Here is a 72,089-nt window from a genome sequence, read left to right as displayed (position 1 = left end):
CGGTCCCCGAACTAGTGGAGGCAGGAAACGACCCTCAGCTAGAAACCGGAGGCTCTGACATTTTATGTGGCGCAGCCCCTCGCTACACCCGCTAGGAAGGCACCACATAGGGTCAGGGAAACTGGCGCCAAGTTTACCAAGAGGAGGCCCGAGGCAGCCGGACAGAAGGGTTGGTAAGAAAGGCCAGACAAAGGACACACAAAGGGGGTCCTGTGAAGTGCTCCAAAGTTATCTGGGAGTTGTCTGAGCCCCTCACCTGGTGAGCACAGTACGACGTGGGCAGCCGTTACCTGCAGACGTGGTCTGGATAATAAGAACTGTGAGTAAAGGCCCTGGACTGCATCACTGACTCCGTGTCGTTACTGCTGCTGCCCTGCACCATCACCCCCATCCACCGCATACACTGCCCTGAGGCTATACTCCTCCCGTGGGGAGTTATGCTACGCTCTGCTGCACCCACAACACCAGCCTCAGTGGTCTGCCCTGTAGCGGCGGTTCACTCTGACCGCAATCCACGGGTGGCGTAGTCGGACATTTAAACATGAAAACCACATAAATAGTTCCGCCACTGGTTTGACCGCCCTGAGCCACGGAACTGGGTCGCCGCCACGAAGACTACAACCACCAGCATCCACCAAAAAGGGTCCGGCTCCGGGTGTCCCAAGGCCCAGGGGGTGCGTCAGAACATTTTCATCACCTTTCACAATCACCAATGGGACAAGGCAGTGATGTCCTCTGTCCCCTCTCTTATACATCCTAGTGACGGAGCACCTGCTCTCATCAATTCGCCATAACCCCAATATTAGGTGGATTGAGGTGGGAGGCACCGAGTACAAGTGCTCTCTATTTGCTGATGATGTCCTAGTATATATCACTCAATCACATATATCCATCCATGCTGTTATGGCTGAAATAGATCACTTTGTTACATGGTAAAATTTTAAAATCAATGCAGCGAAGTCTGAGGCCCTCGATGTCTCCCTCCCCAAATCCATATAGGATTCCATCCAGTCCAACTTTCCCTTTGCCTGGCCCTCACAGGGTATCAAATACTTAGGAATTCCTATTCATAGAGACCTCTCCCATCTATGTTATCTTAATTTTGGGCCCTTTATTGAACAACTCCATACAGACCACGGTTGGCAAGTTAGAACTGTAAGATTCACTACGTGAACCACTGGTGTTTTGTGGAAAAGCACATGTACACTGCGTTCCAAATTATTATGCAAAAAGTGTTTAGGAGTGATAAGGGAAGAATTTGTTTGTTTGTCAGTTAAACTCATTGATGGTGATGTGTGTCAGGGCTCTTTATATCACTGTAAGCAATTGCAGACACCTGTGCTAATTAGTTTGGCAGGTGTGTCCAATGAAAGGCAAGACTACTTAAGAAGGCTCTCTCACATTATTAAGCAGCCTACATTTTCTGCCAAAATGGGAAAGAAAAAGGATGTGTCGGCTGCTGAGAAGCAACAAATTGTGGAGTGTTTAGGTCAAGGCATGACTACAATCAACATTGTGCGATGATCAGGATGAAGTGTCTTGGCAATCAAGAAGTATGTAGCTGATTCACAGTACACACGTGTGCGCGCTGATAAGGGAAAATTGAGGACTCTTTCCTACAGGCAATTACGTCAGGTTGAAAGAGCAGCGGCAAAAAAGCCTTGTCATAGCAGCAGACAAGTTTTTGAAGCTGCTTGTGCCTACAACGTCCCCCGAACAACAAGATGCAGGGTCCTTCAGAGGTTTGCAGCTGTGCATGCGCCATCCTGTCGACCTCCTCTATCCACTTCACACAAGCAGAAAAGGCTCCAGTGGGCCAAACATTACATGAAGACTGATTTCAAAACTGTTTTGTTCACGGATGAGTGCCGTGCAGTGCTCGATGGTCCAGATGGATGGAGTGGAGGATGGCTGGTTGATGGACACCCCACGCAAACACGGCTACAGCGCCAACAAGGAGGAGGTAGAGTAATGTTTTGGGCTGGAATCATGGGGAGAGAGATTGTCGGCCCCTTTAGGATCCCTGAAGGCGCTAAAGATGAACTCCATAATGTATGTGGATTTTCTCAAACAGCACTTCCTGCCATGGTTCAAGAAGAAGAACCGTGTATTTCACAGCAAGATCATTTTTCTGCATGATAATGCACCATCTCATGCTGCACATAAAACATCTGCATCTCTGGCTGATATGGGCATAAAAGGGGACAAACTTATGGTGTGACCCCCATGCTCCCCTGACCTCTACCCCATTCAGAACCTTTGGAGCATCATTAAAAGGAGTGTCTATGATGGCGGGAGGCAGTTCACATCTAAGCAACAGCTCTGGGAGGGTATTCTGTCCTCATGCAAAACAATTGAAGCAGAAACCATCCAAAACCTGACAAATTCAATGGACGAGAGAGTTCAGAAGCTCCTTTCGAACAAGGGGTCCTATGTGAAAATGTAACATCACCTAGAATAAAGTTTTGAGTTGAAAACTGTTTGATTTCAGTTTCTAACAACCTGCTAATGCTTATAATTTCAAAAATGACCATTTTTTTGGTCTTTATTAAAATGAAAAGGTTGATCGAAAAGTTTGGGGGATCTAAGAGTGTGGCAACCCAGTAGTCATGATTACTTCGAATTCTGACAATATGAGGGTCATGCTGCAGGTAGTGCAGCAAGAAGGCACTTATGTGTCTTGCGCATCTCGGAGCCCCAAAATTATTTTCCGGGCTAGATGCAGCTAAAAATTATTTTTAATTTTAAATCTGGTGAAGCTTTAGTATAGATGGCCTAATAGGATCAGTGCTCCACACTGCTACAAAGCCCAAATTATTTTCCAGTCAAGATACAGATAAACATGATTAGTAATTTGAAAGCTTAAAACGGTTGGTAGGGTGATTTTAACCAATCATCAAGCTTTTACTCTCCCCAGGATGACACAGGGGTAGAAAAGTCGTTTCGGATCCATGATTTGTTCATCTTAATGTAGACAGACTCACGTTCATAATCAGTGGAGAGCCGCGTGCGCTTATCTGTCAGCACACCACCAGCAGCGCTGAACACACGTTCAGACAGAACGCTGGCTGCGGGGCATGACAAGATCTCCAAGGCGTAAGTGGCTAGCTCCGGCCATTTATCCAGATTGGAAGCCCAAAAAGAGCAAGGGTCCAGTGACACAGTCGTGGCTTCAATGTTTACTTGGAGATACTCCTGTACCATCGTCTCTAGGCGTTGACTATGTGTCAGACTTCTTGTGGCCTTGCAAAGGATGGGCTAAAAAAGTGGTGAAATGATTCCGCAAAATTGATGTTACCAGCAGATACTGTGGTTCTGTTACGGTTTGAGTGCTGAACACTTGACGGTCCCACAGTTGGCAAGTTGGAACTGTGAGATTCACTACGTGCACCACTGGTATTTTGTGGAAAAGCACATGTAAGATTCTGCACCAGTCTCTGCTGATACTCCTGCATGCGTGCATCCCTTTCTATGGCAGGAATAATTTCTGCAAATTTACTTTTGTACCGGGGATCTAACAGTGTGGCAACCCAGTAGTCAGGATTATTTCTAATTCTCACAATTCGAGGGTCATGTTGCAGGTAGTGCAGCAAGAAGGCACTCATGTGTGTTGCGCATCCAGGAGCACCAAGTCCCTGTTGTGTTGGTGGCGAGGTAACAATCATGCTTCCTTCCTCTGTCCTCTCCCCCCAACCTCGCACAACAGAAATGTGATCAAGGTCTCCCTCATCTGATGAGTCTTCCATCAGTTCGTCCTCCACTTCTTCCTGGGCTCCTGCACCTTCCTCACTAGTTTAGCTGCTACCATGCGCCCTGGTAAAACCATCTCCCCCACCCTCACATGCCTGCCGCCTTGGTGCTGCCGACCGTCTGGACCTTGCAGATGTTAGCCCTTCCGCATACAACTCCTCCTCCTCTACTTCCTCCACCTCCTCTTGTGCCACCACCTGACTCCGAATTCTGTTTAACATGTGCTCCAGCATGTAAATCACCGGAATAGTCATGCTGATAATGGCATCGTCAGCACTAAACATCTTCGTCGCCATTTCAAAACTGTGCAGAAGGGTGCATAGGTCCCTGATCTGAGACCACTCCTCCAGCGTGATTTGCCCCACCTCTGAATCTCGTTGGCCCAGGCTATACGTCAGAACGTATTGCACCAGGGCTTGTCGGTGCTGCCACAGTCGCTGCAACATGTGCAGAGTTGAATTCCACCGGGTAGGCACATCGCATTTTAGCCGGTGAAGTGGCAGGCCCAACGACTTCTGTAGAGCTGTGAGTCGCTGAGCTGCGGGATGCGAACGGCGGAAGTGAGCACACAGCGACCGTGCCCTCTGCAGAAGGCCATCTAGTCTGGGATAGTGGGCTAAAAATTGCTGGACAACCAGGTTCAACACGTGAGCCATACAAGGCACGTGTGTGACATTGCCCCGGCGAAGGGCCGCACCCAGGTTTGCAGCATTGTCGCACACGGCCTTCCCTGGTTTCAGGTCCAGTGGAGACAACCATTCATGAAATTGGTTCTCCAGAGCTGACCACAACTCCTCAGCTGTGTGACTCACATTTCCCAGACATTTCAATGTAAAAACCGCCTGATGACGTTGAGCCCTACTGCCAGCATAGTAAGGAGGTGTGCAGGATCCCTTCTGCGCAGTTAGAAAGCTTGTGGCATGACCAGACAGGCTTTGGGTGCAGGTGGAAGACCGAGAGGAGGTTGAGGAGGCAGAAGCAGTGGAGGAACTTTGACATAAAGAGGATTGACGCACAACTCGCGGGGACGGCAAGACTTGGACAGCAGCCCCTTGTCCTGCTGTCACCATAGTTACCCAGTGCCCAGTCAGCGACATGTAACGCCCCTGTCCATGCCTACTCGTCCAAGTGTCTGTGGTGAAATGCACCCTGTCACACACACAGTTTCTCAAAGAAGCGGTGATGTTGTGTGCGACATGCTGGTGGAGCGCAGGCACACCTTTCTTTGAGAAGTAGTGCCGACTGGGCATCTGGTACTGGGGCACTGCGACGGACATAAGGTCTCGAAAATCCTCTGTGTCCACCAGGCGGAAAGGCAGCATTTCTGTAGCCAAGAGCTTGCAGATGGTGAAATTCAACCTCTTAGCTTTCTCATGGCTAGGAGGAAATGGTCTTTTACTTGTCCACATCTGAGGGACCGAGGGCTGGCTATTGTGCTTAGACGGGGTTGATAAGGGTGTCCCCGGCAAACTGCCGGTCTGTGAGGAAGATGCAGGCGGACAGGTTAGGTTGCCTTGATCAAAAGGTGGTGCTATCGATGTCGGACAGCGCTCAACACCAGCTGGTGTTACCACCTCCAAAGAAAATGATGACCTGCCAATCACGCTGGCTGTTGCGGGTAAAGAGGTGGCAGGTCTGCGCCCCAAAACAGGTGTGACTGCTGTCCCCCCAGTCACAGAGGATGAAGAGGCCGCGGATGCACAAGATATGGCAGACGGTGATTGGCCCGGCCGGCTAGGCCGCATTGTAGCACACTGAGCTTCCCACTGCAACTTATGCTTCATGTCCATGTGCCGGTTCATGCATGAAGTACTCAAACTATGTATTTTTTGGCCTCTACTTAGCTTTTGCTGACAAATGTTACAGATAACACGAGTTGGGTCATCTTTATCGATCTGAAAAAATGCCCAGGCTATGCAAGGCTTAGCACCCATGCGACCTGAAGAGCCACCACGACTTGTGGTGAGAGGCAGAGTTGTGTTTGAGGATGCAGTTGTTGACGTGCTTCCAGTACTACGTCTCTGTCCAGGAAGGCGCAACCTGACCTCGTCGTCCCTAGCATCTTCCTCCACCTCCTCTGCTGACCTCATCTCTTGGCTGACTGTGGGTTGACAGTAAGTGGGATCTCCGACCTCATCATCATCACCCTGTGCGTTATCACACCCGTCGTCCTCAGAGCCAACCTGTTCCTGCCCTGACAAAAAACTAAAGTTGTCGCTCCAATCAGGTATTTGAGTCTTATCATCGTCTTCCTCATTGTCTCCACCAACAGGAGTTACAGTTTGGGAATGAGGGTCTACATTATGGTCAGAACCTTCTGCGTCTGGTCCTGGATCCGACTCATAAAGATTCTGGGCATCAGTGCAGATCATTTCCTCGTCTGGATTCACAGAAGCGCTGGAGTCGACCTCTGATTCCCAGGCTATAGTATGAGTAAACAGCTCCGCAGACTCAACCATCTGTTCTACCTCATACTCAGACGGGCAGCTGGAGATTTGGGAGCTGTGAGGAAGCAAGTGCGATTTGGGTGACACCTTTGAGGACTGGAGTATTTGTGATGTTGAAGTTGATGTGGAGGAGAGCCCACTTAAAAGGAGCACTTGATATCCGTTGAAGCACCTGCTGTTTTTGTGCCTCATCTGGAATTTGTAGCGATTGGCGTGGCCGTAAGAAAGGGATCTTATCACATTGTCCGCTAAAAGAAGTAGACATTTTAGTTTGGCTGGAAGATGGTCTTTCTTCTGCAGATGTTACTGTTGCTTTAACACCTACCCCACGGACACAACCTTTTTTCCCCTTCCCAACACGCCTATTCCCCTTTCCACCAGCAGCAGGCCTTTTTCCACTCATTTTGGTGGTTAACTAATTCACAACTCTGGAGTTGTTTGCACAAAAAAACAATGGATGGTAACCGAGCAGAGCTGAGTGGCCAAACTGTGGTATTAGGCCAAAACTATTGGCTGGGTTAGATGCAGAAAAAAAATATATTCAGTTTGCAACCTGATGGAGGTCAGTATAGATGGACTAATACAAATAGTCCCACACACTGCTAGAAGCCCAAATATTTTTTCAGAGGTACTGTAGATGCAGATAAAAATTATTTTTAATTTGCAACCTGATGGAGGTCAGTATAGAAGGACTAATAGAACAAGTCCCACACACTGCTAGAAGCCCAAATATTTTTTCAGAGCTAAATGAAGAAAAAAAATATTTTTAATTTGCAACCTGATGGAGGTCAGTATAGATGGACTAATAGACCAAGTCCCACACACTGCTATAAGCCCAAATATTTTTTCAGAGCTAGATGCAGAAAAAAAATATTTTTAATTTGCAACCTGATGGAGGTCAGTATAGATGGACTAATAGACCAAGTCCCACACACTGCTAGAAGCCCAAATATTTTTTCAGAGCTAGATGCAGAAAAAAATTATTTTTAATTTGCAACCTGATGGAGGTCAGTATAGATGGACTAATAGACCAAGTCCCACACACCGCTAGAAGCCCAACTATTTTTTCAGAGCTAGATGCAGAAAAAAATTATATTCAATTTGCAACCTGCTGGAGGTCAGTATAGAAGGACTAATAGAACAAGTCCCACACACTGCTAGAAGCCCAAATATTTTTTCAGAGCTAAATGAAGAAAAAAATTATTTTCAGTTTGCAACCTGATGGAGGTCAGTATAGATGGACTAATAGAATGATGCTATGCCCAAAAGATTTTTCTTCACTAGGTGCAGTAAAAAAATTGGTATTCTATACACAGGTGTTATATCTTGCAACACAGATAGGCTACTCCACTGACTAACACACTCTGCAATAGGCCAAAAAGGATTAGCTTTGCTAGATTCAGCCAAATGCTGTGAAAAAAACTTGCACAGCACTGGCACAGACCTGCCTGGCAAAAACTGATAGGAACTCATGTAACCTAGTCCTGAAAAGGACTCCAATTACAATTAGTCTTTACTCCCACAACCTATCTATTTAAGAGCACAGACCTCCCTGATAAAAGTCGTAGGAAATGCTGTAACCTAGTCCTTAAAAGGACTGCAATCACAACTATTCCCTACTCCCAAGCTATCTGTATATTTGTGCGAAAATTGGCTTGAAATTAACAAGGTATAGCGCACACAGCAACAGCGGTGCCGTCTAACACGCAGCTGCAGCAGTGAGAAAATGGTGGCGACGGGGAAAATGGCTTGGTCTTATAGGGCAAGGACATGTGACATACACTGCCAATGACACATGCCCTTGCTTGTGTGAAAAAAAGCACTTCGCTCCGTGTGTGCGCTGCTGATAGGCTGACAGATTGCACCTCCCCACTGCAAATGCGGGAAAGAGAAAAAAAAATGGAGATCTTCATTGTTCCTGCAGAGATCCATCCCCTGCCCCTCCCCCCACCCCGCTGTACACTCAAACTGCGTATTAACATTAATTTTCATCATTACTGAGAAAAAATCCAGTTATGATTTTGGTGCACGAACAGTTATCGAACATAACCTCGAACAGCCGAATTTTTCTCAAATTGTTCGTGTTCGCCGAACGGCTCGAACACCGCCCAAAACAGCTCGAATTTGAGATTGGCGAACAGTTCGAGTAGAACAACGCTCATCTCTACTTATCAGTCAGGACACCACCAGCAGTGCTGAAGACACGTTTTGAGAGAACGCTGGCTGCCGGGCAAGATAAAACCTCCAAGGCATGCTCAGGCCACTCTTCCATTTTTGAAGACCAAAATGTAAAATGGTCCAAGCCCTCCATGATGGTATCGATATTGAGCTCAAGATACTCCTGCACCATAATCACTATGTGTCAGACTTGTACTCTGTTGTGCTGGTGCACGAGCTGGTCTAAAAGATGTGTGAAAAGACTCACAGAAATTGCTCCTGCCACTTATACTGCTGCTGCTAATGTTTTTGCATTGACGAATTGACATTCCTGAGATTGGAAGTCTAGAGCAGCGATGCACATTGTGTGCCTCATTTCTGAGTTGGGGAAAACCTCTCTTAAGTTTGTGTTAAAGAGTGTTTTGATGCTCCAGCATGCATGTGTCCCTTTCCAGGGCTGCAGCATCTGGCAAAATTTACTCTTATAACGTGGATCTAACAGAGTGGCAACCAAGTAGTCAGCACTATTTCGAATCCTAACTATACGGGGATCATGTTGCAGATAGTGCAGCAAGAAGGCACTCATGTGTCGGGCACTTCCATGCAATCCAAGTGTTATGATCTGCAACAAAACTAAGGAAAGATAAGGAAAGCTGTCCCTACAGTAAGACTAAGCTGAATCCCTACGATGTAGCGGGCAGGCTGTTCCTTGTGAACAGACCCGCCTTCGTCCTCGGCTAGTCTGAAAGGAGACCTATAGAATAAAGGGAGGGGTCCCAAAAAGAACTAAGGACTGGGACAAAAATGGGACACCTCCTAAACAGAAGTTGTTGCAGAGCAAAAAGGACAAACTGACAAAAAGTACTAACGGTCCCAGAGGACCAAGAACTGACAGAGATAGGCACCGAAGCACCTGGCTAGAGAGACAGTCAAAACAACACTGTAGTCCAGCAAGGCCAGAATGGCGGAGCTGGAATATATAGGCAGATGGTCACGTGACCACAAAACACAAGATAGAAAAAACTAACAGGAGGGTTCTAACACCAAGCCCATGGTGTGTTGGTGGCTGGGTAACACCGATGCTTGTTTCCCCCATCTCCTCTAACCAAACACAAACAACAGAGGGGATGATTATCCTCTTCATCCCCTGACTGTTGCTCGCCCATCACCTCTTCCTCCTCCATTTGTTCCTCGGCCCTTGCACCTTCACTAACAATTTGTCTGATATTACCAGCCTGCCTTGATCGCTGTAATCCATCCTCCCTTGGCACTCGCCTGTGTGACGACAGTCTGGAACTTTGCACATTGTTATCCCTTCCGCATCCTCCTCTGCTTCTTCCTCTTCCTCTGGGACCACCACCTCCTCCCGCAGGCTATTCAAAGTCTGCTCCAGCATGTAGATGACTGGAATAGTGATGCTGATGTAATCATCTTAGTAGCAATTTCAAAACTGTGAAGAAGGGTGCACAGGTTCTTTATCTGTATCCACTCCACAAATATTATTTGCAGCACATTCGTATTGCATTGGGCCAGGCTATAAGACATGAGATACTGTGTCCAGGCTAGTCACGGTTGCCACAGTCACTGCAACATGTGGAGTGTGGAATTCCATCATGTCAGCATATCGCATCTCAACCAGTTAACTGGCATGGACAAAGACCTCTGTATCAATGAAAGTTGACGACCTGAGGGGTGCGAACGGCGGAAGTGAGCACACAGCTTCCATACTTTCTGCAGCAGTGCATCCAGGCTGAGATCGTGGCAGAGAAATTGCTGTACCATCAGGTTGAGGAATTGAACCATGCAAGGAAAATGTGTAAGCTTGCCCTGGCGTAGGGCCGCCACCAGGTTCGCACCGTTATCACACATGGCCTTCCCTGGCTCCAGGTTCAGCAGAGACAGCTCAAACTTGGCCTGGATAGCTGTCCACAACTCTTCAGCTGTATGACTGCGATCTCCAAAGCACATTAATTTTAACTGAAGTAAAGTAAAGTTGATCCAGCTCCCAGGACACAACGCAGAGGTGAAAAAAAGTTAATTTCTTTATTTCTAATTCATATTAAAAAGACAGTGAAGACTCTGATACAAATTTACAAGTACAGTTGCATCTCACTATATTAGAATATCAAAAAGTTAATTTCAGTTCTTCAATACAAAAAGTGAAACTCATTATATAGTCATTACAAACAGAGTGATCTATTTCAAGTGTTTATTTCTGTTAATGTTGATGATTATGGCTTACAGCCAATGAAAACACAAAAAACATTATCTCAGTAAAATTAGAATACTTTATAACAACAGCTTGAAAAATGTTTCTAAAATTCGAAATGTTGGCCTACTCAAATGTATGTTCAGTAAATGCACTCAATACTTGGTCGGGGCTCCTTTTGCATCAATTACTGCATCAATGCGGCGTGGCATGGAGGTGATCAGCCTGTGGCACTGCTGAGGTGTTATGGAAGCCTAGGTTGCTTTGATAGCAGCCTTCTGCTCGTCTGCATTGTTGGGTCTGGTGTCTCATCTTCCTCTTGACTATACCCCATAGATTCTCTATGGGGTTAAGGTCAGGTGAGTTTTTAAACCAGGTATTGGTACTTTTGGCAGTGTGGCCAGGTGCCAAATCCAGCTGGAGAATGAAATTTCCATCTCCAAAAAGCTTGTCGGTACAGGGAAGCATGAAGTGCTCTAAAATTTCCTGGTAGACAGCTCCGCTGACTTTGGTCTTGATAAAACACAGTGGACCTACACCAGCAGATAACATGGCTCCCCAAAAAATCACCGATTGTAGGAACTTTACACTAGACCTCAAGCAGCTTGGATTGTGGCCTCTCCACTCTTCCTCCAGACTCTGGGACCTTGATTTCCAAATGAAAATTGGAACTTTGGGACCTTATAAAGTGTGTCAATGACTGCCTTCTGGACCATCTGTCAGGTCAGCAGTCTTCTCCATGATTGTGGAGCCTACTGAAACAGACTAAGGGACCTTTTTAAATGCTTAGGAAGCATTTGCAGGTGTTTTTTTGTTAATTATCTTAATTTACTGAGATAATAACTTTTGTGTTTTCATTGGCTGTAAGCCATAATCATCAACATTAACAGAAATAAACACTTGAAATAGATCACTGTAATGACTCTATATAACATATAAGTTTCACTTTTTGTATTGAGGAACTGAAAAATTAACTTTTTGATGATATTATAATTTTGTGAGATGCCCCTGTATGTGGAACCATAGTCCATAATAGAAAAAGGGGATAAAAATGCTAACTACCAGACATATTCTGAACATCAAGCATGTTCTTAGACTTGTTCTGATTGAAGCCGTAGGAGGGTGAGCTGTTTTTTTCTTCTGTCTTCTCATATTAATTTTAAGACTGCCTGATTGCGGTGAGCCCTGGCTGCTCAGTACTGAGGTGGTGGGGATTTGCTCTGTACTGTTGTAACGCTTACCTTGCTAAGATAGGGGTTGAGGAAGCAGAAGCAGTGGAGTAAGTGTTAAATACAAAGGTTTGTCCTGCAAGCCTTGGGGATTTCAAGACTTGTGGAGCAGCCCCCTCACCGCCTGCCCCCACAGCCACCAGAGTCAACCAGTGCCCAGTTGGCAAAATTTAACGCCCCTGGCCATGCTTACTCGTCCAGGTGTCTGTGGTGAAATGCACCCTGGCAGATATAGATTTAGTCAAGGAATGGGTGAGGTTGTCTGCGACATGCTGGTGTAGCGCAGGCACAGCTTTCTTAGAGAAATAATGGCGATTGGGCAACTAGTACTGGGGGACTGCGACGGCCATCAGCTTTTGGAAACCGTCTGAATCCACCAGGCGGAAAGGCAGCATTTCCATGGCCAACAGATTGGAGATGGTTGAGTTCAACCTCTTAGCTTTGTCATGTGTAGGATGAAACAATCTTTTACGTGGCCACAACTGGGGGACCGAGAGCTGACAGCAGTGCTGAGAGAGGGTGGAGAAGGGTGAACACAACAAATTGCTGGACCGTGATTGAGGTGCAGGAGGAGATGTTAGGGTGGATTGAGAAAGATGTGGTGTGCTCAGTGAAGCAAAAACAGCAGGCATGTCCACTTCCGTTACAGCTGACGGGCTCTCACTCAGCCTGACTGGAGCGGGTAAACAAGTGGAGGTTCTGCAGTCAGAGACCTGCGTGAGAACACTTGGCATGGTGACGGAGGAGGAAGAAGCAGCAGATGCGGTTTATGGGGCGGCCGATGGTTGGTGAGGCCCACTGACCACATTTTATCGCAGTGAGATTGCCAGAGTAACGCATGTTGATCTCGCATGTGACAGTTCATGCATGTAGTAGTCAAATTATTGCAATTTTTCCCTCTACTAAGTATTTTTTTGCAAAGTTGGCAGATAATGTGAGGTGGCTCATCCTTTGCAGTGTCAAAAAAAGGCCCAGGCTAGGCAACCCTTGCCAACCCTGTGAGCAGCAGACCCGCGACCGATGCTTGCCACAGCCACAGATGTAGCAAAGAATGCAGTGCTCGTCGTGGTGGCATCACTCTGTCTGTGCCGTAGGGAGCAACGTAACCTCGTCTTCCTCCTCCTCCACCTCCTCAGATGAGCTACTCAGCTGCATGCCTCTGGATTCACACCAAGTGGGATCTACAACTTCATCATCATCCTCTCTGTTCTCCCATTCCTTGTCCTGAGAGTCACCCTCCTCCTCTTCCTTCCCTGACAGCACAGTACAGTCTGCGTGAATCTCAGGTATCTGAGTCTCATCAGGATCACTTCCCCCGTGGGGGTTAATGTCAGGTGAAGAGGGTCAGGATTCTTCTAGGACCCTACTTCGTCCTGCCCTGGATTCAACAGAAAAAAAATTTTGGCCATTGGTGCAGATGCTTTCCTCCTTTTGAGTCTGAATCTTTGGAGCAGACCTCTGATGCCCATGGCAGAATGTGTGAAGAGCTCTGCAGACTCACCAATCTGTGGTTCCCTACAGTCAATCGGACAATGTGACGAGGGGGAAACAAGAGTAATTGGGATGCCACTTCTGAGGACTGTACTGTGTGTGATGTTGAGGTGGAGGAAGAAGAGGAGAGGCCACTTGATGCAGTGCTTGCCATCAACTCGAGCACATGCTCTTTTTGGCCCTCATCTACAAAGCTTACCACTGTGCGACTGCCAAAGAAAAGGAGTGGAGTGGCCCATCCAGTAAGAGAAGTGGTCATTTGTCTTTGGATAGGACATGACTGCGTTGGTTCACTAGAGCTTTCACTAACATTACCACCTACCCCACATACACCAAGCCCATTTCCCCTTCCACCACGACCTCTCTTTTTCCCATTCATGTTACTCAAATAGTGTGGTTGGAGAACGCCATTTGCAACAAAAAAATTGATTTTTTACTGTGGATGAGGCCTGTATACAATAGAATATATGCTTCAAAAAATTACAAGCAGAGATGTGGCCTGCTGTATCACGTTAGTTAGTGAAAAATTTTTTTTTTTTATTTTTTTTTTTACTAAGAATGAGGCATGGGGTAGCATGTTAGTAAAAAAAATCTATTTTTTTGTGTTACTGTGGACGAATTCTGCATACAATAGAATATATGCGTCAAAAAATTTCAAGCTGAGATGGGACCTGCTGTATGTGTCACGGTAGTAACAGAAAAAAATAGAGTTTCAATAGGTGTACTCGTGCATGGAGCACAATAGAAGCAGTGCACAACAGAGTTCTATTCTGAAATGTTCCCTGCTGTCTCTGTCTGGACCTCACTAATAGCAAAAACTATTGATCTGCTGGAAAGTCGATTTCACAGCCACACAGGACTATCTATCTAAAACTATCCGACTTAGAAGAAACAACTTAGCTATCTATCTAAAATCTCAGAGTATCCAGGAGCATCCCTCTCTGCGCTGCTATACTAACAAAATGGTGCTAAAACAACATGTCTGCTTTTTATATAGAGACGGACATATGATTTCAGCAGTCAATGGCACAAGCCCTTGTGCCTGGACATTGTGGATGGTCCCTGCGCCCTTATTGGCTAGCCACAATCTGCACACATTAAGCAAGGAAAAAAAAATTAGATTACCAGCACACTGCTTCTCTGACCTCTCCCCACCCCCTCCCCTCATCAAACATGTCCCCCCTGCTCGTCATACAGCACTTCTATCCTAGCCAAAGTGATAACAATACTGTAGTGAAAATGCAATCATTTGCCACACTTGTACCGAATTTTGCCGATTTTAAGTAAAAACGCTCGAGTGACCAATCACAAATTCGAATGTGCAACGTTCGTGCCGAATTTGAAATTGGTGAACATTTTTCAAACATGTTCGCTCATCTCTACTTAGGATATCTACTGAATTATACAGGAGGCATCTGCACTTAATAGCAGCAATTGGAGCATGCTCCAATCACTGCTATTTAACCCCTTAAACAAAAAAAAACTAAAAGCATTGAACGCACAAAACAAACAAAACCCAACATAAAAACAAAATAAGCAAATACCCTGCAGTAAATAAACAAACATCAATAGTGCATGAAAATAATACAGGGTGCTTAGTTAACATAATTTTGATAAAAAAAAATGAAAAAGCCAGTGTGCATGATGTGTATTTATTTACTGCAGGGTATTTGCTTATTGTGTTTTTTGTCTTGGGCTTTGTCTGTTTAGTGACCAGTGTGAACATGTGCTTACACTCTGCATGCACACCAATTTATATTCCAGTTCATTTCTTTAGGTTTGTTTGCTTGCACCCTGTGCAGGTGTGGCTGCCTTTTTTTTAACTGGGCATTATATCCTTGTGGTTCCCCATGGCTGTGTGTCCACTAGCCAGGTTCAGTCCTTCTCAGCACGTCACTTGACAAATGGTAAGGTTTTAATATTAAGGGTTATGACCATCCCGAATAGGGTCACTGTGATGTGGTGGAATGGCTTTTACATTTTTTTGATCAAATTTATGTTAACTAAGCATCCTATATTATTTTCATGCACTATTGATGTTTATTTATTTACTGCATGCTATTTGCTTATTGTTCTTCCTCTTGGGTTTTATTTAACCCCTTAAAAGCAGCATCTCTAACAACAGCATTTAGGGTGTGTGAGCCTAGGGGCACTCTGCTTCAGGCAGATGTTGGCCCCTTTACAATGCAATCATGGGCTGTTGATGGGTTGCTATTGCATCAAAAGGGCCTGCTGAAAGCCCAATGGTTACCAATGGTTAAAAAAATGTGGCGCCCTGCTGCGCATTGGTGCTGTTATGATCTGCTACAAGCACTAAGGAAAGACAGGAGATCTGTCCCTACAATAGAACTAAACTGGATCCCTACGATGTAACGGGGAACCTGATCCTGCGATCAGACCCGCTAAAGTCCTCGGCTAGTCTGTACGAAAACCTATAGATGCAAGGGAGGGATTCCTACAAGAACTAGGGACTGGGATAAAGTTGGACACCTCCTAGCAGAAATTGTAGCAGTCAAAGACAAACACACAACAAGAAACATAGAGGTCCGAAGACCTAGCACAACTAACAGAGAACGGTAACAGAGCACCAAGCTAGCTCAAGAGTAGTAAATACAATGAAGTCCAGCAAGGCCAGGAGGGCGGAGCCGTATTAAATAGGCAAAAATGGTCATGTGACCAGCAAACTAGAAAAAACCTAACAGGAGAGTTCTAACAGTACCCCCTCTTCTAAGAGGATCATCCGGATCCCCTAGGACCAGGCTTATCAGGAAACCTCCTGTGAAACGCTCTGACAAGTCTGGAAGCAGAAACATCATCCGCCCTCACCCATGAGTTATCCTCAGGTCCGAAACCCTTCCAAGCGACGAGACACTGCAAACTCCCTCTATACCGTCTAGAATTTAGGATGCGGGAAATTTCATATTCCCCGTCCTCCACCACCGGAGGAACAGTGGCAGAGGCGTCACCAACCGACACATCAGCTTTTTTCAACAGAGAAACATGAAACACCGGATTAATCTTCCAGGAGGTAGGAACCTCCAACCTAACAGCAGATTGGTTAACTATCTGAAGCACCTTAAAGGGCCCTACAAACTTGGGACCCAATTTTTTCAAAGGAATCCTCAATCGCAGGTTTTTAGAGGACAACCAAACCATGTCACCAATAGCAAACGAAACCTCTTGCCGTTTCCTATCAAAGTACCTCTTAGATTTTTTGTTAGCCTCCTGAAGATTATCACGCACATCTGTCCAAACTCTCTCCAAGCCACCGGAAAAACTCTCCTCCTCCGGCACAGCCGATACCAATTTGGAGAATGACCCAAAAGACGGATGTCTCCCAGTACAACAAAAAAAAGGCGAACACCCAGAAGAAGAGGATGTATGGTTGTTAAGAGCAAATTCAGCAAGTGGCAGAAACTCAGACCACCCCTCTTGATTGTCTGCCACAAAGCAACGCAAGAACTGCTCAACATCCTGGTTCTTTCTTTCTGTCTGGCCATTAGACTCAGGATGATATCTGGATGAAAACGACAAATGAACTCCCAACCTGTCACAAAAGGCACGCCAAAAACGAGCCACGAACTGAGGTCCCCTATCAGAAACAATGTCAGTAGGAACGCCATGTAGTCTGACAATTTCCTTGACAAAGGCCTTAGCGAGTGTCTTAGCGCAAGGCAGTTTGATGAAGGGAACCAAGTGACACATCTTGCTAAAACGGTCCACGACCACCCAGATGACCGTGAAACCTTCAGAGGGGGGAAGGTCAGTAATAAAGTCCATAGCCAGATGTGTCCAAGGTGCACTAGGAACCTCCAGAGGGCAAAGCAACCCCGCAGCAGGAGCCGCGAAGACTTAGATCTAGCACACACAGTACATTGACGCACCCACTTAATGACTTCCTTCTGTCATCCAGGCCACCAAAAATTGCGACCCACAAGTCTCTTGGTCTCAGAAATTCCTGGATGACCTGCCAGCCGAGACTCATGACACTCAACAAACAAATCTCTCCTAAAGGTCCTAGGCACAAACAACCTCCTATGGGGAGTGTTAGATGGGGCATTCTCCTGAGCTTTAAGAATCTCATCCTCCAAAACAGAGTCCAAAGCAGCAATCACAACACCTTCTTGTAAAATGCTCTCCTCCTCAGCACTGACCATGGGAGAAAACCTGCGAGACAAAGCATCCGCTTTAACATTCTTGGTACCCGGGATGTAAGTAACGGAAAAATTAAACCGCGAGAAAAAAAGTGCCCACCTAGCCTGACGGGCATTCAAGCGCTTGGCAGCATCAAGATAGATCAGATTTTTATGATCAGTGAAAACCTGAATGGGAAATTCAGCACCTTCCAAAAGATGACGCCAGTGTTCAAATGCGAGTTTAATAGCCAGCGATTCCCGATTACCAATATCGTAATTAAGTTCAGTCTCAGAAAAAATTTTTGAAAAAAAGGCACTGGGATGTACTCCATCCTTGCTTTCCAGAGACAACACCGCACCAACCCCCACAGAAGAAGCATCAACCTCAACCAAAAACGGCTTAGTCACATCAGGCTGCATAAGGATGGGAGCAGAGGTGAACTTCTCCTTTAGAAACACAAAAGCTTCAATGGCCTCAGAAGTCCACTGAACCGCATTAGCACCTTTCCTAGTGAGATCGGTCAGCGGTTTGACAATAATAGAAAATTTTTTTATGAATTTTCTGCAATAATTGGCGAAACCCAAAAATCTCTGTATAGATTTCAAACCAATAGGCCTAGGCCATTCCTGCACAGCTTGAACTTTAACCGGGTCCATCTCAAAACCTTCACTGGAGATAATGTAACCCAGAAAACTAATTCTCTGTACAGCGAACTCGCATTTCTCTAGCTTAGCAAAAAGCGAATTGTCCATTAATAACTGTAAAACCTCACGTACGCTCCGCCAATGAGACTCCAGATCAGGCGAATAAATCAGAATGTCATCTAAATACACAACCACATTTTTGCCGATCAAAGGTCTAAGGATGTCATTAATAAGATTCTGAAAAAATGCTGGAGCATTGGTAAGACCAAAAGGCATAACCAGATTCTCAAAATGACCCACAGGAGTGTTAAAAGCAGTCTTCCATTCATCACCCTCCTTCATGCGCAACAAATTGTATGCCCCCCGGAGATCAATTTTAGAGAACCACTTGGCCCCCACTAACTGGTTAAACAAATCAGGAATCAATGGCAGTGGGTAAGGATTGTGTACAGTAATTTTATTAATCTCACGAAAGTCCAGACAAGGACGTAAACCGCCATCTTTTTTTTTAACAAAAAAGAATCCAACAGCCACAGGAGACTTGGAAGGCCTAATGTGACCGACGGCCAAGCTTGTCTGTATGTATTCCTCCAAAGCCTTTCTCTCAGGAATAGTAAGATTAAATAAACGACTTTTAGGAAGAGTCGCTACAGGGACAAATTCAATGGTACAATCATAGTCTCTATGGGGAGGCAATATTTGTGACTCCTCCTCAGAAAAAACTCTCCAAAAATCCTGAATAGGTACAGGTAATTCCCCTTTTTCCACCGCAGCAATACGTCCGTTACAACACTTGTCATAACATTTAGGGCTCCAGGACTTAATTTCATTGGTAGACCAATCCAGTACAGGATTATGCAATTTTAACCAGGGCAACCCCAATATTACTGGAGAAGGCAAATTATTCAATACTACCAAATCCAAATTCTCTTGATGAACACCATTAATAGTGAGGGGAAACTCACAGACCTTGTGAGTAACACTCTTCAAGGGAGAGCCATCAACAGAAACCACAGCAATAGGGGATGACAAAGGTTTAGATTTTAATGTAAGCTCTTCCAAGAATCCCCCATCAATCACATTCAGAGTAGAACCACAATCCACAAATACCCGAAATTCAATTAATTCTTCCTGAGCAGCGGTAGTAGCAGATAGAAATATTCCCTTTGTATTTAAACAGGCTATACGTGCATAACTGACCATTTTTTTTTCTTTGTTCATACGAAGCACACAGTTCTTAATAAAATGATCAGAATTTCCGCAATAGAAGCACAAACCTTCAGAAAGCCTGCGGTCTTTTTCCTGAGAGCGGGGTGTCATCGCCCCAATCTCCATCGGCTCTCCTTTGTCAGCACAGACCCTCTCAAGACTCGGAGCTGACATAGCAGAGGATTTGCTCTCATTAACCCTTGCACGCAGTCTCCTGTCCACCCGTATAGCTAATTGCATAGCCTCCTGCAAGTTTCCAGGTGTGGGATAAGCAATCAGAAAATCTTTAACCCTTTCACCTAGCCCCGCAAGAAACAAACTTTTCAAAGCTGAATCGTTCCACCCCACCTGGGCAGACCACCGATGGAAGTGAGAACAATACTTTTCCACATTACCTGATCCCAGCCTCAAACGTCTCAATTCAGACTCGGCAGACGAGACACGATCAGGATCATCGTACAACAAACCCAAAGCAGAAAAAAAATTATCCACTGATCTAAAGCACAGATCACTAGGTTGGAGAGAAAAAGCCCATCCCTGAGGATCCTTGCGCAAAAGTGACATTATGAACCCTATGCGCTGTGATTCATCACCAGAGGATCCGGGTCTTAAACGAAAATACAATAAACAAGCATTTTTAAAAGAAAAAAAATCTTGTTGTTCACCAAAAAATAGATCAGGCAGACGTACCTTTGGCTCTACCAAATGTGCTCCAGAACAGCTACTCACGTGTTGTTGGAGCTCGGCCACCTCCAGAGAGAGTCCCTGCAAGCGTTGAGCCAAATCTTGAACCGAGACCATGATGTAAACTGTATGTCTTTCCTTAGAGAAATTTTTTGGGCTGGACTTACTGTTATGATCTGCTACAAGCACTAAGGAAAGACAGGAGATCTGTCCCTACAATAGAACTAAACAGGATCCCTACGATGTAACGGGGAACCTGATCCTGCGATCAGACCCGCTAAAGTCCTCGGCTAGTCTGTACGAAGACCTATAGATGCAAGGGAGGGATTCCTACAAGAACTAGGGACTGGGATAAAGTTGGACACCTCCTAGCAGAAATTGTAGCAGTCAAAGACAAACACACAACAAAGAACATAGAGGTCCGAAGACCTAGCACAACTAACAGAGAACGGTAACAGAGCACCAAGCTAGCTCAAGAGTAGTAAATACAATGAAGTCCAGCAAGGCCAGGAGGGCAGAGCCGGATTAAATAGGCAAAAATGGTCATGTGACCAGCAAACTAGAAAAAACCTAACAGGAGAGTTCTAACAGGTGCCACAGATCCCAGAGGGGTGCATGGATGGACTTCTCCACAAGAGGCCCTCATAGCATTCACACACCTCCACCATACCACCTCAGACCACCAGAGGGAGCCAGGATAGGGATATATATACTGGAGGGTGGAGTTAGGCAGGCAGTCTAGAGAACAGTTTCCTCAGGGGACAGAGTTAGTTCCAGTTCCTGCAGAAGATGAGCCTGAGAGAGGTCAGTCTGCAGTGGAGCTCTGTCAGTTCCTCTAGAGAGATTTCAGACTCAGTGAGCTCAGATTAGTGAGCCAGGAGCGTGCCGATGCTCCGAGAGCGGCGAAGAGTAGCGAGGCCTACTGCCTGTGTGAAGCCTAGCGAGGGCCCCGAGCATGGCCGAAAGGCGAGTGGAGTAAGCAAGCAACATAGGGGGCAGAGGAGCTTAACCAGCTCACCCCAAAACCATTTACCGGACACCGGGTCCGCGTCTGCAGGGATTCCTTACACCCAGCAGAAACAACCGGAACCTCTGGTGAACTATATGTCCCAGGAACACCAAAAGCTGATTACGTACCAGGGTCAGGAGTCACGGAGGCCCCAGAGACCAGGGAGTGTGATCTCCAACAGAAGGCCCTACCACCAGGTCAGCAGGTGCAAGACGGAGACCAAGTGAGGCCTAGCTCCAGGCAGGTCAGAAACTTATCAAGTAAAGGCAAGGAACAGGAGGCCCCACACCCGCTCACTGGGGAGAGTCCTGATATGCACCCTTCACCCTGAAGTACCCTGGATCGCGCCTGAAACACCACCAGTAAAGGTACTGAAGTGAACTGTCATGTGTGTGTGCCTATTCTTCCTCTGACCCGGCTGGGTCCCCTCTGTCCTGCATCCCCTACACTTACGCTGCCCTGAGGCCCAGCTCCACCTGTGGGGAGCCGCACCAACTAAGCTGCCTGAACAGCGACCTCAGAGGACTGTCGCAGTGCTGGTGATCCTCACCAGACACCACAGGTGGCATCACGAACATTCCCCTATCCCATATAACATCCCCCCTTCTTTTAAGAGTGACCCCAGGGTACGGGCCCGGGAGCCGGCCACCGCAACATCCCCGAAGATCAGGCAACAACAAGGCCGGGCGCCGAGTCGTCCCCATCCCCTGGGTGCGTCAAAAACATGGTTCTTAGAAGAGTGGGAGGAAATAACTACATGAAAAAAATGAAAATAATTACCTGGTCATGAAGAAATTTAACAGACACGTCAGGAAACATTCACCAGTGTTTATTGTGATACACATTGTATCAAAGAAAAATATTGTAACGGAGCCAATACTGTACATGGGCTGGTGGAGTGTGTGCCTGGCTAATATTTATTCACAGTCCAACCCGGTTCTTTCCGCACCTCACTGAAAAGGGAAAAGCTTTCTCCATCCAGCAACCTAAGTCCTGGCCAATTCCTGCTAAGACTCTGGTTATGCACCTCATACAGGAATTCACAGAGTCCCTACAAATGGTTTCAAATCTGATATGGACTAATCAAACAAAATAAGTATAAATTCAATTTTATTTTTATAAAGTATCCATACAAAAAACAATTTGTAGTCATACTTTAGCTAATTCTTACAGATCCAGTGTGAGTTTGTGATGCGTTAGGTGGTAATGACTGCCTATAGTACATACAAATATATGGCAACCATTCCCTTATACATTGTGTCACGTTATAGGCAGTATATAAAAAGGTCAAGACAAAGTTATATCCCCGGTTTCCTCAAGTACTGATTCCAGTCCCAAGCGTGTCTACCAATAAATGTTATATAGAGAAGTGACAATTATATGTGATGTGATATCATTTAATAAAATGCATTAGCATTAATAAGCTTAAGCCTTTAAAGGGAACTTGTCATGTTGTACATGCCATCTGATCTGTGGTCAGCACGCTATAGAGAAGAAGCTGAGCAGAATGGTGTATAGGTTTGTGGGAAAACAGTGAGAATAACTTGTAGTTTATTCATTGAAATCCCTGGTGTTGGTGTACATCTCAGTCCAGTGGACGGTGCTACTCCGTGATTGACAGTCTTCCCTGTGTGGCTGTGCATGCAGAGATAGCTGTCAATCACTCAGTAGAAATGCCCACTGGGTGCAAGTTTTACTGAACCTTTCCCCACAAAAATGTGTATCAGTCTCATCAGCTCCTCCTGCCTGCAGACCAAAGACGATTTACAACACAACAGGTTCCTTTTACAATCAATACCGTATACATTCTCATATTAATATTTAGCATATTTAGCAATGCATTGCAGTGGTTGAGTATTACCATAATAATCCACAAAGTATTACTTGGAATTTTGTTTCCGGGTAACGAATCTCATTTTATAGCGTTTAGGAACCTGTGTAACGCCAAAAACCGGGGTGGTGTCTGGAGGAGATTTGGGGTCTGGCCAATGAAATTCAAAATGTGTCAGCAAAGTGGTGAAGTAGAGAAAGATCTCCATGCGAGCAAGATTCTCCCCTAGACAAACCCGGGGTCCTGACAAGAAAAGAAGATCATCAGTAAGCAGCACACAACCAGGCAGATTGTAGACTAAACAATATAAGTCATCGCTCTATAAACATCACAGCATTCCATCTACAAGAAAAAGGAGGTGTCGCGGAGAACTTCCTGAGCAGGACTACTTTCCTCTCATACTAAATATGTATCCTTCAACTATTTTGTGCTAAATCTGAGTCATGATCTGTCAGGTAATATTTTGTGACCCTTTAAGAAATCACACACCTAGTGTAAAACGTTTATGCATAGCCCTTATTGATAAGAGTGAGTGTCACAGACTGAGGACACAGGTCACATCTGGACGACAGAACATTGACCCAAGCATGCTTTGTTCTTGGTGGGGTAAAGCAAGCAATAATGCATATACGGTGTCACATGGCAGAAGTTGTTAGTCAGTCAGACCGGTGTGCTATAGGAAAGCTGCACACACACACTCAGAGTTAATTCATAGAGAGATCCTACGGTGCAAGTAGTAGCCGCCAAAAAAAAGGTGAGGCCAAGATATGATGAAGTGGTTGCAGACCACTAGCTATGTTCTAAATCCTGCTCTGGACTGCTGTATACATTGAGATTGCCAGAGAGAATGCTACAATAAGGAGTGGACTGGAGATTGTGAGTGGTTATGGATTGCTCCCTGAAGACTATCAGTATTGCTGGTGCCCTTACAGAGAAGTACCAGTTCCTGGTTAGTCTGAGAATGAAGGTCCTGATGAATTTGAGGTCTAATAGTTAGTAGTTGCTTCGGCCCTGAAGTGACTGTATGGTTTCATTTACACATCAGTACCTTGCATGAGTGTTTGAATTACAAAACCTGGAGTGGAACGTCTAGAGATAACTATAATTGAATGATTGACACCTGTTCTGTGTTTTGGAGACACTCCTGGTTTTGGCAAACAAATACTGATCTAAAATACTGATGCGTGAATAAAGCTTATAGGTGAGAACTACCTAATCACTGGTCATACCACAAGAACATTCCTCTAAAATACTCCATTTAAATGGAGCTATGGTTGTACCTGCTTACCACTGCTTTATTTATTGTCTGTGGGACAGGTGAGTACAGCACTACAGACAATGAATGGAAGGATAGTGCACATGTGTGGCTTTCGCTTTATTCCAACAGGCCAGATTCTCGAGATTGGTGTGATAGAACACCCAATGAACATCACTTGATCAGTGATTATTTAAGAGACTGTTTGCTCACACACCTCTATATATTGTAGTGCGGCGGTGTTCACACTGTGCGGTAATGAGGCAGTGACTCAAGGAAAGTTCAACTTAAATGTCTTTATTTGCAAAAACTCCCAAGTGAAATGCAAATGGTGGACTCCGGATCGCAGCTGGGTGCTCCAAACAGTCTGTATAAACTGGCCGCCGTGGGCGACGGCCGCGCCGTCTTGCTCTGAGGTGTGTGAGGCTTTGCCTTCATAGGCCTGAGTTATGCCTTCACACAAGCTTGCTGTGCACAAAGCCTCCTGCTCTGCACCACTAACACACCCAAACCTTGGCTGCAGGTTTTTAAATGAAAACTGTGGACATGAGCCACATGCAAGACCCGGGCTGGAGGGAGTGGACCGCCCCAGTGCTATCCTTTAGTCCACTTCAAGAATAAAAGCCCATTGCCGGGTTCTACCAAATCTGCCTTGGTCAAATAGCTTGACCAAGTCCAAACTTACTTTTATTCTGCACTGCAACCACAGCTATGCCTGTAATTATCAATCACCCCAGCGGTTTCAATATGCTTCTAGGCGCATTCTGGGGGTTACATACCGTCCCTCACATATAATCCCCCTCACTGCCTCACAATATGAAATGCAATGGAGTATGACATGACTTCCTTTCACCCATGAATAGAAAAACCTTCATATGTCTCTGTATGAAATATGAGATATACAGAGGTACAGTAAGGGCCTATACACAGTTTGGAGGTTGTATGGAGTCATAATACAGACATGTGCATAAAGCTTTAAAGGAAGTCTAGCACCAAATTTCACTACAAAAAGTGCACACATTATGAAATAGTACAGAAGCTTCATCAGATCTAAGAGATCTAACTCTAATAGACATTTTTGAAAGATTTTTAAAATGCTAACTTTTATATCAACAATCATAAGTCACCACAGTGGCATAGTCACTCCAAATTATTCATATACTACACAAATCTCCTTAGAGGCAGCGCTAGGGAGTACATTGGAGTCTAGACACAAAATAAGAGATAAAATATCTACATTTTTTATTCAATAATAGTTAAAATTTACACACAATAAATAAAATTAAACAGGAAAATTGATTAATAAGTCAGCACCTACACTTATACATGTGGGTTACACCACAACAGGCTGTATGACAGAGTATCAAATACAATCATATCAGTAAAATAGTGATACTAATACTGGGCTTCCTCCAATCAATGGTTCAATATATTATTCAAAACTATCTCAAAGTGTTAATGCAATAAAGTGACTGTGTCAGTAGCCTGGAATAAGTGCCCCAAAAGGTACATCATAAAGTGGCCGTGCTAGCAGCAATAATATCTTAAATTGATCCCTTGCAGACTATGCCCGTCAATAAGCCAAGGTCCACAGATCTATCCATTGATAATAATACATACAGTTAGACGAAGAAAAAGGCATATATATGGACCTACCGGCCTATACGGCTATATATTTCTGCCATTGAATAAGGGCCAGGAGTTTAAGGACACTAAATCCCAAATTAGCACTAGATCCCGGACTCAACAGATCATTACCACCGAACAATAAAGAGACAAGCCATTAGGTGAAGCTACTTACAGCCGAAGTGAGTGAAACCAGTGTCCCACGATAAGAGGTGCTACACCCCAACGACGCCGTTTCGCCACGCTTCTTCCAGGGGGCGTTAACCTTTTTTGAAAGAACCGCTCCTTTTGTAGTGCCCGTGGACCAATCATGTTGGAACGGTGCCGCTTGGCATTGTGGGCGCATGCGTGTAATCCGACGGCTCATGATACAAAAAACGAGACTTCCGCTTCCGGCGCTTTGAGCGCAAGCGTGGACCGCATTGCCCTCCCATGTGCGCCCAAACGGAAGTCAAAGAGCCTGATCAGACGCGTCAACTAATAAGCAGGTAGTTGCTAACTACCTGCCCGTTGTGCCCAGTGCTTATCTCTGCCAACCTAGAGCAGTCAATGACCGCTCCCACCAGCGGTTCAGCAGCTTTTGCAGACAACAAGTTGACAGAGCTGTGTCTTCTCTTCTGCATTGCTCTGTTAATGGGGTGTGTCTGCTGACGTTATGCTGGTTGAAGGCTGACTCCCTACTGTGTAACTGCAGAGAGCTGGCCATAAATCAGCATGACATCGGCAGTCACACTCTGTAGACAGAGCAGCCCGAAAGAGGTAGAGCTGCTATGTAAATGTAGAGAAGCTGAATCGCGTGCAGGAGAGGTCGGTGACCGCTCTGTACCAGCGCCGGGTAGAATAGGCAGGTAGTTAGCAACTACTTGCCAGTTAGTTTTTAGACCTATAGTAAAAAAATTTAAAAAATATTCCTGAATAACTCCTTTAATAGCCAATCACACAAAGTTTCCTTTCTATGGATTGCTCCAGGTAGGGGTCTAAATTGGGCCCTGACATGCTTTACAGCAGTTAATTTCTCCATCCATTTTCCTTTTTTAATTACCTGCAGAGAAGGGAATGAATCCATCCACTTTCACCAAATTTCCTTCAGAATCCAGGAAATTCTCAGGATTAAACTCATGTGGATACTTCCACTGTTTCTCATCATAATTCACCGACGACAGATCTGTAATAACCATTGTTCTCTGAATGCAAAGATAGGTGAAGATAAATAGAATATTGTGCCATTACACTATCATTTATACTGTACAGTACATTACATACATATAAAAGAAAACATCAGTTTATATTTACGAATAATAACTCAATAGTTGGATGAGCCAGCCCCTACAGAGTGAGGGCTGTCTTTTGCATGAGCTGTTTTTTGCTTGATAGAGGGGGGATTCTTTGTGATTGGGGAACTTCCAACATAACACTTAAGAACAGTGTTCCCTCTAAGCTATGAGCTCTGAAAAGGAAACAGTAAAAACAACATACCAATGAGCAGTGGTGTAATTAGAGTCCATTGGGCACTGCTGTAAAATTTGGACCTGAACCCTCATCTGCAGGATGGTGAGATGTATGGGCCCTTTTAGTATTCTAGACCCTATAAAAACCATATGTGTTCACTCCCTATATAATGTCGTCCACCATCCTTTGCCTTTACCTGGTATAATGTCCCCCATCCTGGGTCCCTTCCTCGTGTAATGTCCCCCATCCTGGGTCCCTTCCTCGTGTAATGTCCCCCATCCTGGGTCCCTTCCTCGTGTAATGTCCCCCATCCTGGGTCCCTTCCTCGTGTAATGTCCCCCATCCTGGGTCCCTTCCTCGTGTAATGTCCCCCATCCTGGGTCCCTTCCTCGTGTAATGTCCCCCATCCTGTGTCCCTTCCTCGTGTATTGTCCCCCATCCTGTGTCCCTTCCTCGTGTATTGTCCCCCATCCTGTGTCCCTTCCTCGTGTAATGTCCCCCATCCTGAGTCCCTTCCTCGTATAATGTCCCCCATCCTGAGTCCCTTCCTCGTATAATGTCCCCCATCCTGGGCACCCTCCAGCAATAATCTACACGGTTCTTCTCAAACACATTTTTTTAAAAAAAATAAGTGATTATTCTTACATTCCCTTACTCCTTTGATGCGCAGTGTACTGTATTGCCGGCACAAGAGCTGGCAGCTGACTTTGTCTTGGAAGGCAGGCAGAGACGTCACTGTCATGCGCCTCCTGTGATGAGCACGACAAAGTCAGCTGCCGGCATGCATTGCAGTGCAGGGAGCTGGTGGGTCTATGCACCGCAATACATTTTAATCTGGTCTCGGGCTGCCCTTAAGTCAGTCCTGAGACATCATTCCCTTGGGGGAACCTTATTTCGACTGGTCACCAGAGGCCAGATTCATATAATGAAACTGATTGCTCTGTTTTATATGACAGTTTCCCCCTGGATTTCTATGTCTTTCCTTCATCTGTTGATTCTATATACCAGATATCTTATCGCTTTCACTTACTCTTTTGCCTTCTCTCTTCTCCCCTTCCCTCTCTCCCCTTTTCCCATTTATTTTCTCTTTTTGTAGTTCACAATATTTTCCATTGGGTCCATTCTCACATATTCTTTCCCTTTTTATGTTTGTGTTTTTCTCTCCTCGCTCACCCCCTTTTTTTACTGTTTTTGTTCATGCACGTCCTTTATTTATTTATTTTTTTTATTATTTTCTTTCTTTAAATTCACATTTTAATTTTTGTTCTTCCCTTTTCCTTAGTTTAAATAATTGGTTTTACTCCCTCTTTTTATATAATTTTTCATTTTTTCACTTTTGCTGTTGCATTTTCTCGTTTATTTTTTCCCCTCTTTTTTCTTTTTACCCCTTTTGCTTGTTCCTTTTTCTATTTAATTTATTTTATATTTTTTTCCATTGGTCTAATTTATCTTCATTTATTCGGATTATCTTAGATTTTTCTGATACCTACCTCTTCCAGAATATACTTATGTAATACCCCAGAATTGGGTATTACTAAAATGCGGTGTAAAATTATTTATAATTGCACTATGACCTGGAAAGGTTTATACTCTTGTAATTGTCTGTTACAACATTTAGAAAATAAAAAGTTAAATCTCCTTACCAAGTTAGGTTACTAAGAGAATAGTTTGGTGGGTGGAGTTAAGTACATAAAAGTTATAGCAAGAATTATTTTGGTCAGAGTCTAGAGATCAGTTGAGGACCTAAGAGTACAGCACAGCTGAAGGACAGCTCAGAAATCACGTGAGGGAACTTATTGTCCTGTTCCAGCCAGGCCGTTATGGAAAAGCTAGTCAGAGGAAAGTTTGAAACAGCATCTCTGCACGTCTACTACTGGGTTGGAGTAATGCCTTTGTTCTCTTAAGCACACAGGTCTAACTGCCATTGCAAGCGTGCCTAGAATGCAGGAAGAATACTCAGCCAGAAGTAAGGTACTCATAGCAACCATGGGAAAACGTTTGCTACCACACTTCACACATAATGAAGATTACTGAGACTGGGACATGGAGGCCAGCTATGGGGTTGGGAGGGGGGGGGGGGCGGGGACGTCACGACCCTAGAGGGGTGGAAGATAATTCCATAGTGCCATATTGGACGCCAGCCTTAGACACTGGAGGAACTTGCTGCCATGGGCTCCTCATTTGCACCAGGTTCTCTGTCTGTGATTGATTTTGGGACTTTTGTCATCTGCATGTGTTTTATTGTACCATCTCTGGCTGTTATCCTCTTGGCTGTGCTGGAAGTAAAGTTAACCTGTTCCACCGTTAACCTGACTCCTGTCTCCCTCTGCACCAACACCTTGGGGGGGGGGGGGGGCACCATTACCATCACGATAAGAGGGAACAGTAAGATGCGGCGTTTAACCCCCGCACACCCACAGCGGTGTGCCCCTTACAATGTATCTGGAGCACCAGGCATGGCCACTGCCAACCATGTGACAGAAAGAAGAGGATCCAACACATGCCCGGTGTACTTGAGGGTTCCGTCCTGCGCTCTGGATGTTGCTTTTAGCTCTCCATTTATTCCATAGGGATACCATTCCTACTATGCACTACATTCTGACCTTTCTGCGTTTCATTGAAACCCAACAATCATCCACCTATGGAGAAACTCTGAACCTCCTATACATGAAATGTCTTATTTAGCTTATGTAATTTTTGCTTTATATGATTAACATGTCTATAGTCATGATCATTGGCCATTATACAAAGATCTGATCAGGGAAAATCTTTTATATATATGCAAATAATTTTTATATCCTTTGACAATGTATACACTGTTTTCACACCGCTATACTGTCACGCTGGTGGATGTGCCACAGTCTGGGCTTACTCGGGAGGGATGTAACTAATCGCTACCTGGCCTTCACTAAAGCCTCTGATGGTGAGATTAGGTTTAAGCTGCAGGTAGCCAACAGGTACCACTCCAGGGCAGTCCCTGGTACTGCAGCAGCTGATCCCAAGGGTCAAGAATACAGGTACGGAGTTGGTGTGTCTGGCGGGACAGGAACACTGGCAGAAAGGATACTGGTGCAGGTTCAGACAGGACAGGTTCAGGCTCACACCTACAGGTTCAGACAGGACACGTTCAGAATCACCGGTACTGGTTCAGACAGGACGGGTTCAGGTTCAAGCACAGACAGCACAGATTCAGAACAGGGACCTAACAACTAGTAGAAAGTGCAAGACTAACTAAACACTAAAGTTGCTGAGGCACTTCCCTAGAGGGGAGGGTACCCTAAATACATGACGTCACAGCAATAGGCTGAGGTCACTTCTGGAGTGCACGCACTTGCCTTTTTAAAGCAGGGAGGGCACGCGTGCCCTAAGTGCATTGCCAGGAGACATGCGGCGGGAGCAGAGGCAGGGGAATCAACAGAGAGGCCATGGCGGTGAGCAAGTCGGCGTCCCTGCTGGGGTGTAAAGGGTGGGAGGTCAAAGAACCATGCAGGGACGCCAGCACTACATGTACCTTGATAAAAGGCCAGCACGGCTGAAGCGTCGGACATAATCTGTACACATTGGTTGGGGATGAATTATGCTAAAGCAACTTTTCATATTATTTCGGTGCCAAAAGTTCCTCTTTGAATATTATTGACAGACATCATTCTTCTTGGCACAAAGTACACACAAAAAAGCAGACCATTTCTACTCAGCTATAAAAATGTAAAATTATTATTGGTATACGCCATAAAGAAAATTTGAAACTGCAAAATTGCTGGGGTTTTTTTGTCATCAAACTTTCACCTAAACATGGAATATAAAACAATCAAGATTACATATGTACCCTAAAATGTTGCCACTACAAACATGGGTCGGTGAGTAAAAAGCAAGCCCACATACCTCTCCTTCAAATGGAAAAATCAAAAGTTTTTAGGTCTCAGAAAATGGCAGCAAAAACCAATTAATTTTTTTTCAAAATTCTGATTTTTTTTCCACTACTTAAACAATAAACTAAGTCTATATGTTTTGTATTGTAACCGTATTGACCTGAAGTATTATGTTGCCAGGCTTTTACCCGGCATAATTGCCACCGTAAAATGAAAACACAAAAAACAATGACAGAATTGTGTTTTTTTCAACACACTGATTTTTCCCAGTTTCTTAAAATATTATGTGGTAAAATAAATGGTTTTCAAAAGTACAATTCAGCCCACAAAAGCAGCCCTCAAACAGAGGAAAAATAATAATGAAAAAAAAGTTATGAGACTCTTGGAAAGAGAGGAGGGAAAAAAATGAAATTGTTTAGTTTTTCCTCACCTTTGGAATAGTATAGCCATTCAGCTGTATGTCTTTTATAGGTGCATGGGCAACTCCCAACGGCACAACTGAAGCAAAGCGTTGGACTTCTTGCAGTACAGCCTGTGTGTATGGCATACTTAGTCTGTCCTCATAATCAAGGTGGTCTCTGTCTCCTCGAATTTTGTCGATTTCTTCACGACACTTCTCTGAAAGCAAAGAAGATACACTGTATTCTTCATCTGATATTCTGCAATGGGAAACATGAAAATCCATATTCTCAAAAGGATGTTACATGCCTTGTATTTCTGGATACATCATCATATACAGCAGACACCACTCAAGGGTGGAGGTAGTTGTCTCTGTGCCAGCAATAAACAGATCAGCTACACAGATGAACAGATTTTCATTACTAAATGTCAATTTTCTTTCTCCCTGTTCCTAATTTTTCAAATAGAAGAGATGACAAGTAGTAAAATATTCCTCACCTTATATAGGAAAACTAAGCCTCCAATATCTCAATGAAAGTTCTTAGATTCTACAATGTTACATGTTCTTTTACCTTTTCCAGCTCGTCCAGATAGCAGTCTATGTAATCTCTAGGTTGTCCCGGGACCCTGGTTCTCTTGTGCTCCAATAAAACTTTTTCAAGGAAAGCAAAGAAAACCTTCACATTTCTGAAGATCCTCCGATGAGGTAAGGGTAGATGTTTTACAAATCCAAATGCATTGTACAGCTGAAAATTAAACCATTGACATAATCATAAGCACTGAATATATGCTGGTGTAATCGTGTACCTGTACAAAGGAATATGTAAGGTGGTGGTACTGCTTTTTTTTTTATACATGCCTTGAATACAGAGGAAGCCCATGGGAAATTAACGGTGGGCAGATAGCATCAGGTGGTTGATTTTGAGGATGACAGGAGGATGGTGTTCCTGACACCAAAGGATCCTCAGCTGCTACAGTTTGTGTACAGTGAAGCTCCAGAAAGCCCCTTTATCTCTAAACTCCTGGAACACTTGGTCTATTCTTCTAATACAATTTTTATAAGATAACACTCTTCTTGAATCTTTACAATCAGGTGTCTGTTCTTTACATTCTACAGAAATTGCCCTTTTAAAGTCTATAATCTTCTTCTAGCAGCATAATCTTATGACCACTACTCCTTGCTGATTCACCTGGATGTCTCTACAGCATCCACACTGTGGATTACCAGCTCCTCCTCACTATGCTCCGCTCTATCGGTCTGAAGGACCCACCTCTCTCTTGGTTCTCCTCCTACATCTTTGACTGCTCCCTCACTATCATTTGCTGACTTGCCTCCTCTTCCCCTGTCAGGGTTCCTCAGGTTCCAGTCCTTGGTCCACTCCATTTTTGTCTCTATACACCTTCCCTATTGGATAAAACCAGCAGAAGATTTGTTTTTCAGTACCATCTCTATGCTGATAAAACAAATTTATACCTCTCTTCTGCTGACATCAGTCCCACATTACTACAAAATACCAGTGATTGTCTGTTCACTGTCTCTAACATCATGTCCTCCTTTTCTAAAACTGAATTTCAATAACTGAACTCCTTGGTCTTTTCTCGCTCTACTAACCTTTCTAAACCCAATATAGCCATTTTTGTGTGTGGTTCTACCATAATTCCCAAGCAGCACGCCTGCTTACTTGGGGTTATATTTGACTCAGATCTTTCTTTCACTCCTCCCTATATCCAAATCACTCGCTCATGTCACTTCCACCTCAGAAACATCTCTAGAATTAGACCTTTTCTTACCTTTGACTGCACAAAAACTATTAGTATTGCTCTTATTCGTTCTCGTTTGGACTATTGCAACTCTGTACTAATCAGCATTAATCTTACTAAATTCTCCCCTCTCTAACCAATAATAATAATAATAATAATAATAATAATAATAATAATAATAATAATAAAAAAGCGCCAACAAATTCTGCAGTACTTTACAATTAAGCGGAGACATATACTAACAATAAAGACATCACAAAGTAACAGTTCAACAGTTACAGGAGGAGTGAGGGCCCTTCTGGCAAGCTTACAATCTATAACGAAAAAGGGGGGGGGGGACAATAGCTGAAAGGTGCTAGTATTGTATGGTCCAGCCATCATTGAAATAAATAGGGATCATGATATAAAGCTGCATGATCCAGTGATCAGCAGTATCTCTCTAGGTAAAGTTGCCAAGTGCTATTGGGTGCAAGAAGGAAGTGAAAACAGATGAATATGAGGGAGGGGAGAGTTAGGTTGGTGAATTGAGGTGATAGGCTTGTCCAAAGAGATGTGTTTTTAAAAGCACATTTAAAAACGCGGATGCTAGGCATTAGTCGGATTGTCTGGGGTAGTGCATTCCAGAAAACTGGCACAACACAAGAGAAGTCTTTTAGATGGAGGTGGGAGGTTCAGATTATGAATGATGTTGGTCTTAGATCAGTTGCAGAGCGAAGAGCACAGGTAGGGTGATAGAGATGAGGGAGGAGATATAAGGTGGTGTAGAAGTGTGGAGGGCCTTGAGGGTGAGAGAGAAGTTTGTATTGTATTCTGCAGGGAATGGGAAACCAGTGAAGTGACTGGCACAGGGTAGCGGCATCGGTGTAGCAGCAGAACAGAATTACAACACTGGCTGCCCATTCAGATAGGATTGGAGGGGAGAAAATTTGGTTGGAGGGAGATCGATTAGTGGAGAGTTGCAGTAGTCAAGAGAATGAATAAGAGCAACCGTAAGAGTTTTTGCAGTTTCAAAGGCGAGAAAATGTCAGATTCTGAAAATGTAGATAACATGAGCAATTGGATATAGGGAATAAAGGAAACATTTAGTGTCAAACATAACCAGAAGAAGTTATGGTTGAACCATCCAAGACAATTGCAATATCAGGGCTCTGAAAAGTCCAAAATTGTGAGAGGTCTTGCAGAGGGATGCAGCAGTCTTGAAATTTCCAAACTTTTAAAGCATGATCACCGAACAATCAAGCATTTCATGGCATATAGCCAACAAGGTTGCAAGAAGCGTGTTAGCCAAAAAAGGCGCAAAATAACTGCCCATGAATTGAGGAAAATCAAGCGTGAAGCTGCCAAGATGCCATTTGCCACCAGTTTTGTCGTATTTCAAAGCTGCAACGTTACTGGAGTATCAAAAAGCACTAGGTGTGTGATACTCAGGGACATGGCCAAGGTAAGGAAGGCTGAAGAACGACCACCTTTCAACAAGAAACATAAGATAAAACATCAAGAGTGGGCCAACAAATATCTTAAGATTGATTTTTCAAAGGTTTTATGGACTGATGAAATGAGAGGGACTCTTGGTGGGCCAGATGGATGGGCCAGAGGCTGGATCAGTAAAAGGCAGAGAGCTCCACTCCGACTCAGACGCCAGCAAGGTGGAAGTGGGGTACTGGTATGGGCTGGTATCATCAAAGATGAACGTATGGGACCTTTTCGGGTTGAGGATGAAGTGAAGCTCAACTCCTAGACCTACTGCCAGTTTCTGGAAGACAACTTCTTCAAGCAGTGGTACAGGAAAAAGTCGGTATTGTTCAAGAAAAACATTATTTTCATGCAGGACAATGCTCCATCACATGCATCCAAATACTTCACAGCGTGGCTGGCCAGTAAAAGTCTAAAAGAAGAAAAAATAATGACATGGCCCGGTTGTTCACCTGATCTGAACCCCATAGAGAACCTGTGGTCCATCATAAAATGTGAAATCTACAGGGAAGGAAAACAGTACACCTCTCGGAACAGTGTCTGGGAGGCTGTGGTGGCTGCTGCATGCAATGTTGATCGAAAACAGATCAAGCAACTGACAGAATCTATGGATGGAAGGCTGTTGAGTGTCATCATAAAGAAAGGTGATATATATTGATCACTAATTTTTTTGGTTTTTGTATGCCAGAAATGTTTATTTCTAAATTTTGTGCACTGATATTGGTTTACCTGGTGAAAAACAAGTGAGATGGGATTATATTTGGTTTTTATTAAGTTGCCTAATAAGTCTGCACAGTAATAGTTACCTGCACAAACAGATATCCTCCTAAGATAGCCAAATCTAAAAAAAAAACACTCCAACTTCCAAAAATATTAAGCTTGGATATTTATGAGTCTTTTGGGTTGATTGAGAACATAGTTGTTGATTAATAATAAAAATAATCCTCTAAAATACAACTTGCCTAATAATTCTGCACACAGTATATTATAATGCTGAGGTCTGGACAGGAAAGGGAGGAGATTGGGACTAATCTTGAATGCAGCAGCCAGGGTCATATTTCTGTCCAGTCACTTCAAATCGATGCTTCCACCCTGTCTCAGTCATTGCACTAGTTACCAATCCACTACAGAGTATAATAGAAACTTCTCTCACCCACAAAGCTCTCCATGGTTCTGTACTACCCTACATCTCCTCGCTCATCTCTGTCTACCACCCATCCTGTGTTCTCCATTCCACTAATGATCTAAGACTAACATCCTCCATAATCCAAATCTGCCATTCCAATCTCCAGGGATTCTCTCATGCTGTGCCAGTTCTTTGGATCATGATCTCTCATATAATCTGGTTAATTCCCAGTATTTACAGTTTTAAAACATTCCCTAAAGACACTTGTCTTTAGACTGGCCTATTGCATCACCTCACTTACCTAAAAATTCCCTGTTCTCTTGTCCTAACTTATCGTCAGCATATTGTACCTCCTATCATCTGCTTTCACACCCTTCATGCACTCAGTGTCACTGGCTGGTGAAAGGTTCATGAATAGTGTTGAGCGATACCTTCCGATATCAGGAAATATCGGATCGGATTGGATCGGGCCGATACTCAAAAAGTATCGGATATCGCCGATTCCGATACCGGAAACCAATGCAAGTCAATGGGACACAAATATCGGAATGAAAATAAACCCTTTCTTTCCTTGTAGGTAGTGTTGAGCCACCCCCGTAGTGTTCGTGTTCGGTTCGGTTCGTCGAACACCCTTGTGTTCGCCGAACTGTTCGTCGAACACCTTCGAACACCGTTAAAACCAATGGCAGGCAAACAAAAACACATAGAAAACACATAGAAAACACCTTCAAAAGGTGTCCAAAAGCTGACAAACTGCTCAGAAGACATAACTAACACATGGAAAAGTGACAAGTACATATAGTCATGCGAAAAGAAAAGAGGTGGAGGAGTAAAAAGAGGGGGAGACACAGATATAGGCATTTCATGCCCTTCTAAAATCCAAAAAGTGAGAAGCCGACACGGCCAGTCAGTTCCTGCCCGTGCCACCTCCGTGTCGCCGGGTTTGTGTCAGAGCCACGGTGGACCCTGACGGCCTGCCCCCCTCTCCCAATACTAGTGCCTGTCCGCTGGTGGGTCGAGCGAGCCCCCTGTGGTGGAGGCAGGTCTAAGCTTTTTAATTTAAATTGTCTCTCTAATTTGAATGAATACACTTTAAATCCTTTTACAAGGATCTATTGGAGGGCAAGTCTCATGCCAGCAGCCGCGTAATTCCAGCTCCAGTAGCGTCCACTAAAGCTGCTGCAATTAAAAAGCTTTTATAAGGATCGAGCTCGGCGGTCCACAACAAGGCGTCCTACCGCCAGTCCCAGCCCCTATGCCTTGGGGTGCCTCCTGATGCTCTTCACTGAGTATCCCGGGGTCCCGAAGCATTTCCTTTGAAAAAATTAAGTGTCCAAATTACAGGTGGTGTAGCTTGCTTAACAGCTGGGATAATCCGCTGACTAGCAGACACTGCTACTAGGCACAAAGTATTTCCTGGGCTAGATGCAGTTAAAAATTTGTAATTAGATACTCTCTTTGGATGCTGAGAAAACATTCCATAGAGTCTCCTGGCACGCCATATATTATTCGCTTAAAAAGCTTGGGGTAGGGGTCTAGGGGACCCTTTTATAGCCAAAATCACGGCCCTGTATCGCAATACGTCACCTAGGCTGAAGATAAATGAAACTGTAGCACCCCGAGGGCTTGGTTGCTACAGAGGTATTGCACCTCACCCAGAGGTGTGATATCTCACTATCAGGTAAGGATGGAGTGTGGATCAGGACCCCGACACCTGCATGCATTACACCACATTGCCGTGGGGCAGGGCGACCAATATGCCTCTGAGATGGGCACGACAGTCCCTATCCCTGGCTGGAGTGGGGGGAGGGAACACTGAGGAAGGGGAACCCTGTAGTGCAGGAGCAGAGAGGAAGCAGTTCCTGGGTGCATTGAGAAGGAAGTATAAAAGGTGGGCACCATCTTAGTTCAGTGCAGAGAAGTCTGAGCAGAAGTGACAGGGAGCAGGGGCTCTGCATGAGCTCTGCTCCAGAGGCGGGCCTAGTAACAGAGGCCCAGGCCTGGAAGAGGAAGAAGGAAGGAAGGAAGGAAGAGGAGCGGAGAAGGCTCCAGGAATGAGGAACGAAGGGATCCCAGGGGTGACGACGGGCGAGTCGCCACCGCATGCCCGAATCCACCTGCGTGGAGGGGTCAGGCCAAAGGGGGAGACCTGTCCCCGAAACTAGTGGAGGCGGAAAACGACCCTCAGCTAGAAACCGGAGGCTGTGATATTTTAGGTGGTGCAACCCCTCGCTACACCCGCTAGGAAGGCACCACATAGGGTCAGGGAAACTGGCGCCAAGTTTACCAAGAGGAGGCCCGAGGCAGCCGGACAGAAGCATTGGTAAGAAAGGCCAGACAAAGGACACACAAAGGGGGTCCTGTGAAGCGCTCCAAAGTTATCTGGGAGTTGTCTGAGCTCCTCACCTAGTAAGCACAGTACGACGTGGGCAGCCGTTACCTGCAGAAGTGGTCTGGATAATAAGAACTGTGAGTAAAGGCCCTGGACTGCATCACTGACTCCGTGTCGTTACTGCTGCTGCCCTGCACCATCACCCCCATCCTCCGCATACACTGCCTTGAGGCTATACTCCTCCCGCGGGGAATTATGCTACGCTCTGCTGCACCCACAACACCAGCCTCAGCGGTCTGCCCTGCAGCGGCGGTTCACTCTGACCGCAATCCACGGGTGGAGTAGTCGGACATTTAAACATCAAAACCACATAAATAGTTCCGACACTGGTTTGACCGCCCTGAGCCACGGAACCGGGTCGCCGCCACAGAGACTACAAACACCAGCATCCACCAAAAAGGGTCCGGCTCCGGGTGTCCCAAGGCCCAGGGGGCGCGTCAGAACATTTTCATCACCTTTCATAATCACCAATGGGACAAGGCAGGGATGTCCTCTGTCCCCTCTCTTATACATCCTAGTGACGGAGCACCTGCTCTCATCAATTCGCCATAACCCCAATATTAGGTGGATTGAGGTGGGAGGCACCGAGTACAAGTGCTCTCTATTTGCTGATGATGTCCTAGTATATATCACTCAATCACATATATCCATCCCTGCTGTTAAGGCTGAAATAGATCACTTTGTTACATGGTCAAATTTTAAAATCAATGCAGCGAAGTCTGAGGCCCTCGATGTCTCCCTCCCCAAATCCATATAGGATTCCATCCAGTCCAACTTTCCCTTTGCCTGGCCCTCACAGGGTATCAAATACTTAGGAATTCCTATTCATAGATACCTCTCCCGTCTATGTTATCTTAATTTTGGGCCCTTTATTGAACAACTCCATACAGACCACGGTTGGCAAGTTAGAACTGTAAGATTCACTACGTGAACCACTGGTGTTTTGTGGAAAAGCACATGTACACTGTGTTCCAAATTATTATGCAAAAAGTGTTTAGGAGTGATAAGGGAAGAATTTGTTTGTTTGTCAGTTAAACTCATTGATGGTGATGTGTGTCAGGGCTCTTTATATCACTGTAAGCAATTGCAGACACCTATGCTAATTAGTTTGGCAGGTGTGTCCAATGAAAGGCAAGACTACTTAAGAAGGCTGTCCCACATTATTAAGCAGCCTACATTTTCTGCCAAAATGGGAAAGAAAAAGGATGTGTCGGCTGCTGAGAAGCAACAAATTGTGGAGTGTTTAGGTCAAGGCATGACTACAATCAACATTGTGCGATGATCAGGATGAAGTGTCTTGGCAATCAAGAAGTATGTAGCTGATTCACAGTACACACGTGTGCGTGCTGATAAGGGCAAATTGAGGACTCTTTCCTACAGTCAATTACGTCAGGTTAAAAGAGCAGCGGCAAAAAAGCCTTGTCATAGCAGCAGACAAGTTTTTGAAGCTGCTGGTGCCTCCAACGTCCCCCGAACAACAAGATGCAGGGTCCTTCAGAGGTTTGCAGCTAAACGTACGCAATCCTGTCGACCTCCTCTATCCACTTCACACAAGCAGAAACGGCTCCAGTGGGCCAAACATTACATGAAGACTGATTTCAAAACTGTTTTGTTCACGGATGAGTGCCGTGCAACGATCGATGGTCCAGATGGATGGAGTGGAGGATGGCTGGTTGATGGACACCCCACGCAAACACGGCTACAGCGCCAACTAGGAGGAGGTGGAGTAATGTTTTGGGCTGGAATCATGGGGAGAGAGATTGTCGGCCCCTTTAGGATCTCTGAAGGCGCTAAAGATGAACTCCATAATGTATGTGGAGTTTCTCAAACAGCACTTCCTGCCATGGTTCAAGAAGAAGAACAGTGTATTCCACAGCAAGATCATTTTTATGCATGATAATGCACCGTCTCATGCTGCACATAACACATCTGCATCTCTGGCTGATATGGGCATAAAAGGGGACAAACTTATGGTGTGACCCCCATGCTCCCCTGACCTTTACCCCATTCAGAACCTCTGGAGCATCATCAAAAGGAGTGTCTATGATGGCGGGAGGCAGTTCACATCTAAGCAACAGCTCTGGGAGGGTATTCTGTCCTCATGCAAAACAATTGAAGCAGAAACCATCCAAAACCTGACAAATTCAATGGACGAGAGAGTTCAGAAGCTCCTTTCGAACAAGGGGTCCTATGTGCAAATGTAACATCACCTAGAATAAAGTTTTGAGTTGAAAACTGTTTGATTTCAGTTTCTAATAACCTGCTATAGCTTATAATTTCAAAAATGACCATTTTTTTGTTCTTTATTAAAATGAAAAGGTTGATCGAAGAGTGTGGGGGATCTAAGAGTGTGGCAACCCAGTAGTCAGGATTACTTCGAATTCTGACAATCTGAGGGCCATGTTGCAGGTAGTGCAGCAAGAAGGCACTCATGTGTCTTGCGCATCCAGGAGCACCAAGTCCCTGTTGTGTTGGTGGCGAGGTAACAATCATGCTTCCTTCCTCTGTCCTCTCCCCCCAACCTCGCACAACAGAAATGTGATCAAGGTTCTCCCTCATCTGATGAGTCTTCCATCAGTTCGTCCTACACTTCTTCCTGGGCTCCTGCACCTTCCTCACTAGTTTGGCTGCTACCATGCGCCCTGGTAAAACCATCTCCCCCACCCTCACATGCCTGCCGCCTTGGTGCTGCCGACCGTCTGGACCTTGCAGATGTTAGCCCTTCCACATACAACTCCTCCTCCTCTACTTACTCCACCTCCTCTTGTGCCACCACCTGACTCCGAATTCTGTTTAACATGTGCTCCAGCATGTAAATCACCGGAATAGTCATGCTGATAATGGCATCGTCAGCACTAAACATCTTCGTCGCCATTTCAAAACTGTGCAGAAGGGTGCATAGGTCCCTGATCTGAGACCACTCCTCCAGCGTGATTTGCCCCACCTCTGGATCTCGTTGGCCCAGGCTATACGTCAGAACATATTGCACCAAGGCTTGTCGGTGCTGCCACAGTCGCTGCAACATGTGCAGCGTTGAATTCCACCGGGTAGGCACATCGCATTTTAGCCGGTGAAGTGGCAGGCCCAACGACTTCTGTAGAGATTTAAGTCGCTGAGCTGCGGGATGCGAACGGCGGAAGTGAGCACACAGCGACCGTGCCCTCTGCAGAAGGCCATCTAGTCCGGGATAGTGGGCTAAAAATTGCTGGACAACCAGGTTCAACACGTGAGCCATACAAGGCACGTGTGTGACATTGCCCCGGCGAAGGGCCGCACCCAGGTTTGCAGCATTGTCGCACACGGCCTTCCCTGGTTTCAGGTCCAGTGGAGACAACCATTCATGAAATTGGTTCTCCAGAGCTGACCACAACTCCTCAGCTGTGTGACTCACATTTCCCAGACATTTCAAAGTAAAAACCGCCTGATGACGTTGAGCCCTACTGCCAACATAGTAAGGAGGTGTGCAGGATCCCTTCTGCGCAGTTAGAAAGCTTGTGGCATGACCAGACAGGCTTTGGGTGCAGGTGGAGGACCGAGAGGAGGTTGAGGAGGCAGAAGCAGTGGAGGAACTTCGAGATAAAGAGGATTGACGCACAACTCGTGGGGACGGCAAGACTTGGACAGCAGCCCCTTGTCCTGCTGTCACCATAGTTACCCAGTGCCCAGTCAGCGACATGTAACGCCCCTGTCCATGCCTACTCGTCCAAGTGTCTGTGGTGAAATGCACCCTGTCACACACAGAGTTTCTCAAAGAAGCGGTGATGTTGTGTGCGACATGCTGGTGGAAAGCAGGCACACCTTTCTTTGAGAAGTAGTGCCGACTGGGCATCTGGTACTGGGGCACTGCGACGGACATAAGGTCTCGAAAATCCTCTGTGTCCACCAGGCGGAAAGGCAGCATTTCTGTAGCCAAGAGCTTGCAGATGGAGAAATTCAACCTCCTAGCTTTCTCATGGCTAGGAGGAAATGGTCTTTTACTTGTACACATCTGAGGGACCGAGGGCTGGCTGTTATGCTTAGAAGGGGTTGATAAGGGTGTCCCCGGCAAACTGCCGGTCTGTGAGGAAGATGCAGGCGGACATGTTAGGTTGCCTTGATCCAAAGGTGGTGCTATCGATGTCCGACAGCGCTCAACACCAGCTGGTGTTACCACCTCCAAAGAAAATGATGACCTGCCAATCACGCTGGCTGTTGCGGGTAAAGAGGTGGCAGGTCTGCGTCCCAAAACAGGTGTGACTGCTGTCCCCCCAGTCACAGAGGATGAAGAGGCCGCAGATGCACAAGATGGGGCAGACGGTGGTGGGCCTGGCCGGCTAGGCCGCATTGTAGCACAGTAAGCTTCCCACTGCAACTTATGCTTCATGTCCATGTGCCGGTTCATGTATTTTTTGGCCTCTACTTAGCTTTTGCTGACAAATGTTACAGATAACACGAGTTGGGTCATCTTTATCAATCTGAAAAAATGCCCACGCTATGCAAGGCTTAGCACCCATGCGACCTGAAGAGCCACCACGACTTATGGTGAGAGGCAGAGTTGTGTTTGAGGATGCAGTTGTTGACGTGCTTCCAGTACTACGTCTCTGTCCAGGAAGGCGCAACCTGACCTCGTCGTCACTAGCATTCTCCTCCACCTACTCTGCTGACCTCATCTCTTCGCTGACTGTGGGTTGACAGTAAGTGGGATCTCCAACCTCATCATCATCACCCTGTGTGTTATCACACCCGTCGTCCTCAGAGCCAACCTGTTCCTACCCTGACAAAAAACTAAAGTTGTCGCTCCAATCAGGTATTTGAGTCTCATCATCGTCTTCCTCATTGTCTCCACCAACAGGAGTTACAGATTGGGAATTAGGGTCTACATTATGGTCAGAACCTTCAGCGTCTGGTCCTGGATCCGACACAAAGATTCTGGGCATCAGTGCAGATCATTTCCTCGTCTGGATTCACAGAAGCGCTGGAGCCGACCTCTGATTCCCAGGCTATAGTATGAGTAAACAGCTCTGCAGACTCAACCATCTGTTCTACCTCATACTCAGACGGGCAGCTGGAGATTTGGGAGCTGTGAGGAAGCAAGTGCGATTGGGGTGACACCTTTGAGGACTGGAGTATTTGTGATGTTGAAGTTGATGTGGAGGAGAGCCCACTTAAAGGAGCACTTGATATCCGTTGAAGCACCTGCTGTTTTTGTGCCTCATCTGGAATTTGTAGCGATTGGCGTGGCCGTAAGAAAGGGATCTTATCACATTGTCCGCTAAAAGAAGTAGACATTTTAGTTTGGCTGGAAGATGGTCTTTCTTCTGCAGATGTTACTGTTGCTTTAACACCTACCCCACGGACACAACCTTTTTTCCCCTTCCCAACACGCCTATTCCCCTTTCCACCAGCAGCAGGCCTTTTTCCACTCATTTTGGTGGTTAACTAATTCACAACTCTGGAGTCGTTTGCACAAAAAAACAATGGATGGGAACCGAGCAGAGCTGAGTGGCCAAACTGTGGTATTAGGCCAAAACTATTGGCTGGGTTAGATGCAGAAAAAAATTATATTCAATTTGCAACCTGATGGAGGTCAGTATAGATGGACTAATAGACCAAGTCCCACACACTGCTAGAAGCTCAAATATTTTTTCAGAGCTAGATGCAGAAAAAAAATATTTTTAATTTGCAACCTGATGGAGGTCAGTAACATAGTAACATAGTTTGTAAAGCCGAATAAAGACTTGCGTCCATCAAGTTCGACCTGTTAGTTCTGTAATTGCTTTAAGTTGATCCAGAGGAGGGCAAAAACCCCAAATGATTTAGCCAATCTTCACCTGAGGAAAAATTCCCTCCCGACTCTGAAACCAGCAGTCAGAATAAATCCCTGTATCAACCTACTATTTTATTTTATTTTTAAGTATATGCTGAAATCTGCCTGGTATCTAGAAATGCATCCAGTCCAGGCTTGAACTGGTGTAGTGAATCTGACATTACCGTCTCCTCACTCAGTGAATTCCATATTCTCACTGCTCTTACCGTAAAAGAACCCCTTCCTATGCTGGTGCTGAAACCTTTTCTCTTCCAGTCTTAGTGAATGCCCTCTTGTTACCGTAATATCCCTCCTTTTGAACAAATCCCGGGCAAGATCTCTATACTGTCCCCTAACATATTTGTACACATTTATTATGTCCCCCTTCAACCTTCTCTTTTCCAGGCTGAATAGTCCTAGTTTTGCCAACCTCTCTGGGTATTGCAGTCCCCCCATTCCCTTTATTAATTTTGTTGCCCTCCTTTGTACCTTTTCAAGCTCATTTATATCCTTTCTATATATTGGGGCCCATAACTGAGCACAGTATTCCAAGTGTGGTCTGACCAGTGCTTTGTACAGTGGAAGAACAATGTTCTCATCCTTTGCAGCTATACTTTCTTCTGATACATCCCATTACCCTGTTTGCCCTTACAGCAGCAGCCTGACTTTGGGCACTCCAATTTAGTTTGCTATCAATCAAGATGCCCAAGTCCTTCTCCATCTCTGAATTCCCCAATGATTTCCCATTCAGTGAGTACTGGTGATTTCCATTTTTCCTTCCCATATGTATGACCTTACATTTCTCCTCGTTAAACCTCATTTGCCATTTAATGCTCCACCTACCCAGCTTATCCAAATCCCTCTGTAGGTCTGCACTGTCCTCTTTTGTATTAATTGTTTTACATAACTTTGTGTCATCTGCAAATATTGATATTTTACTATTTATTCCGTTGACTATGTCGTTAATAAAGATATTAAATAACATTGGGCCTAGTACAGACCCCTGTGGTACCCCACTAGTGACGCTTACCCAATCTGAGTATATTCCATTTATAACCACCCTCTGCCTTCTATCCTTTAGCCAGTTAGCTACACACTTGCAGACATTTTCCCCCAGCCCCATCATTCTCATTTTGTATACCAACCTATTATGTGGCACGCTATCGAACGCTTTTGAGAAGTCGAGATACACGACATCCACTGGTTCCCCCTGATCTACTCGAGAGCTAACCTCCTCGTAGAAGTCAATCAGGTTTGTTTGGCAGGAGCGATTCCTCATGAATCCATGTTGGTTCGGGATTAAAAGATTATTAGCATCAAGATGCTCCATAATTGCCTCTTTAATGAAGCTTTCAAAAATTTTGCCCACAACAGACGTCAGACTCACCGGCCGATAGTTTCCGGCGTCACTTTTCGCTCCCTTTTTGAATATTGGCACTACATTCGCCTGTCGCCAATCAAGTGGCACAGACCCAGTCTCAACAGAGTCCTTAAATATAAGATATAACGGTCTGTCTATCACATTACTTAGTTCCCTTAGTACCCGTGGGTGTATGCCATCAGGTCCTGGTGATTAGTTTATTTTAATGTTACTGAGGCGTTTCTGTACCTCAACTTAGGTTAGATTAGTCATACTTAGTGGAGAATTAAGCTTGTCACTTCTCATTTCTCCTGTTAGTTCTAATTTCCTTTGTGAAAGTTGTCGAAAAAAAATTATTTAATAGATTAGCTTTATCCTCATCTTTCTCTATGATTTTGCCTTCCTCACTTTTTATCGGTCCAATATTATCCGATTTAATCCTTTTACTATTTATATACGTAAAGAACAGTTTGGGATTTGATCTACTTTCCCTAGCAATACGTTTCTCTGTTTCCTCCTTCGCTATTTTTATTTGTTTTTTAAAGGTTCTCGTTTTTTCCTTGTAACACATTAGTGCCTCCTTACTGTTTTCCTGTTTTAATCTCTTGAATGCCTCTTTTTTGCTATTTAACGCCCCTTTTACGTTCTTGTTCAACCATATTGGTTTCCTCTTATTTTTGGCCCTTTTATTCCCATACGGTATATATCTCTCGCACTGAGTATTCAGAATTCTTTTGAAGGTTTCCCATTTACTATTCGTATTCCATTGATTAAGTACTTTGTCCCAGTCAATAAGTTGAAGGTTTTCTATCAGCTGATCAAACTTCGCCCTCCTAAAGTTTAATGTTTTTGTTGTTCCCTTATTGATAACCCTACTGAAGGGCATTTTGAAGTCGATAATATTATGATCGCTATTACCTAGGTGCCCTCCTATCTGTACCTCAGTTATTCTATCAGGCCTATTAGTCAATATTAAGTCCAACACGGCCTTCCCTCTCGTTGGTTCCTGCACTAGTTGGGAGAGATAATTATCCTTAATATTTGTCAAGAACCTTTTTCCTTTCCGAGATCTACAGGTTTCTGTTTCCCAGTCAATATCCGGGTAGTTGAAATCCCCCATTACAATCACTTCATTATGTTTAGCTACTTTGTCTATTTGTCCTAATAGCAGATTCTCATTCTCCTCGGTTATATTTGGTGGCTTATAGCAGACCCCCAGTAATATTTTATTATTATTTTTTGCCCCCTCTATCTCTACCCACATGGACTCGACCCCCTCTTCTCCCTCTCCTATATCTTCCCTTATAGGGATGGACTAATAGACCAAGTCCCACACAATGCTAGAAGCCCAAATATTTTTTCGGAGCTAGATGCAGAAAAAAATTATATTCAATTTGCAACCTGATGGAGGTCAGTATAGATGGACTAATAGATCAAGTCCCACACACTGCTAGAAGCCCAAATATTTTTTCAGACCTAGATGCAGAAAAAAATTATATTAAATTTGCAACCTGATGGAGGTCAGTATAGATGGACTAATAGACCAAGTCCCACACACTGCTAGAAGCCCAAATATTTTTTCAGAGGTAGATGCAGAAAAAAAATATATTGAATTTGCAACCTGATGGAGGTCAGTATAGATGGACTAATAGAACAAGTCCCACACACTGCTAGAAGCCCAAATATTTTTTCAGAGCTAGATGCAGAAAAAAATTATTTTAAATTTGCAACCTTATGGAGGTCAGTATAGATGGACTAATAGAATGATGCTATGCCCAAAAGGTTTTACTTCACTAGGTGCAGTAAAAAAATTGGTATTCTATACACAGGTGGTGTAGCTTGCAACACAGATAGGCTACTCCACTGACTAACACACTCTGCAATAGGCCAAAAAGGATTAGCTTTGCTAGATTTAGCCAAATGCTGTGAAAAAAACTTGCACAGCACTGGCACAGACCTGCCTGGCAAAAACTGATATGAACTGATGTAACTTAGTCCTGAAAAGGACTGCAATTGCAATTAGTCTTTACTCCCAACCTATCTATTTAAGAGCACAGACCTGCCTGATAAAAGTCGTAGGAAATGTTGTAACCTAGTCCTTAAAAGGACTGCAATCACAACTCTTCCCTACTCCCAAGCTATCTGTAGATTTGTGCGAAAATTGGCTTTAAATTAACAAGGTATAGCGCACACAGCAACTGCGGTGCCGTCTAACACGCAGCTGCAGCAGTGAGAAAATGGTGGCGACGGGGAAAATGGCTGGGTCTTATAGGGCAAGGACATGTGACATACACTGCCAATGACACATGCCCTTGCTTGTGTGAAAAAAAGCACTAAGCTCCGTGTGTGCGCTGCTGATAGGCTGACAGATTGCACCTCCCCACTGCAAATGCGGGAAAGAGAAAAAAAAATGGAGATCTTCATTATTCCTGCAGAGATCCATCCCCTGCCCCTCCCCCCGCCCCGCTGTACACTCAAACTGCATATTAACATTAATTTTCAGCATTACTGAGAAAAAATCCAGTTATGATTTTGGTGCACGAACAGTTATCGAACATAACCTCGAACAGCCGAATTTTTTTCAAATTGTTCGTGTTCGCCGAACGGCTCGAACACCGCCCAAAACATCTCGAATTTGAGATTGGCTTACAGTTCGAGTCGAACAACGCTCATCTCTACTTGTAGGTTAATTCTACATGAAGGAAAACAACTAACAATAATGTAGAATGTATTGGGGGAGGTGGTTGCCCAAATCGATGGGAACAGTGCTCACAGTGAAACATGAAAAGCCGGCAATTCAGCAGCGGCATACACCGGTACCCGACAATTTATAACAGAAAGAATAGAGCATCACACATAGATTAGATAGATAGAAACATGTCAGTCACATATATAAGAAGTACAGTGACAGTGTTGGTTACTGTACTTGTCATTTAGTGTTAAAATAAAGGATTTATTAAAAAAAATATTGGCGTGGGGTTCCCCGTAATTTTAGTCTCTAGCGGAGGTTAAGCAGACGGCTGGGGCAGATGTTTGAAGCCTGGGAAGGGGGTAATACCCACGGAGCTTCCCAGGCTACTAATATCAGCCCCCAGCTGAATACCTAGCCTTTACTAGCTATTAAAATGGGGGACCCCAAAAAAAATGACGTGGGGTCCCCCCTATTTTAATAGCTAGCAAACGCTAGGCAGACAGCTGGGGGCTGATATTAATAGCCCAGCAAGGGTGCCATGAATATTGGCCCCCTCCCAGGCTTGAAATACCAGCCGTCAGCCGCCCCAGAAATGGCGCATCCATAGGATGCGCCAATTCTGGCACTTAGCCTCGCTCTTCCCACTGCCCTGTAGCGGTGGCAGTGGGGTAATAGGGCTGGGGTTGATGTCAGCTTATAATGCCAGCTGACATCAAGCCCAGGTTAGTAATGGAGAGGCGTCTAGAAGACACCCCCATTACTAACCCCATAGTCAAAGTTAAAAAAAAAAAAAAAAAAAAACAAACACCCAGAATAAAGTCCTTTAATTGAAATAAACACACAATTCTTTATTGTTCTAAATTAAACCATACTTACCGTCACGCCCATTCCAGCTGAAGCCAACGATCTCCTGCAATAAAAGAAAAATAATAAAGCAACATCATCCTTACCTTTCCATGGTTCCCAGGACAGCTCCAGCTCTGCTACATCGAGATGACAGGCTGGACCGCAGCAGAAAGCTCTGCCATCCAGCCTGTCATCCCGCAGACTCTGAGAAGCGCAGGCATGCTTGCGCTCCTCAGTGTCAGGCTCTGACGGCATCCAGATGAGCCGACAATGAACTCAGCTCACCTCATGCACGTCACTGACAGCGTGGGAGAATTCTCCTGTGCATGCGGTGAGCGTGAGATACTCGGCTCATCTGGACGCAGTCACAGCCTGACACTGAGGAGCGCAAGTATGCCTGCGCTTCTCAGTGTCTGCGGGATGACAGGCTGGATTGCAAGGGTGGCAGCATCATGTTGTGGGGTTGTTTGCTGCAGGAGGGACTGGTGCACTTCACAAAATAGATGGCATCATGAGAAAAGAAGATTATGTAGCAATACTGAAGCAACATCTCAACACTTCAGCCAGGAAGTTAAAGCTTGGGCGTAAATGGGTCTTCCAAATAGACAATGACCCAAAGCATACTGCCAAAATGGTAACTAAGTGGCTTAAGGATAACAAAGTCAATGTTTTGGAGTGACCATCACAAAGCCCTGATCTCAATCCTATTGAAAATGTATGGGCAAAGCTGAAAAGGCAGGTGCGAGCAAGGCGACCTACAAACCTGGATCAGTTACACCAGTTTTGTCAGGAGGAATAAGCCCAAATTCCGACCTACTATTGTGAGAAGCTTGTGGAAGGATATCCCAAACGTTTGACCCAAGTCATTCAGTTTGAGGACAATGGTACCTAATACTAATGAAATGTATGTAAACTTTTGACTTTGCAGTAAGTAATAAAAGTGCAAAAAAACATACTCTCTCTCTCTCATTATTCTGGCATTTAGCAAATATTAAAAATGATGGTAATGCTAAAAAGGAAAGGCTTATTCTGATTTCATGTCAGGCATTGAGAAAAACATGCTTGTGTGTCTTTCTATATAGTGTATGTAAACTTCTGGTTTCAACTGATATATAATATAATAACATAATATAATATATAAATAAATACTATTATGAGGATTGAGCTTTTTCTCACTTGTTTTTAAACACACTGCTACTATTTTGCACATAACTGTATACAGTGGTGGCCAAAAGTATTGGCACCCCTGCAATTCTGTCAGATAATACTCAGTTTCTTCCTGAAAATGATTGCAATCACAAATTCTTTGGTATTATCTTCATTTAATGTCTTCAATGAAAAAAAAACAAAAATAATTGTCCTAAAGCCAAATTGGATATAATTCCACACCAAACCTAAAAAAGGGGGTGGACAAAAGTATTGGCACTGTTTGAAAAATCATGTGATGCTTCTCTAATTCGTGTAATTAACAGCACCTGTAACTTACCTGTGGCACCTAACAGGTGTTGGCAATAACTAAATCACACTTGCAGCCAGTTAACATGGATTAAAGTTGACTCAACCTCTGTCCTGTGTCCTTGTGTGTGCCACATTGAGCATGGAGAAAAGAAAGAAGACCAAAGAACTTTCTGAGGACTTGAGAAACCAAATTGTGAGGAAGCATGAGCAATCTCAAGGCTACAAGTCCATCTCCAAAGACCTGAATGTTCCAGTGTCTTCCGTGCGCAGTGTCATCAAGAAGTTTAAAGCCCATGGCACTGTGGCTAACCTCCCTAGATGTGGACGGAAAAGAAAAATTGACGAGAGATTTCAACGCAAGATTGTGCGGATGGTGGATAAAGAACCTCGACTAACATCCAAACAAGTTCAAGCTGCCCTGCAGTCCGAGGGTACAACAGTGTCAACCCGTACTATCCGTCGGCGTCTGAATGAAAAGGGACTGTATGGTAGGATACCCAGGAAGACCCCACTTCTTAGCCCGAGACATAAAAAAGCCAGGCTGGAGTTTGCCAAAACTTACCTAAGAAAGCCTAAAGCGATTTGGAAGAATGTTCTCTGGTCAGATGAGACAAAGGTAGAGCTTTTTGGGAAAAAGCATCAACATAGAGTGTACAGGAAAAAAAAAAGAGGCATTCAAAGAAAAGAACACGGTCCCTACAGTCAAACATGGCAGAGGTTCCCTGATGTTTTGGGGTTGCTTTGCTGCCTCTGGCACTGGACTGCTTGACCGTGTGCATGGCATTATGAAGTCTGAAGACTACCAACAAATTTTGCAGCATAATGTAGGGCCCAGTGTGAGAAAGCTGGGTCTACCTCAGAGGTCATGGGTCTTCCAGCAGGACAATAACCCAAAACACACTTCCAAAAGCACTATAAAATGGTTTGAGAGAAAGCACTGGAGACTTCTAAGGTGGCCAGCAATGAGTCCAGACCTGAATCCCATAGAACACCTGTGGATAGATCTCAAAATGGCAGTTTGGAGAAGGCACCCTTCAAATATCAGGGACCTGGAACAGTTTGCCAAAGAAGAATGGTCTACAATTCCAGCAGAGCATTGTAAGAAACTCATTGATGGTTACCGGAAGCGGTTGTTCGCAGTTATATTGAAAAAGGTTGTGCAAACAAGCATTAGGCTGAGAGTGCCAATACTTTCGTCTGGCCCATTTTTGGAGTTTTGTGTGAAATGATCAATGATTTGATTTTTGCTTCAATCTCTTTTGTGTTTTTTCCTTGCAAGCAAATTAAATGAAGATAATAATACCAAAGAATTTGTGATTGCAATCATTTTCAGGAAGAAACTGAGTATTATCTGACAGAATTGCAGGGGTGCCAATACTTTTGGCCACCACTGTATATGCAATGTAACTTCTGCATGAGGCCCCTCTCTCTTCCATGTATGCCACTATTGCCTCATACAGAATATACAGTCATTAACACCTGTACTCCACTACGGGTAATGCACCTACTCATTTGGATGAGAGATATGATAAACTTTTTTAAAACTAGGTGGTACTATTCACTAGTAAGGAGCAATGGGAGTCACAATGAAAAAAGGAGCTCTCTTTTACACGAGTCCATACCATACAAATCCTTCTGAAATAGAGACTAGAGACTATTAGAATGATCCTTAGGCCAGTTCCTTGCTTTGTTAGTGAAGGAGAAGAAGTGTTAAAATGATAGATTACTTAATTCATCACCATAAATATTTGATTGTGAAATGTCTTACCTGAGCCCAAAAACCTGTAGACATCTTCATATTTTCATGTATAAGGTTTAGTATATCTCGAAATGTGGAATCGTTATACTCGTAACGCCTTCCGAACACAATCATACAAGTTATGTTTGATACGGCATTATCAATGACATGATGCGGATCAAATAGGGTATCTGAATAAACAAAGTTATTCATTAATAAAACATAAAACCCATAATCTTTAGTTACTGAAAGTGACAAGCAAATGTACAGTCTATTTTTTCGATTTTTATTGCAAAATTTGACAACCATTTATATCCCCTCTCCTCCCCCATGTCTTACCCACTTATGGGCAAACCCCAGTTTTTAACCAAGACTCACATCTCCTTCCTTATTAAAGTGGCAGTCGAAATTGGGGGCAGACACACACTATTGGTGCAACAAGTATAGCCACACAGATGCTCGAGGTAAGGGAGCCACTTCTACCTCCAAAGCAGGTGAAATTGTGTATTTTAAGAAGTTATTGAACTGCAAAGGGCCCATATACTGTTCTTGTTTAGTCTAAATGGTTTCCTTAAATTACATCATCTCCTAACATTATCATGGGTGATCACATTTCTGACTTTGCGAACATCTCTCAAAATTCCCAGTTCAGAAATGTTTTGTTTTCTTCAAGTGAAGCATTGGGCTTCCACTTTTATGGAATTTTTCTATGAAAAATGTAATCATTGTAGGGATTCACAGTCAGTGGTTGACAGCGTTCAGACAGGCACTGGATTCTTGTGTGACATTTATTTCCACAGGTAGCACAGCACTGAAAATAAAACCATGAATAAAATCCCTAGCCTGGTCCAGGCACTAACTAAACAATGCAGACCCTGGCTACTCAGACATGGCTGAGCTAGTCCCAGCTTGGTCAAACAGAAGTTAGTGCACATAGGCCCGTGCAGACTCCTTTCAGAGAGATTCTGGTTTGTCTCTCCCTGGCTCCAACACAACTCACTCTGCACAGCTACCCCAGCTGACAGAAAGCCCAAGGTGAACACATGTCCTAGTTCTTAGTCAAAGGAAGCTATGTGAATCTAATCAAGACCTGCTGTTATGCTAGTGTAGCAACTCACTTGAGCAAATAGGTAAAGCTGAAAAGTTGTAACTGACTCTGCTGGTTCCTGTACAGACTATAGATCCTGAGCCTGCAATCCCTAGTGGAGGTTGTGTGAGATGAGATAGCCCTAACCAGTCTAGAACGATGGCAACTCGGACCTTTGCTGCTTAAAAGGCCATTGAGCGCTTCACGTTCCTCCTAAAGAACCGAAGGGCAGAGCAGAGTGTGAATTACCTACAAAAGGGAAAGTGTGCTGAAAAAGATCTGTACATCAAGACTTTTACCTTTATTTTTCTTAAATTCTTGAATTACATGTACACTCTCCTCGCAAATTTTCTCTTCCATGGACTTTTTACCCAGGCCAAAATTCCGGAGTGTAGAAAGTGTGAACCGCCTGTGCTCCTTCCATGCTGGCCCGTAAGGTGCTACAACCAGACCTGGAGAAAACAATATTTATAGTAATGAAATATGGCAAAACCTTTTTGGAAATACCACCCAAACTTTCAGTGTAAAATAGTCCTTTAAGGGTGGTCCTATTGATGAAACAACTATGAAAACGTCATACATGCTTATAGGCAATTCCTGAAGCCCTCTGGGTTACTCTGTTCTCAGACATTTATAAGTACTGTATACCTTAAAAAAACTGTTCCAATTCACTTATGTAAAAGTCTACAAATGGGTATGAGAACCCATATAACCAATAAAAAAAAAACATTTAATTAATGTAATTCTAGGTAGTGTAAATCTATGCGAGTCAGACGTCCGTGATTCACATACAAGGTCTATCCATGAAAAACAAGGATAGAAAGTGAACCCATTATAGTTTATAGGACTGTTCCCATGTCCATGTTTTTTTACGTGAACCATGTACCTACGAAAAAAATCATGACTATATGTCCAATTCAAAATCACATTCACACCTATTGGTCTATGAAAAATCATGGACAGTACAGGCATGCCAATTGTATGTGGTCTATTTTAACATCAAAATGGGCAGGAGAGGTTCTGCAAATTATTTTGTATATGAGTAAATCTTTTATGAAACACTGATGTGAAAACGGACACACTAAGCAAATACTGATGAAAATCAGTCCTTTTTTATCACATACAAGAGAAAAACAGATGTCTGAAGGAGGCCTTAGAGAAGAATCTGGGAGGACTTTTAGATCACAAAGGTAAAATAACAGCATGTAATATCAATCAGAGGCTTCTAAGACAAGCATGTCATGTGTTAAAGGGAATCTGTCGCCCCCTGGAACTTTTCAGACCTCTAATATGGGCATACAGGTGATAGAAACATGATAATTGCTTACCGGTAATTTGATTTTCCAGAACCATGACAGCACCATACAAAGAGAGAGACTATCCACCCCCAGGAAGAGGATACCTACTAAAATAGAAAGGGGCGGCAACTCTCTACCTCCACGGTGTGTTTGAGTGTTTACCGAGAATAAGAGGTAACCGCCTTGTTAAGACATATATGCATACAACAATAGTTACCAATATTCACCTTATAGTGTTTGCACAAATAAGTGTTTTTTTTTTTTTGAAAACCGGAAGTTTTCCACCACCAAAAAAGTAAAAGACAAGGGAGGGAAGTAGCACAGTGCTGTCATGGTTCTGGACAATCAACTTACCGGTAAGCAATTATCATGTTTACCCTTCACCATGACAGCACCCTACAGAGAAATTAAAATAGATGAAATCCCTAGGTCGGGCCCACCGCTGAAAGAACCTTTCTCCCAAAAGGAAAGATCAGACAGCCCAAGATCCAACCTGTAGTTTCTGAAGAAGGTGGTCGGAGACGCCCAGATTGCCATTTTGCAGATCTGGTCTACTGAGACAGTAGCTCTTTCTGCCCAAGAGCTAGCTATGGCCCTAGTAGAATGTGCTTTTATATGCTGAGGGAGATCACGGTCAGAGGCAGAGTAGGCTAAAATGATGGCCATTCTAACCCATCTGGCAATCGTGGACTTAGTAACTGCTTTACCTTTGTTTGCCCCCTGAAAAGAAACAAAACATGGCTGAGGACTTCCTCCGATGACTCGTTACCTCGAGGTATCTAAGGATACACCTTCTCACATCTAGGGAATGAAACGGTATTTCCCCTTGGGTCTTTGGTTTGTCACAAAATGAAGGGAGCACTATTTCCTGACTTTTGTGAAATCTAGAGCTTACTTTTGGGAGGAAAGCTGGATCTGGCCTCAATATCACCCTATCTTGTAAGAGGTTTGTAAAAGGGGGATTGATCAAGAGAGCCTGTAACTCACCCGCCTAGCAGAGTTTAGTGCTACCAGCAGTACTGTTTTTAGTGTAAGCACCTTAACAGCAGTGGATGAGATGGGTTCAAAGGGAGCCTTTGTAAGGGCATTTAGAACTAAATTAAGGTCCCAGGGGGCTACCCTAGGATTGGCTATAGGTCTGGACGAAAAAGATGCTTTTATAAACCTATATATCTATGGGTGATCAGCTATTTTATGATCGAATAGCGCCCCTAGGGCTGAAACCTGCACCTTTAAAAGGAGCTAGTGGAGAGACCCCTCTCTAAACCTTTTTGAAGGAATTCTAGTATTATCGAAATGGGAACTAGCTGAGTTTGGGGAGTCATGACCCGACCGGAAAATGTAAGAAATTTGTTTCATATCTTTTCATATTTAAGGGAGGTGACTTTTTTCTGCTCAACAGGAGTGTTGAAATTAAAATTTCAGAGAAATTCCTGGCCGATAACAATCCCCTCTCCAGTTCCAGGCAGTTAGGTGTAATCTGAGAACCTGAGGATGGGTCACCGGACCTTGGGATAGTAGATCTGGATTGTCAGGTAGGATCCTGGGGTGTGAGGCTGACATGACCCTTAGTCAAGTAAACCAGGCCCTTTTCTGCCAGAAGGGGGCAATCAGTATTACTCTGGCTTTGTCCTCGCGTATCTTTTTTAATACTATGGGAAGGCATATGGCAGGCGAAATTCTCATTTCTGCAGAAGAGCATCCATCGAGTCTGGCGACTCTCTTGGATTTAGAGAATATAATTTTTCTACCTGACAGATTTATTCGCCACCCAAGAAAACCATTTCCGGAAGGCCCCAAGCCGAGCAAATCTGATCGAAGACTATTCTGCTTAGAGCCCATTCTGCCTGATTGAGTGAATGGCGACTTAAATAATCGGCGATTATATTTTCTGACCCTTTTAAGTGGCGGCTTGAAAGAGGTAGAAGATTTTGCTCCACCATGCAGAATATTTTCTCTGCCTCCAACATTATTGGGTCTGACCTGGTTCCTCCTTGGCAATTTAAATAAGCCACTGCTGTGCTGTTGTCTGATACTAATTCTATGTCCTTCCTTATACAGTATCTTACTGTTGCCTGGAGTGCTTTCCTGACTGCAGTCAGTTCCTTCAGGTTTGAAGAACAATTTTTTAACTTGGAATCCCATAGACCCTAACAACAACCACCTTCTAGGTGGGCACCCCAACCTGTCGGGCTTGCGTCTGGTTATTATGACTGGACTTTGTACCATCCATGGGACCCCTTTCAAAAGATTTTCTGAATCTGCCCACCAATTTAGAAAGTTTGGTGTTTTTGCAGACAGCGGAAATCTGTAATCCAGCTGATCTCCTACCGTGGTCTGTATTTCCAGAATTTCCCACTGTAGTCTTCTTGTGTGGAACTGTACGGCTGGAATTGTGGCTGTCAGGGATCCTACCAAAACTATACGTCTCTCCTGAATATCTACAATTTGTTTGATTTTTTGAATCTTCTCTTGTAGGAGGAAGCAATGCTGATGAATAGCATCCAGGTTGATGCCCAAAAAAGTTTGAAGTTGAATGGGTATGGGTCTTGATTTTCCTTTGTTTACTATCCAACTCAACCTTGTTAGGATGGATAGAACTTGTTTGACCACTACAGTACAGGCTTTTTCTGAGTCCCCGACTATTAAAAAAATCGTCTAGATATGTCTTTTTCTTATATAGGATGTCATTTCTGCCACTATATTGGTGAAAATTCTGGGCGCTAGTGACACCCCAAATGGCAGGCACTGATATTGTAGATGCAAAAGATTGCCTTGGAATTCCACTGCCACACTGAGATATTGTTGGTGGTTTGGGATGTGATAGACTTAAGGATCCGTACTATCACTGCCATGAAACAGAAGGGGTACAGAAGCTTTACTGTTGATCTCAAAGTCTCCATCTTGAATTTTTCAGTCTTTATATAAACATTCAAGGCTTTTAGATTTATTATTGTTCTATAGGAACCATCGGGTCTTTTTTTTTATTATTAGAAATAGTTAGCTGTAAAACCCTCTTCCTTTTTCCAGCTCTGGCACACTGACTAACACGCGTTTGTCTGGTAACTTTATAATTTCCGCTTCTAATGCCATCTGCTTTGTTACCTACCCGGGTCTATATCATCCAAAGCAGGGGAATGGAAGAAAAACCTATTTTTAAGCCTCTGGAAAGCATATCCACTACCCATGGGCGGTGAGGTCCACTGATGATAAAACTGTTTTAATCTTCCCTCTACTGGTAAACTGGCGTCATTGGTGTTTGGGCCCCCCTTTGTAGGTGACGCCCTTATTAAACAGAAATCCCTTGGACTGACCCCTGTCTTTTCTCCAGGCTCGTCCCCCTCTTCCACTATCCTCGCTCTGGCTTCTTCCTCTTCCCCTGGTTGCTGACCCTCAAAAGGATTTTTTATATCTTTGAGAGGGAGGGAGAAAATGTTTTTTAAATCGGCTGCCTTCTCTAATATGTCAAGAATAATCACCTTGGCAAGGAATGGCACAATTTCATTTTGGCTTGGAAATCAGCTGACCAATTCTTAAGCCAAAGGGCTCTGCGTGCAGAGTTTGAGAGACAATAGGCCCAGGCCCCAAGCCTAAACACTGTCTATTGAAGCGTCAGCCAGGAAGTCAGCTGCTTTCTGGATAGAAGGGAGTGCTTCCAGGAGTTGTTCTCTAGGACATTTATTCCTTATTTGGGACTCCAGTTCTTGCAGCCACGTCACTAGAGACCTGGCAGTACATGTGGCTGCGATGCTGGGCTTAAAGGAACTGGCTGGTGCTTCCTATGTGCCCCTCAGGAATGTGTCAGCCTTCTTATCTAAAGGATCCTTTAGAGAACCTAGGTCCTCAAAAGGAAGAGCTACCTCTTTAGAAACACTGGCAATAGCCACGTCAATTTTCGTGGATTTTTCCCAAACATTTGTCAACTCATCTTCAAAAGGATACTTAAGTTTAAGTGTGTTTGGGACAGACACCTTTTTAACTGTTTTTTTTCCACTCTTTTTTTTTTTTTTTTTTAATCAAGGAAAGTAAGTTTTTGTGGACTGGGAACATCCAATGTTTGCGCTCCTCCAGGTTACTGAACATGGAATCCTACACAGATCTACGTTCACTCGGGGCCTTTACTCTCATAGTAGACCTAATGAATTTTAGTAGTTTTGCTGTTTCTTCCACCGGGAAGCATGGTTGACCATATTCCCCATCAGACGAAGATGGCTCTGAGCTATCAGAGTCAACGAATTCTCGTTTCCTCCTCCGAGCTAATGTCTGAGGTTGTATGCTGTATGCCGAAGGAGGTGGACGGACCCCGGGTATGTCGTATTTTTAACCTGGTCTTGGATTAAGGTTTTTATCTCCTGAAATAGAGAGGGGGGATTCCTCCATTACTGTTTTCTCTATACAGGCCTGGCAAAGCTTTTTAGTGTCTGATTTCAGTAAAGCTTCCTTGCATAAGGCACATTCTTTATTTTTTGTCTTGGTCACCATTTTCCTGGGTCTATCCTAAAATAGGTAATGACACCAGTCAGTATGTGTGTGTGCAGGAGAAACACTCACCCCGTCCTATTGCCCCTGAACTACCACGCCAGGAGCAGGTTTCGGCTCATCTCCTTCAGGTACGTTTGGATTCTCCATCTTGAAAAGGAATATTTTTGGCACCAGTGGAAAACGAAATCCACTTCTCCAAAGGGACTGGAACACCAAACCAGAGCAGTAGCACTCAGCAATGTTATGCCAAGCACACCTCACCTGCTCAGGGACCCACACCATGTGCCACTTATATTCAGTGTGGGATGAGCTAGGGCTGCACTGGGGAGAGGGGGGGGGGGGGGGGTGTCTCTTTTTTTTTTTTTTACTGGGGCAACCTTTGCAATGTTTCACGTGTGTTGGCGGTCTCCTCCTCCGATTCCGGAAGCAGACCACCATACAGCCCCTGCCGACGTCATATCCGGCATCACTATGCCCCGGAAGTGACCCCGGCACCGCGCATGCGCCGTTTAACAAACCGGCGCCATATTTCTTATGCACTCCCAGTGCTCTGCGCTCCCCTCAGCATGACATCCAAATTCGGAGGTGGCCCGCCAACGTCCCACGCTCCAGTGGGAGCGGTCATTCCAAGAAGAGTGCCCCCACCTCTTGGTACAGCCCTCCGGCCACCAGGGTAACTGGGTCAGCATGGCACCAGGAGAAGTCGCCCCAGATATGTTGTTCCTCAGTAGATATCCTCTTTTTGGAACAGGAAACCACACTGGGGAGGTAGAGATGTGCTGTCCCTTTTATTTTGGTAGGTTTCCTGTTCCTGGGGGCAGATACCTCTCTCTCTGTACGGTACTGCCATGGTGAAGGGTAAATGTAAATCTATATGTGGTGCCCCTGAGGGTTCAGTCGCCACAGAGGTACTGCACCTCACCCAGGTGTGGTGTCTCTCTTCTCTCAGGTAAGGAGAGAGTGCTGCCCGGAACCCCAAACACCTGCATCCAACACTACACTACTCCAGGCCGGCTGGAAGGGCAGGACGCAATGTATGTTTCTGCTGAGCCCTGACGCTGGCTGGAGTGGGGGGGGAACCAGTAGTGGGTGTGGGTGGAGGAAGTAGTTAGAGGGAGCACTTTGGTAGGAGTATATATATATATATATTTATATATATTATATATATATATATTATATATATATATATTATATATTATATATATATATATATATATATATATATATATATATATATATATATATATATATATATATATATATATATATATATATATATATATATATATATATATATAGGGAAGCCATCTTAGGGTGGCAGAGGAGTAGTTGAGAGCAGTTCAGAAGAACAGCTCGGGACAGTTCAGAAGAACAGTCCGGGAGCAGAGTCTCATTAGGAGCTCTGCTCCACAAGTAGGGCCAAGTCTGGAGGCCCAGGAGGGGAGCAGGGAGTAGGCTCCATTCTAAGAAGTGAACCTAGGGGGTACGGCGAGTGCAGGACGGCACCCGTACGCCCCGAATCTGTCAGAAGACAGAGGGATCGTAAGCCGCATTCTAATCCCCGTGAGGGTCAAGCAGGTCTGTGAACTCCGACGTACAGGAGGGACTTCAGAGTACCCGAGCCGGATTGAGAGTGGGCAGCGCAGAGCAGGAGGGAGAAAGGCCCAGTGTGAAGTCGGTCTAGAGAAGAACACAGAAAGTGGGGTTTTGCCAGGCATTCCCAAATCACCTGAGGAAGAACTGAACCCCTGCCTGGTGAACGCAACGCGACGCGGGAGGCTGTAAGCTGACAGTGCACCCTGAGGAACTAAAGAACTGTGAGTAAAGACACGGATGACTGCACCGCACCGCCTCTGTCCAATTATTTCGTCTGCGCCAACATTCCCTCACTGCACTACAACGCCCAGCACAACCACCATCTACCTTACACTACCCTGGAGCTAAGCTCTACCTGCTGCAGTAACACCAGCACCAGGGGACTGCTCCGCAGCGGCAGCTCCCCTTAGCCGCATTCCACAGGTGGCGTCACAAACTTTCCAAATCCCCTATATAAATATCCCCCTTTTTACTGAACGCCCTGGGTCACGGACCGGTCCAGCCACCGTGATATCCCCCGGCAACCAGAGGCCCGGCTGCCGATTACCCCACGGCCCTGGGGGCGCGTCATATACATACCTGTATGGCCCATATTAGAGATCTGCTTGCTTTCATATATCTTTTTAGTCACTTCCGCTCCAGTGACCTCCAGTATGCGCAACAATAAGGTTTGGTCCCCACTTCCTCCCGGATAGTTGCCAACTATCAGGATGCCGGGAGGAAGTTGGGACCAAACCTCATTGTTGCGCACAGCAGAGGTCACTGGAGAGGAAGTCACAGTGACTCCCCGGCTCCTGGGCACTAGAGCACAGCAGTAAAATAGGGCAGGAAGAAAAAAAAAAAATGTGGCTTAAGTTATAGGCGCATTGCGCATGTGGGATGTGCCGATCTAAAGTGCATGTCACAGGGCCCTGTGACGCGCAGGCGAGGGGGGGTATTTAAATTAAGTAGGTAGGTGGGCATTTCTTGGCATTTCCCAGTCACAAAGCCTAGGAAAATGGATTTTATAAAAAGATCAAAGCAAGCAGACCTCTAATATGAGCCAAACAGGTATGTATAGATTTACATTTCTATCACCTGTATGCTGATATTAGAGGTCTGAAAAGTCCCAGGAGATGTCAGATTCCATCTTTAAGAGGTATGAACTTGCGGGACAGGGATGTACTAATATCACTTTACAAATCATAAGTGCGACCTAAAGCTATGTTCACATATCTTGTTTTTTTCAACCTTTTCTGATGCATTTTTTATGCAAATTTTCAGCTGCGTTTTACAGTACCAGGAAAATCTATGAGATTCTTGAAATCTCATGCACACATCTTGTTTTTTTTATCAGGATTGTGTGTTTTGCATGTTTTTTTGCAGAATAGAGCATGTCACTTTCAGCGTTTTTTGTCTATTGGAAGTAATGGGTAGTGAAAAAATACAGCAGAATGTGAAACTCTTATTTTTGTGATTTTACCATCTTGTCTTGGTCACTGAGATGGTAGTTTGTATTAGTACAGTGTAATTAAAATTAGTGATGTGTAAAGTGTAAACATTGGCTGAGCTACATGTGAGATTGAACAATACCTGTAGCCCAGACAGGTGTGAAATTGAACAATGCCCTGAGCAACTCAATGGCAGACCCCATAGTATGAAAGTAAATAGTGTCATACAAACTCAAAGCACTGCCATAGATAAACTATTCCTGAAAAATTCACCTCCCCCCTGTACATTTGAAATTCTGGTTAATACGATTTCACATATGTCTTGCATTGGTGACCTGTGTTCATACTTCTGTGGTGGAAGCAAAGCTGAACTTTTTGGCTATGTTCACACATCATGGTCGTTCCAGCATTTTTTGTGCCTAAACCCGAATGAGACGTTTGTTTTTTTGCCACTGAACTTTATGTACATGCATAACAGAGACAAAAGGACAGTGAGAAAAACGTTGGAAAAAAGCACAAAAGAAGAAAAAAAAAAAAAAAGCAAGAAAACAGCAACAAAAATCCTGAACAACTTCCTGGCAAGAGATCCGGTTTTGCTGCAGAAAATGAACACTGAAAAAAACCATGATGTGTGAACATAGCCTAATGCTTATCACTTTACAAAAGCATTTAGGCACCAGTTCAAGGGAAAAAAGCCCTGGAGCTAGAAAATGTATAAAAAGAGCCACAAAACTGAAAAGGGACATGTAGGAATACATTTATTTAGTCTTGGGAAAAAATGATTACCGTATTTTTAGGACTATAAGACTCCCAGTCTGTACATGCATTGGCTCGGGCGGCCATTTTTCTGTAGATCATGGCTTCAGGAAGATGGCCATGGCCACCGGAAAGCAGCACATGCCACTCTGCCGCACCGACGACAGCCAGATACCGGCCCCGCAGCATCTCACCTCTTCTGCTACCGCCGGGTTCCTGAGCGAGGGAGGGAACTGAGGACCTTGCGATCCCGCTCCACTACCACCGCAATTATCCGGTAAGCTACAGTCGAACCATAAGACGCACCCCCCATTTTCCTCCCAAATTTTGGGGACGAAAAGTGCGTCTTATGGTCCAAAAAATACGGTATCTTGTACACGTACATAAATAGTCCAAAGAATTTAGTCAAAAGCGGTTTCATAAACAGAACTATTGATTTGTGGAACCTACCTCCGGAACAGGTCACATCAGAAACTTTTGATGGCTTAAAAAAAAAAAAAAAAGCTTAGATGATGTCTTTGAGAAAAATCACAGATACTCATGAAATTCTAGTTCTGAATGTTGGTCCAGTTGATAAATACTCGAGATCGAGAGGGGAAAAAAATTGCTCTTTCAGGGCAGATTGGTTCATCCATTTTTATTGTACTCATATCTAGTGATGAGCGAGCATGCTCGCCACAGCTCGGTACTCGCCCAAACATCTCAGTACTCGAGATGCTCGGACCTCGCCGAGTACTTGCGCGATGCTCGGGCGGGAGCTTGGGTCCCCGTCCTGCATGTTTGGCGCTATTTAGAGCACCAATCATGCAGGGATTGTCTGCCACTCACTGTAATGTCACGGCCATGGTGGTTGTGGCATTACAGTGATTGCCCAAATCGATGGGAACAGTGCTCACAGTGAAACATGAAAAGCCGGCAATTCATCAGCGGCATACATCGGTACCCGACAGTTTAGAACAGAAAGAATAAAGCATCACACATAGATTAGATAGATAGAAACATGTCAGTCACATATCTAAGAAGTACAGTGACAGTGTTGCTTACTGTACTTGTCATTTAGTGTTAAAATAAAGGATTTATTAAAAAAAAAAAATTGGCGTAGGGTTCCCCGTAATTTTAGTCTCTAGCGGAGGTTAAGCAGACGGCTGGGGCAGATGTTTGAAGCCTGGGAAGGGGGTAATACCCACGGAGCTTCCCAGGCTACTAATATCAGCCCCCAGTTGAATACCTAGCCTTTACCAGCTATTAAAATGGGGGACCCCAAAAAAAATGACATGGGTTCCCCCCTATTTTAATAGCTAGCAAAGGCTAGGCAGACAGCTGGGGGCTGATATTAAAAGCCCAGGAAGGGTGCCATGAATGTTGGCCCCCTCCCAGGCTAGAAACACCAGCCGTCAGCCACCCCAGAAATGGCGCATCCATAGGATGCGCCAATTCTGGCACTTAGCTTCGCTCTTCCCACTGCCCTGTAGCGGTGGCAGTGGGGTAATAGGGCTGGGGTTGATGTCAGCTTATAATGCCAGCTGACATCAAGCCCAGGTTAGTAATGGAGAGGCGTCTATAAGACACCCCCATTACTAACCCCATAGTCAAAGTTAAAAAAAACACAAACACCCAGAATAAAGTCCTTTAATTGAAATAAACACACAATTCTTTATGGTCCTAAATTAAACCATACTTACCGTCACGCCCATTCCAGCTGAAGCCAACGATCTCCTGCAATAAAAGTAAAATAATAAAGCCACCTCATCCTTACCTTTCAATGGTTCCCAGGACAGCTTCAGCTCTGCTACATTCACATGACAGGCTGGATCGCAGCTGAAAGCTGGCATCCAGCTTGCCATGCCGCAGACACTGAGAAGCGCAGGCATGCTTGCGCTCCTCAGTGTCTGGCTGTGACGGCATCCAGATGAACCGAGATCATGTCCAATGAACTCAGCTCACCTCATGCACGTCATTGACAGCGTGGGAGAATTCTCCTGCACTCAGCGCTTGAGCAGGAGAATTCTCCCATGCTGGGATGGCATTGAGATGACAGGCTGGATCACAGCTGAGCGCTGCCATCCAGCATGCCATCCTTCATAGACACTGCAGAGCGCAGCACATCTGGATTCAGTCACAGCCAGACACTGAGGAGCGCAAGCATGGCTGCGCTTCTCAGTGTCTGCGGCATGGCAAGCTGGATGGCAGCTTTCGGCTGCGGTCCAGCCTGTCATGTGAATGTAGCAGAGCTGGAGCCGTCCTGGGAACCATTGAAAGGTAAGGATGAGGTGGCTTTATTATTTTATTTTTATTGCAGGAGATCGTTGGCTTCAGCTGGAATGGGCGTGATGGTAAGTATGGTTTAATTTAGAACATTAAAGAATTGTGTGTTTATTTCAATTAAAGGACTTTATTCTGGGTGTTTGTGTTTTTTTTTTTTAACTTTGACTATGGGTTAGTAATGGGGTGTCTTATAGACGCCTCTCCATTACTAACCTGGGCTTGAGGTCAGCTGGCATTCTAAGCTGACATCAACCCCAACCCTATTACCCCACTGCCACCGCTACAGGGCAGTGGGAAGAGCGAGGCTAAGTGCCAGAATTGGCGCATCCTATGGATGCGCCATTTCTGGGGCGGCTGACGGCTGGTGTTTCTAGCCTGGGAGGGGGCCAATATTCATGGCACCCTTCCTGGGCTATTAATATCAGCCCCCAGCTGTCTGCCTGGCCTTTGCTAGCTATTAAAATAAGGGGGACCCCACATCATTTTTTTTTGGGTCCCCCATTGTAATAGCTAGTAAAGGCTAGGTATTCAGCTGGAGGCTGATATTAGTAGCCTGGGATGCTCCGTGGGTATTACCCCCTTCCCAGGCTTCAAACATCTGCCCCAGCGGTCTGCTTAACCTCCGCTAGAGACTAAAATTACGGGGAACCCCATGCCAATTTTTTTTTTTAATAAATCCTTTATTTTAACACTAAATGACAAGTACAGTAACCAACACTGTCACTGTACTTCTTAGATATGTGACTGACATGTTTCTATCTATCTAATCTATGTGTGATGCTCTATTCTTTCTGTTCTAAGTTGTTGGGTACGCTGATGAATTGCCGGCCGGCTTTTTTAAAGAGACGGGTGCATGAAAATAGGAGGGCACTAGTGTGTTCCAAGTGCCCTTCTATGTTTTTCATGCTCCCTCCTATATACCCTGCCTGCTTGTCTGCCTATATATTCTGCCTGCCTGACGTTTAATTGAGCACTGTTCCCATCGATTTGGGCAATTTTTGACCTTCTGCAGACCGCCGGGGGGGACCGCCAGAAAAATGCTCGAGTTTCCCATAGACTTACATTGGGCTCGTTGCTCGGGTCGAGCACCCGAGTATTCCAATGTGCTCGACCCGAGCATTTTAGTGCTCGCTCATCACTACTCATACCCTTTCCATTCATTCAATACCCTTTCTTAAGCTTTGGTTGAACTTGATGGGCACATGTCTTTTTTCAAGCATTCTAATTATGTAACTATGTAGTACATTATTATTTAGGAGCCATGTAACAGCGACCTCAGATTTGAAAAAATAATCAGAAAACTCTCATATTACCTTTTTTTTCAGAGATGTCATTGATTAGTCTGGTAGAAGGCCTATCTGCAAAATCATGCCCTTTATTGACCAAAATTTCTTTGAGATCTTTGAGTCCTCGGACCACCACAGCTGGTGTGAAGCCTATGTAAATAGTGTACACTGGTCCATATTCCTCAGAGAACTAAAACAAAATTTATTGCCATTTTAGTAACTATTAAAAAAAAACATTATAATTTGGCACTACTGATACTCCCAAAGTGATGCAACTAGGCATCAATACATGTTATCCACATAGGTAACAGCAATGGTCGTATGAGGACGTACTCTGCAGTAGTGGCAAACAGATCAATTTAGAAGATATAAAAAGTGTCACACCACAGAAATCGAATCTTCTTTATTGATCCATTAAAAGCAAATACATTCAGGCAAGGAGAGTAAAGAGGTGAAATACATAGCAATAGACAGCTTGTTTATAGACTGGCATCATCGCGCTTCTTATAAGCGTTACTCCACCCCAACGCCAGAACAACCAGCAGCACATTAAGATTTAAAAATAAATAAAAAGAACAGCAATATATTATAGTAGCAAAATAAAATTATAGTAACACGTTAAATTACATCAGTACCAATTTTCACATATATGTTCAAACACGGACGTGTGAATGAGGTGTTACTTAAAGTGGCTCTGTGAGCAAATCATATTAATGACAGTGTCACATAATAGTAGGGCTAATCACACTCTGACACTCTGATCATAGTGTTATTCGATTTTCTCGGATGTAGAGAAGGTGGAAAAATAATTTCTCCATTCTGTCAGTCCGTGAAAATCAGACTGTACTCAGATCATCTCAGCGTTTTGACAGACCTATCGACTTGGATGGCCGAATGCAATCCAATATTGTGCATGTTCCGCTATTTTTCCTTAGACAGACGCAGCCAGAGGAAAAAAAAAATTGGACGTGTGCACAGCCCTATAGAATAACATTGGTCCGAGTGCTATCCAATGTTTTGTCGGACTGCACTCTTCTGAACAAGCCCTTAGGATAGCAATATCAGATTGGTAGGGGGACAACACCAAACACCTCCACCGAATAGCTATTAGATCCAATGGTGGCCAGATGCAAAAACTGAACAGAGCTGTACTGCACAGCTCTACTCAATGGTGCAACGCCAGCTGCCAGATACTGCACATCAGCTTCTTTTTAATTTTGGATTGGTGGGGGTCCAACACCCAGCAACCTCACTGATACAATAACGAGGATCTATCATGAAGGTAGGTCGTCAATATAATTTAACCCGAGAATCCCTTTAAGTAATCCCCACTCACAGTGCAAAATAGTCACAATCTTACCACTGTTAGTATAAATAGGGACCTGACACAAAAGGGAATGTTTTATTACCATACTATGTGAACCACAAGTTGGCAACATCATGACTATCCCCTAGCATGCACCGATCACATAGGACCTATAGGCTCTTTACATTACCCATGTTACAAGGTCCGTTATTACTAATGAAGAATATAGTGTTGCACAGAGTGTTTGCAGCTCAGTATAAAGCTAGGGTCACACCACGATTGGGCCGATTACGCTAATCACACTCTTATCAGATGGAGAAACAAAATTCTCCATTCTGTCAGTACATGAAAATCAAAGAGGTCAGAGCCCAAATATATATACACACACATTTTCAGTTAAAAAAACAAACATTGAGAACAAGGATAAAACCTGTTCTGATCACTCCATGATGTCCAGAGTGGCCACAGGTCATCTGACCAGAACTCGCGCAACGTAACTCTCAGGCATATTGGAGGGTGTTGAGTTCAGGTCTTCCCATGCCAGTCTGGACATCACGGATTTCTGATTTTGGACAACTGACATAAGAAGCCGAATACAAACCTTACACCCTGTGCACTCAGCTGTCAGACCCTGTACTTTCTACTTACTTTCTTCAGTTCCTTTAATGGATTTGAGAAGTCCATCTGTAGTATGTTACCTAGCAGAGGCAGGGGTGCAGGACCAGGAGGGACCCCTTTAGGAAGAGACATTTTCCACCATAGTAAAGCCAGCAGGAAGAATCCCAGTAGAAGAGCTGTGCTGAGCTCCATGATGGCTGTTTTACAACTTCTCAGACACCAGCCCTGACTAGTGCCTCTCGTTTCCTGATAGAACAAATGGTACAGCCCCTCCCAAAAAGAAAGCATAACACAAGTTAACCATTAACTCTAATATGTAGAGCAAAGGTTAGGTAAGGTAACACAAATATATACATATATATCTATGTTCGTTAGTTTGGTTGAGAAAAGACAAATCTCCATCAAGTTAAGGAAAAACATAGCGGATTAAAATATCTACATACAAACATACATATACACAGCACTTTTAGGCTATGTTCACACTCAGCGGTTTTGATCCCTTGGCAGTAAAAACTCTGCGTTCACAACACAGGTTTTAGTGCATTTTTTGGCGTGCGGAATACATGTGCGCTTTTTCCACAGTACATGTTTAATAACCTTAGTTTTATTCCTCAAAAATGCAGAAAAAACCTGCAGCAAAACCTGTTTGTTGCGTTTTTTGCACTTTCTCATTATTTTTAATGGATGAAAAAACGCTGCAAAAACAATGAAAGCATTGACATGCTGCAGATTTTAAAAATGCTGCAGTTCTCAAATTCAGCCAGAGAAAAAAAAAAGACTAGTGTCCATGAGATTTCTGAAATCTTAGGCTTTGTTCCCACCATGAGCTTTTTACTGAGTTTTTGATGCTGCAGGCTTTCAGCACCATTTCTGCACTTATTATGTAAATTAGATTACTTGCAGTTTTTCATTGCGTTTTTTTATTCATTTCATTTTTTTAAGATGTTTTTTTTTGTGTTTGTGTGACGCCCAGCTGCGCTTGGTATCACAGATCCTAGAAGGGTGTATTGATGGATTCCTCCACAAGAGGCCCCCATAACCAATCACACATCTCCACCTTCCACCTCAGACCACTTGAGGGAGCCCGTTAGGGATAGATAAATAGGGAAGGTGGAGTCAGGCAGCAGTTAGTCTATTTTGGAGTCTGGTTTAGCAGTGAGTCCAGTACAGCCTGAGAGGAGTTACCTCAGAGGACAAAAGCCTGTTCCCGCTCCTGCAATTGCTATCCTGCAGTGGAGCTTATCCAGATCAGGACTCCCGGTAGCTCAGAGAGGTGAGCTTTGGGTGTGCCGGCGCCATAAGATCGGTGAAGCGCGGCAAGCTGCCGTTAGTGTGAGTAGCCTAGGGAGGGCCCAAGTAGGCCGAAGGCGAGTGGAGAGTTAGTACATAGGGGGCAGAGGAGCTTACCTAGCTCACCCCGAATCCTTTACCGGACACCGGGTCTGAAGTTTACCGGGATCTCTATGACCCAGTAAGATATAACCGGAATCCCTGGGGAACTACAAGTCCCAGGATCGCTAAAGTGCTGATACATAACAGAGCCAGGAGACACATAGGCCCCGCAAGCTGAGGAGCGTGTACTCCAAGCAAAGGCCCTACCACAAGGTCAGCCAGCGCCGGATAGAGACAAAGTTAGACCTAGCTCCAGGCAGGTCAGAAACTTACTACACAGAAGCAAGAAACAGGAGGCCCAAAACCCGCTCATTGGGGAGGATCCTAACATGCACCCTTCACCCTACAGTGCTCCGGGACGTGCCTGAATTTCCATCAGTAAAAGGTACTGAAGTGACTATCGAGTCTGTCCCTGTTCTTGCTCCGACCCGACTGAGTCTCGTCTGTCCTGCATTCCCCGTCATACACTGCCCTGAGGCCTACCTCCACATGTGGGGAGCTATATCACCCAGCTGCCTTATCACCGGCCTCAGTGGACTGCACAGCGCTGGTGATTCTCACCAGAGGCCACAGGTGGCATCACAAACTCTTTAAAAAAATAAACAAACCATCAATCAATAAGCACCCTTTTAAGGAGCAACCCCCAGGGTACAGGCCCGGGAGCCGACCACCGCGACATCCCTAAAAGGCTAGGCTAAAGGCCCGGGTACCGAGTCATTCCCCATTCCCCTGGGCGAGTCATCTCCAACTGGCGTCACGAACAGGATCACGTGCCCGCTGCAACGATGCTGTGTAATGCCCGTTGCCGCCGGATACTGTGCGCCTTTATTCTGAACTGTGTACATAAAGTTGTGGTGAAGGTTGCCGCCATTGTTGGGCCGTTGAGCGAGAAGAAGGGCGTAACCGCGGGAAAATTAGAGGCGTACCTGCAAAAGAGCGCAAAGTCCCGGACACGCCTCATGCCTCGACGTCAAATCGGGAAGCGCCAGGTCCTGTAAGGAGCGTCGCTGAATGCTCTGACGTAGGACGCAAGCGACGCAAGGTCCTGAAGACAACCGTCGCCTGTGGAGCTGCGGCCTCCCGGAAGAAAAACTAGAAGGTAGGCCACGTTTAACTAGGGGGGCGCCAAGATGTCCGACGAACAGCAAAACGCCGACATGCCGGTCAACGTCCCTGAAGTTCAGCCCGTGCCCGATGATGAGCAGGCCGAAGCCGCCGCTCCACCAGCAGCGCCTGTAACACCTGTCATTCCTATGACTTTACCGTACATTCCTGGAGCAAAGTGGCTCCCCCAGTACAACGGCAAACCAGATACCCTGTCTGGATTCAAACGGAAGATATGTGGTATCTTGGACATGTACTCTATGACCGGTAAACAAAGAGCAGCCATTGTATTAGGACAACTGACCGATGCTGCGGAACGGGAAGTGGAAACATGGTCGGCCGCAGACCAGGAGTCAGTGCCCGCAATCTTTCAAAAACTACAGACTGTTTTTGAGGACCTTACTGAGGCGGACCTCCGGATGAAGTTCTACAGCTGCTCCCAACAACCAGAGGACAATGTTCGGGACTACGCCTGGCGTCTTCAAGGGGCCCTGCCATTTGGACTCTGCAATGCCCCCGGAACATTCCAGAGATTGATGGAGTGCTGCCTGGGACACCGCAAATTCGAGACTGTGTTACTTTACCTGGAAGATGTAATAGTGTATTCCAGAACGTACGAGGACCACTTGAAGCACCTGGCAGAGGTATTTGAGTCACTGTCCCGGTACGGGATGAAGTTGAAGCCCTCAAAGTGCCACCTGCTCAAGAGAAAGGTACAGTACCTGGGGCACATTGTCAGTCCGGAGGGGTAGCACCAGACCCGGAGAAAGTCACTGCCATCCAGAAGTGGCCGGAGCCGAAAAACCTCAAGGAGGTGCGTCAGTTCCTGGGACTAGTAGGATACTACCGATGCTGCGGAACGGGAAGTGGAAACATGGTCGGCCGCAGACCAGGAGTCAGTGTCCGCAATCTTTCAAAAACTACAGACTGTTTTTGAGGACCTTACTGAGGCGGACCTCCAGATGAGGTTCTACAGCTGCTCCCAACAACCAGAGGACAATGTTCGGGACTACGCCTGGCGTCTTCAAGGGACCCTGCCATTTGGACTCTGTAATGCCCCCGGAACGTTCCAGAGATTGATGGAGTGCTGCCTGGGACACAGCAACTTCGAGACTGTGTTACTTTACCTGGACGATGTAATAGTGTATTCCAGAACGTACGAGGACCACTTGAAGCACCTGGCAGAGGTATTTGAGTCACTGTCCCGGTACGGGATGAAGTTGAAGCCCTCAAAGTGCCACCTGCTCAAGAGAAAGGTACAGTACATGGGGCACATTGTCAGTCCGGAGGGGGTAGCACCAGACCCGGAGAAAGTCACTGCCATCCAGAAGTGGCCGGAGACAAAAAACCTCAAGGAGGTGCGTCAGTTCCTAGGACTAGTAGGATACTACTGGAGGTTCGTGAAAGACTACACTAAGAAAGCAGCTCCTCTGCAAGACCTCC

General features: G+C 44.8%; 1 protein-coding gene across 1 annotated transcript; it reads right to left on the bottom strand.

The window, feature by feature from the left end:
- Positions 1 to 22,342: 22,342 nt before the first annotated feature.
- Positions 22,343 to 68,418, bottom strand: LOC141174404 (cytochrome P450 2D26-like). Its single transcript, XM_073659316.1, has 9 exons — positions 68,181 to 68,418; positions 66,254 to 66,416; positions 53,413 to 53,565; positions 52,057 to 52,217; positions 31,968 to 32,141; positions 31,705 to 31,846; positions 31,427 to 31,614; positions 26,721 to 26,862; positions 22,343 to 23,040 (listed from the first exon to the last, which is right to left on the bottom strand). The coding sequence occupies exons 1-9, from the start codon at positions 68,340 to 68,342 to the stop codon at positions 22,847 to 22,849; spliced, it is 1,479 nt and encodes a 492-aa protein (XP_073515417.1). The 5' UTR covers positions 68,343 to 68,418; the 3' UTR covers positions 22,343 to 22,846.
- Positions 68,419 to 72,089: the final 3,671 nt, after the last annotated feature.

The sequence above is a fragment of the Phyllobates terribilis genome, unplaced genomic scaffold (assembly GCF_046119375.1).
Source record: "Phyllobates terribilis strain yellow unplaced genomic scaffold, ASM4611937v1 Scaffold_13__5_contigs__length_258822181, whole genome shotgun sequence".
NCBI lineage: Eukaryota > Metazoa > Chordata > Amphibia > Anura > Dendrobatidae > Phyllobates > Phyllobates terribilis.
This window is presented reverse-complemented; position numbering and strand designations above follow the sequence as displayed.

Bases quoted from the DNA above. Each gene is read 5' to 3' on its own strand.
- LOC141174404 (XM_073659316.1), bottom strand. From the start codon at position 68,342: ATGGAGCTCAGCACAGCTCTTCTACTGGGATTCTTCCTGCTGGCTTTA. The intron at 66,417-68,180 runs GTAAGTAGAAAG...ATTTTGTTTTAG, and splicing joins CATTAAAGGAACTGAAGAAA to TTCTCTGAGGAATATGGACC. The intron at 32,142-52,056 runs GTAAGACATTTC...TTTAATTTTCAG, and splicing joins CTACAGGTTTTTGGGCTCAG to CTGTACAATGCATTTGGATT.